This window comes from Lepidochelys olivacea (genome assembly GCF_965140295.1).
Source record: "Lepidochelys olivacea isolate rLepOli2 genome assembly, chromosome: 17".
NCBI classification, from domain to species: domain Eukaryota; kingdom Metazoa; phylum Chordata; order Testudines; family Cheloniidae; genus Lepidochelys; species Lepidochelys olivacea.
In genome coordinates, this window is record NC_140427.1 from 2915222 (window position 1) to 2976809 (window position 61588).

Sequence of the window (61588 nt, forward strand, 5' to 3'; positions counted from 1 at the left end):
AAGAAACCTAGCTGTGTTCTCACAAGGCTCCTCAGTGTCACTGGAAATCCTTGTGGGGGCACACCGGTCCCTGCAGAGCGTACACATCTCTCACTAGCAGCCTACTTCAGTTAGACTTCCTGGGCAGAGCTCCTGGTGTAAAGCAGGAGGGCAGGAGCTCAGAGGCTCAGTCTCCGGGACTGGAGGCCCACCCTGAAGGAAGAGTGGGACCCCTTGGTGAGGACGGTCTGCCACACAGACGCAAGATTATGTGTTACTGGTGCTGCCTGCATGTGAACAGTGAATGGGCTTTAACTTAACGCTCGGGAACTGCTGGGTTTCATCTTGCTTTAGAGCAGTGGTTTTCAGCCTGTGGTCTGTGGAGACCTGGGATGCCAGAGACTATCTAAGATTTCCAAAGGGGGTTGCACCTCTATTTGAAATGTTGTAGATGTCTGCAAATGAAAAAGGGTTGGAAACCACTGCTTTGGAGTATGCTCTAGCACTCTGCCTCTCTGCTGGACTCTACATCTCTGTGCTGACCTTCCCGGGCCACGCAGCAGCTGTGCGCTGCATGAACTCTGCCTGCAGTGATGGTTGCTCCTGTGCTGGCAGCGGGAGGGAGGGAATGGCCACCCCAGCTTCTCCACTCTGCTGCTTGATTGATTTCTGAATGCGGTCTGCTAGAGGGCGGCCCCTGCCTTGTAACTAAACCTGCTGGTTCCCAGGGTACAGCAGGGGTGGGGGGAGTCACGAGGAGGTGCCTGGAAACTCCTCTATAGGGATCATTCATAAAGGCTGCACAGAGATTGAATGGGGGCTGCCTCGTCCCACCCCAGCTTTGTCCCACTACCGGCCTGCCGTAGCACCTTAATGGGAGCCTGGAGGGTACAGCTAGTTTGTATAAGTAGAGCAGGTTGCAGCAGCTCCCGTCTTTAGGGGGAGCGGCAGCTCGGAGATGACAGGCCCCAGCACTGTCTGAAGCTGGCAGAGAGCTGGGGGGTGGGCGTTATATGGTTCCTGTGGAGCTGCCTCTCCCGAGTCTGGTCCCCCCTGCCCGGCAGCAGAGCGGCCGTGGCCCTGGCTGGCTTTCCCGGGGGCTCCTCTAGCACATGCGTACGGGAGAGGGATGACCCCCGGCAGCCACAGAAGCTGCTCTGCTCGCGCACAGAACAGCTGCAGCCTGGGTAGCGGCAGGGCAGGCGTCCCTCGTGTCCTGCCCCTGCTGAGGCTCCGGGAGGAGTGACGTCACTGGGGGGCTGAACGGGAGGGCTGCCTGCCCCGCTAAAACTCCAGGTCCCCCTCCAGAGCTTGAGGAGCAGCGACTACAAGGGAACAGCTGTCAGCTGGGTCCCTGCCTGGAATTGACCCCAGAGCTAGTGGGGAAAGGCTCCATACTGGATAGCAATGCACGGACAGTGGCGAGCAATGTCTCGGTAAAGCCGGACACCCTGCAGCTCCCACGGTACTCTGGCTAGCGCCATGGGGTCTCCTTCATGGCTGCTTAACCACCACGTTGTGCTCTGCAAAGCTGCTGATCAGAGAACTCCACCTCTGCTAACTGCGCTCTGAGGCCTGAGTGCCAAGCAAAGGACCAGCCAGACCACATGTAACCCACAGTACAATTAGATGCAGCTTTAGCCTTCAGAAACAGTGACCGATTAAGCAATTTCCTTGTTATCTTCCCCTTGTAATCAGCAATAATCTGATTTCCAAGGAAAAACACGAGGGCCAAAATTGGGTCATCCCCGATGAGGGAACCAGGTTACTGCTGCTTGAAAGAGAGCGCAAGGGCCAAGTTCCTGCTTCTCGGCTGCAGGGCCTGGGCATGCTAGGCAAGGAACAGAGGCTTGGCATTTAGCAGAGGGCCAGGCACTTGGACAGCAAAGATGTCACTACAATCAGGCTACTCACGGAGCCTCAGCATGAATGACGAGTGCAGTGGCGAGCCAGGAGGGCACCTCCAGGGCCAAGGAAGATGTTGGCTGCTCAGTAGAAAGCCCTGTTTTCAGTATGTACCCCATCTTTCCCCAAAGCAAACCAATCCCCTGAAACCCTACCTTGTGCCTCTTGTTTCTGGGAAATATTGAGAAAAAATCAGATAAGGAATTTCAGAGCCTGGTGTTTAGAAAAGTCCCCCTTGTTGGGAGGTGTGGGAGGCCTGGGGACGTGTTAAAGGGGTGCAGAGGCCTTTTGTGAAATTCTGGCCCTACTGACAGTAAGGTGAGTTCTGCCAGGGCGGCCAGGCTCTCGCAGGCTTTTACCAACAGTACAAAAGTTAAACATTTGGGATTTTCTAGCTGTAAAATATAAGCATTTCCATTATCCACGGCACCCGATGGTGGAACATGGAGGAATCGCAGTCCAGTGGTTAGGGCGCTGGCCTAGGACTTTGGAGACGTCTGCTCTGCCATAGACACCTGCGTGACCTGGGGCAAGTCGTGTCGGGGGCGTGTAGAGCACAGACCCTGCCCGCCCAGCTGGCCCGGGTAGAAACAGCAGAGTAGGTGGCAAGGCACAGCTTAGGCAGATAGAACACAAACCCACCCGAATCCTAGATGGCTCTCTGCATGCCCAAGCACAGCCTCCTCCCCCAGCACGGCTCTTTTTAGTAGTGTCGTGTCCTGCTGCTGGAGCCATTCCCCCCTGCCAGCGCCTACACACCACCGCATGGAATGCAGCCCGCCGCTCACTGTGACGTGTAGCTACACACACGCAACAGGCTGCCGCAAGCGTAGCCAAGGCCGAGTCAGCCTGTGCTCACTTCCCCGTCTATAACGGGGGGGTACCAGCAGTGCCCCGCCTCACACGAGGGGTGTGACAATAAACCCATTAGACCGGGAAGCGCTTTGAGGTCTGCCGATAAGAGCTAGGGTTTTTACTATTATTATATTCTATGCAACTGTAACTGGCTGCACATGCGCCCCTCCCACGAACATGCTAGGATCTTCAGGAGGAGAGCCCTGATTTAGGGCACCTCAGAAGATCTGTCAGAGTGGGGCTCCCCCCTACAGACCCTGTGCACCAGCCTGATTTATGTTTTTGTACTCATTTAAAAAGGAGATGGGGGAATTCTAGACAAAAACGTAAAAGAGGTAAGATTGAAAGCATGAGTTTCAATAGAGTCCAAAGATCACACTTTCCTTCCAACTTCTGCTCCTTTAAAAAAACCAGACAAACCCCCCCTTGTGAAAATGTCCAGCAATGAACCATTAAGAGGTCCAGCAAGTCCCCCACTGCCATATAACCCAGCATCACGCGTGATCATCCCACCTAACCCTAACCATTCACCCTTAAAGTTTGCAAAAATCTATGCAAAAATCAAACTAACAAATGACTAGACGATCCAAGCCCATTTCCTATCCAAGGTTCTGTTGCCAATATACGGTGTCGCTAAACACCACTAATGGTTACTTCATTAGTCGCTACAAAAACAACAAAGGTGGTGACCAAAGATATGTGACTTGTTACACAATAGATTTAAAACAGTTAAAATACAACTTGCAAGGTCTGCACAGACCTACATCACCATATAAGCACCCCATTTCATAACCCAAATCAATCAGTCATTCCAATTCCAGTCAGACAAATATTCTTCTGCTCCAGCAGCCCAGCACACTTGAGGAGAATGTACGGAACTCCGACATAACCTAACGCAGCCTGGATCCTTTTCCTTTCAGAAGCCGGATTGCACATGGAATAGAGGATATCTAAAATCAACAGTATGCATCCAACAGCCTATTTGCATTACTGAACAGAAGGTGGCAAAATTAAATCAGGTGGGATGACAGTGTGCGATGGATTATAGGGCAGTAGCGGGACTGGCTGAATCCCTTAACTGTTCGTTAACAGATTTTTAACATTTGGGATTTTTAAAGGCACAGATTTTTGTAACAAATGTGTAATTTGGGGGGGAAGATGTATGTTGGACTCCAGAGAAACACGCTTGCATTGGTCTATACGTTCCCTAACAAAACACAAACAAGGAGTGAAGTCCATCACTACAGCTTCTGGATCCTTTTTCTCTAAGCTCCTCTTGAAAAGTTATGAAAAATACACAAGCATTCACATGGAATGTTCTGTGAGCATTTATCGCTGTCCATATATTACTCATTGGGATGGAAGGGTTTGATTGTAACTGATAAATGTCAGTAATCGTGGATTTCACTTTCCACGTAAAAACATGAGTAATTTGTGTCCGTTAATCAATGTTTGCAGAGAGGAAGTTTGTTAAAATGTAAGAACCTCTTGAGGACTAATCAGAGTGCGTGGGAGTAGCTGTAGCTGGCAGTTTAGTGTTAAAAACTAACCACTGTGAAATGATGAATGACTGTGTCGGAATGCACTGTGAATCTTGACTTTATGTTGACTAAATAATTAGCATGTGACTCTTTTTGAAACATGCTAGTGGGAACATTTTAGGAGATAAAACCAGCAACATCATCAATGGAATCCTTCCAAGTTGTTCTCTAACGATAACACTTATTACAGTTACAAAGTGCTGCGCATTAATTGCACTGAGCCTCACTATATTCCCTCTGTAGTTCCAGTTGGCTGGGGCATTCGTCTTCATTTCTCTGACCCTGCTACTTGAGTGGTGCTGTGCGCTGTTAAACAGCCTCTGTGCACACCTCTGCCCAGAGGGAGCGGCATGTTAGAGCTAAGGGGAAGAGGTTTCCTGCATGTGTGTTTGCCAGAAGCTGGGAATGGGTGACGGGATGGATCACTGGATGATTCCCTGTTCTGTTCATTCCCTCTGGGGCACCTGGCATTGGCCACTGTTGGAAGACAGGATACTGGGCTAGATGGACTCTTGGTCTGACCCAGTCTGGTCATTCTTATGTTCTTATGTGTAGTGTGCGAAGAGATCTGGGCCCTGGAGATGCTCTCTAGACATAGAATAGTGCCTTAAAGTGGAAAAAAGCAGCCCAGTCCTGACCATCCCTGGGGTTTTACCAGTGAGCACTGTGTAACGTCAGGGGCTGTTTGGTTGCATCCTGTTGCGAGGGACTGAATGAGGCAACAAGAACAGAGAGCATTTGCTCTTTCCAATGCAGCCTCTCCCAGGATTGGGCCCTGAATGCCTTCCCTTGTTTGGAGAAACTTACGGTTGGTTTGCACCATAGGAGCAGCAGGAGAGGGGGTAAGAGAGAGCCCGGAGTGTTCCTTGGGGCATCTCTCTGTGTGTCTAGCAGACTAAGTGCTTCCAGTTGTAGCCTGGGCTCTGATGCACACAGGCTCTTCCGTTTTGGACGACTGAGCTGTCGCAAAGATTCTCTCCTTTCCTCTCTCTGTCTCTTGGTCCGTGCTCATTCATGCATGTTCCCAGTAGAAGGGGTGGCGGGGTGGGAGGGGAGTTCATTGCACTGGCAATTGGCAGCGAGGCTGGTCCCCAACGGTTCCATCTCCATTTGTGTGTGTTAGCTCTGCTCTCTGAAATGGGAGGGCTGAAAGGAACTGAAACCGATTAACGCAGGCTCAGATCAGCATCACCAAAGCCAGTCCTCAGCTTTGTCAAACAGGGAGACTGAAAAAGATGCACTCAGGTGTCTATGCAGCCAGGCCAGAAGTGACTCATTCCATGAGATCACTCTGGGAGAGGAAGGGGGAGATGGGCAGATGATGTTTCTGCTGACCACAGGACCTGCTGGACCTGAGTGCAGCATTTGAAAGGTGATTTATGAGCCTAACTCCAAAGGCATTTCAATGCTTTCTTCTCTGTTTGCTGCTCAGTGCTAGGAAGAGGCCTTGTGCGAAAAAGCACTGACTTCACGGAAAATATAAGAGTGCAAGCCCCCACAACAACTGGAGAAAAGTGATCGGGCTGTAAGCATGTCCGCCAGCTGCCGCTATGGCTGCAAGCAGTCTGGAGCATGCCCCCAAGGGGAGCTGGTCCCAAGTGCCTAAAGCCTCTGGAGAGCCTGGTTCTTGCCATATCTCCAGCTACTCATGGGGGAATTCTGAGCCATTTCACATACGCAGAATTTATGTCCCCCGCAGATTTCTTTGCTTCCCTGCAGAAAAACAACTTTCTGATAAGGAAGCAAAGGGAAGCTGCAAGAGCAGCCCTGCACCACTCCTTAGCAGAGCAGGTTCATTGTTTCAGGCACCCAGAGCAGCCAGCAGAGAGGTAAATCACTGCAGGGCTGGGGACACCCCAGCTAGTGGCTCTAATCCTGAGCTGGGATTGGCTGCTAGTCCCGGCTGGGCTGGAGGCAAAAGAAGATGGGACGACTTCTTCCCCTATAAGGAGTGGCTGGAGCTGTGACAGACCCACCCCCAGAAACCTCCCCCAGCTGCAGGAAGCTCAGCATCCTACCCTGCTTCTTGCCCCCATTGCTCCTCTGCTGTGTTGGGGGGGAAGGGGTCACTGTATGGGGAGCTGCTCCCCCATCCACCCAACCCCTGTGCATCCGAATCTCCCATACTCAGACACCACTGCCAAGCCTCACCCTGTACACCCAGAACCCCTCCTAGCCCTCCATACCCAAACCCCACCCCATTGAATCTCAACCTCTGCATCTGGAGCCCCCTGCACCCAGACCCCCTGCCTCCGGACCCCCACCCCTGCACCCAGACCACCCCTGCACCCAGACCACCCCGCACTGAGCTCTCTGCACTCAAACCCCCACCCTGATGACCCCCCCCCGCACCACCGAGCCCTCACATCCAAACCTCCATGCCAATGACCCCCCACCCCACCAAGCCCCACAGCCCCAGACCCCCCTGCTGAGACCCCCACACCCAGACTCCTCCGCTGAGCCCCAACCACCTTCACCTGGAAAGCCCTGCAGTGTCCAATTGCCCCTGCACCTGGAACCCCCCCCAACGAGCCCCTGTGCATCCAGATCCCCCCACACCTAGACCCCCTGCTGAGCTGCCTGCCCCCAGATTGTCCGACACAGAATCCTTGCACCCCACACCTGATCTCCCCCACACTGAGCCCCTCCACACTTGGACCTGCCTGGTTGAGCCTGCCCACCCACACCTGGCGCAGGCGGGCAGGGCCCCAGGGAGTTTCTGGGGCAGGCCCAGGCCTTGGTGCTGTGTCAGGTCGGGTGCAGCCTCACCGCTGAGTCTGTGTCCCCGAGGTGGGGAAGCTGCAGGGTGATCTCCCACCTTCGTGCAGCCAGTGGCCTGTGCTCCCCACTGCCATGCTGGAGCCTCTGCATTTAGTTATTGACAAATAAAACGTGCAGAATTTTAAAATATTGTGCGCAGAATTTTTAGGTGCAGAACGGCCTCAGGAGTATCTCTAGCCCTGCTGGACATGTGCTCAGCCAAGTTTTATGTGCTTGATCAAGCAAACGTCTGGGTGTTCACACCTCGCTGGCCACAGCGAGCCAATTCATCCCTCATGAAAGCCAGTGAAACTTCCATTGAAGCCACCAGGAACTGTGCCTGCTTGTACCAGGGCTATACTGAACGTGAGCTCTCCATGCTGAGCAGTCTTCTCCTCCCTCGGGACTGAACCAGATCTGGGCACTTCACTACGTGATGCTGGGTGCAGCGCCATCCACCGTGCTCCCTCTGGCTGGGACAACGCTCCTCAGCAGACGAGGAGTGTTTGGCTGTGATATGTTCCTGCGTCCCTTGCACGTACCAAGGTACATACGCCCCATTGCACTTATGTCTAGGGATGGGCAACTTCCTAACTTTCCTCTTCGGTTCCTCCCCCACTCCAACGGGGCGGGTGTTTGACATCAGAGCCCCATCACCGCCACATAGAACTGCTGAGGAACCCAGAAGGAAGAGTGTGGAGCTACTTTACACAAGGCTCAGCCGGCGGAGGGATACCTGGGAGTTAAGTGGCTCATGGCTGAGTGTGTGGAGCAAGACTCCACTATCCCACAGAGCCAAATGAGGTGAGTCCATCTTCGCCCACATCCTGGCTAAGCAGGCTCTCCACTGCGCAACTGACGCCAGCTGGCTTCTGCAAAGAGCCCGCTTCCTCTTCCAGACGGAGGCCTGTCTCTGCGGAAGGCTTGTCTCTAGTGCCTGACACCACGTCCCTCTCTACATCTTGATCGGCTTCTGGGGAACCGCTGACTGCACGTTCCCCGCGGTGCGTTTCTGTGCAGTAAGCAGCGTGCTGGAGCTCTGGGGCTGCTGCCTTCCCTGAGCTGATTTTTCAAAGGGGAGATTTGCCCGTATTGCACAATTAAAAGGATAAAAGGGGCCCATGGGTGATTCTTTCCTCCAGACTAATTGGGGCGGTGCGAATTGGAACCCAAGGTGTGCGTGTTGAGTGTGCAGGGAGGGGCGGGAGAATTGTGAGCTATGCTCTGCCCTGTTCTCACACTGGCTAATTCTGCCTTGGAATGTGGGAATTGCGTCAGTCTCCGTGAAGAGCTCCAGATGTCATCAGCTCCTTGCAAATACCCGAGCCCAGAAACTGGCCCGGGAAGCCGTAGAAAGGGACTGATGAAGTCCCACTTTCTATTTTGGGGGGTAAGTTTGGCTGTTTGTGGATCAGGAGGAAATAGGCTCTTTTCAGTTTTAGGGATTGTTGTTATTTACCAGTAAAATCCCTAAACTGACCTTGTTGGAGGCAATCTGGACTAGTGCTTAGTGTAAGAGATCAGGCATAAAGCCTCCTGGGTTCTAGTCCCAGCTCTGCCAAAGTCACTGGGTATCACTTTCTCTCTGGGTCAGGGGGATAATGTACTTCCCTACTTCAGAGGGTGTGTAGATGAGGATTAATGAGTTGCTGATTCAGAAGCTCTGCGGGTGCTGAGTATTCAGGGGAGAAGATACTGACTTAACTCCCTGGGCAGCATGGTGCTTCAAGAGTTAATGTTTCAAAGAGCCTTTTAGAGCTTCAACTGAAAGATGCACTGGAAGAACAAAGTAGGCATTCAACAGAATGTGCTCCCGCCCGCCTCTGGTCCGTAGGCCAGGCTCCATGCTGCTTGGCAGCGTTCTCCTGGGGAAAGCCACGTGGGAGGAGTTGAAAAAAAAAATAAAGGAAGGAAAACAATGGGCCACTTTTATTCTATAGTTATTTGAACAAAAGGCTCCTGTTTAATCTCTCAGCACTTGAACAGAAACTGCTGGAGCTCCGATTCTGCTCTGGTAACTCGGCCACACAGCAGCTAACAAACAGACGGGAGGAAAGACCAGGTGTGAGAATTATTATTGTTGTTACTATACTATTAGACCTATTAAATAACAACTCTGCTGGTGGTAGCCAGACCCCTGAAGGCACACACCCCCTGCCCTGCGAAGCAGATGGGGTAGAAGGGGTCATGAACACGACAGTAAAAGGCTGTGGGCATCATGTCTTCCCAGTGCTTCCTTACTGGTGTCGGCATTAGTTGGAACTGGTTGGTGGAGGGGGATCAGGCATCGTCCGTAAGTCAATATTTTCCAGAAAGGCTTTGGTTTGGGATGGGCTTCTTTTAGTAGAGAAATGTCGCTGTAGCCGCAAAGCCGACGCTGTGGGGCGGAATGACTTGTGGATTTTCAGTGGTCTTCTCTGAACATGCAGGCTGTAAGCCCAGAGCATTGGCCTGACATGGCTAGTTGGTGGGAACACAGCACAAATCCATTGAAACAAACTGATCTCAAGCCTGCCTGAGCCAAATCTAGACCCTAGATGTAGGACAAACAGCCCCTGGGTCCCCTGTCGGTGAGCACAACAGCTGGCCCTGTGGTTTTTGTCCTGACTGTAACTGAATCCTTGCCCCTGCCCTTCCAGCGCTAGTTCACTGCCCCTCGTGGGTGGAAAGCATGACCAGTCTCAGCAGCACTGTCCCCAAGGCCCACCTGGAATGGACGCGGGTCATGCTCTGCCACCTTTCTGTGTCACCTAGGGTGAGGAATGAATGGACCCTGCTCCCAGGGGCTCATCAAGCCACCACTATATCCTGTCAGCCTTTTTTTTTTTATTCTTCTTTTAAAAGAACTTGCTTTTTCTAACTCCTCCAGCTGCAGAGGAAGCTGGTATGGAACTCTCCCCGGCTGTTTTCAGATGCTGAGTGAACTAGCAAAGCTGATTTGAAAGGGGTCCTGGCTTGCTCTTCATCCCACAGGCCCTACCTCAAATCACTGTCCCATTCTCTGCCCTCCCACTGCTGCTCCTCTGTGGGAGCCTGGGCCTGCCTGGATTCTCTTACCCTTCTCTGCTTTCCGCACAGCCAGCGTGCTTCGGCAGGGCTCTAGCCTGGGCTCCAGGATGGTTTAGCCCTGGGGAGGTTTGTGTGTCCCTGAGTCCCTTGCATTTCTCCCCCGCAAATACACACACACACACCCTGCCCCTTCCCGGAGGCACCCCCAGCTCCGGGGGAACAAACTGGTCTGAACTGGGCAGGATACAAAGGATTCCAGGTTCCCTTCGGGTCTGTAGCTGGGGAACCCTGGCTGAGGGACATCCCCAGCCAGGGCACCCCCAGTCAGCCTGCCCCAGGTGGGGCCCTCAGCCTGCCCAGCCCTGCCCAGGGCACCCCAGCCCAGCCGCAGGTGGGGGGAGCGGTTGTGGGAAGGGGCCGACCTCCTTCCAGGGGGTGCTGTGACCCCCCCTTCAGACAGCGACGGGTTCCCTTCTGCCGCCTGCCCCCTCCCCAGCCCCAGAGCGTCCATCCCTGGGGTCCAGAGAGAGGCTTGTCCCGCTCCGAGCTCTGGGGCCGGGCCCGCTGGCGGCCCCGTGGGGCTCCGCCTCCCCCGCTAGCCAAGTTCCTTAGAGCCTCCCCGGGCTGAACAACCCCCAGCCGCAGCGCTGCCGGCCTCTGCCCCCGGCACTGCCCAGCGGGACGCAGCTAGCCGCGTGTGGCGCATCCGCAGGCGGGGTGGCCGGGGAGGCACCGCGGGAGCCGCCCGGGAGGGGCCGGGCGCGGGGTCCTGCTGGTTTTGCCGAGTGCCGGGGAGGGAAGCGCCCCGAGGCCGGGCAGTGCCGGGGGGCCGCCGGGGCTCCCCGCTCCGAGGCGCGCAGGGGAAGTGCCCGGTCCCAGGGCGCGGCAGCCAGCGCATCGCCCCAGCGGCTTGTCCAGCCCGGGCTGCTGGGCGCAGCGCGCTCGGTTGGAAGGGAAGAGCGGGGCGCGGAGTTTAGAAGCGTCCCCTCAAGCTTGTGGGGCGGGGGGGCAGAGATGGTGGCCGGCGCCCCAGGACCCTGGAGAGGAGTGTGTGGGGTGTCTGGGCGCCCCAGGATCCCGGAGAGGAGGGGGGATCTGGGCGCCCCAGGACCCCGGAGAGGAGTGTGTGCAGGGGGTATCTGGGCGCCCCAGGACCCCGGAGAGGCAGGGGGGTCTGGGCGCCCCAGGACCCCGGAGAGGAGGGGGGATCTGGGCGCCCCAGGACCCCGGAGAGGAGAGGGGGGTCTGGGCGCCCCAGGACCCCGGAGAGGAGTGTGTGCAGGGGGTATCTGGGCGCCCCAGGACCCCGGAGAGGAGAGGGGGGTCTGGGCGCCCCAGGACCCCCGGGCGGGCGTTCAGCACTTACCATGATGGAAAAGACCAAGGCCACGATGTTGATGGGCCAGACGGGGCAGAAGCAGGAGAAGATGGCCAGCACCAGATAATCCAGCGGCCGGCCCTGCTCCTGGGCACTGGTGGTGGCGGTGGAGGATGCCCGCCCCAGGCTGATCCGGGAGGGCGAGTGCGGGGCCGCCTCCAGGTGCCCGGCGGACACAGCCTTGTAGGGCAGGCTGTGGCCGTTCTGCTCCGTCTCCAGCGACTTGTCGCTGGCCAGGGTCCCCGAGAAGGACTTGGAGCCCCGGACCCCCTTCTCGCCCTTGCCCTCGCTGGCGAAGAGCAGCTGCTCCGTCTCCTGGCAGCCCGCGGGCAGGGCCGGGCCCCCCAGCGCCTTCTCGAACTGCGCCTCGCTCTTGCTGGCCATGGCTCGCGGCTCGCTCCTGCGCCCGGCTAGATCGCCATGCCCGGCGGGCGGGGCGGGCAAGGCAGCGGGCAGCTGCCCCGCGGGGCGCTCGGGCTGCGGAGGCTGGGCAAAGCGCTGTAGCCCGGCCAGCCGGAGGGGTCCCCCTGCTCCGCCCCAGGCAGGGCTGCTGCTCTCGGTCGCTGTCCTGCGGGGGAGCCTCCTTCCTGGAGCGCTCGGGTGTGAGATCCCCTCCTGGCCCTGCCCTCCCACCACAGCTTGGCCCCTTTCTGCGAGGGCGGCTCCCGCTGGGGTGGGGCCAGCTGTGCCCCTGCCCACATCGCCAGGGGGGACCGCGCTGGAAATCGGCCTGAGCCAGAGAGTGGCAGCCCCCGGGCAATTGAGTTTTGCCAGCCTCTGGGGTGGTCCCCTAAGGGGGGCGTCACTGGATCCTAGTGATGGAACTGCCCTCGTTGTTTGCAGCGTGGTAGCTGCGCGGGGCGCAGGATGTGAGAGAGACTGGGGGGCAGCTAACAGCCTTTATTGGCCCAACTTCTGCTGGTGAGAGAGAAGCTTTCCAGCGACACCCAGTGCTGCAGAAGAGCTGGGGGGGGGGCTCCAAAGCTGATCCCTCTCACCAGCAGAAGCTGGGCCAGTGAAAGCTGACACAGTTAGGCTGGGCCCCAGGGAGGCTGCCATGTATGTCTAGGGTGTGAAGGAGCAGGGTGTGTGTCACCCAGTGTGGGGGAGTCCGGGGCCTGCACCCCTCTTCCTGGGATTCACAGAAGGTTTATTGGACAACAGGAACACAGTCCAAAACAGAGCTTGTGGGTACCACCAGGACCCCTCAGTTCTGGGGGAGCAGGGAGCTTAGACCCCAGCCCTGGAGTTCCCTGCGTTCCTCCACCCAGCTCCAAACTGAAACTAAACCTTCCCCCCCCCCCCAGCAGGCTCCCTCCTGCAGCCTCTGTCCACATTCCTGGGCAGAGGTGTTACCTCCCCCTCCCCCTCCTGGCTCAGGTGACAGGCTCTCAGGTCTCCCATCCCCAGTGCAACTCCCCCGCCACATTCCCAGGTCAACACTCCCCCCGCCCTGCTGCGTCACAGTGTGCATTTGGCAGGCAGATACATGTACCTTACATCCCCGTGATGCCCACGGGAGTCTTGGTTATGCACGCAGGAGCGTGGTGGAGAAGGTGGATGCTAAAGGAGGGGAAGGGCTCCACCAGCCACTTCCTCAGCTGGAGGGTTGCACCCACTAACATGTGCAGAGCTGCTGGTGGGCTTGGGGCACCGCCTGAGCCCTCCCCATTGGCCAGGAGCTCTCTTTCCATAGGGATCACTGGTGTCCAGCCAGTTCCCTCTCCTGTCGGTGGGCACAGCAAACAGTAGCTGTGCCAGCGGGTGCCAAGTGAGCCCATCAGTTTGTCTTTGCATGCTGCTGTTGATTTATGCTGAGATGCTGAGCTTGGAGGGCTGTTGACTGAACTGTGTCAGGATTAACATAACGGATGGGTTTCCCGTTAGCTGAGCAGCTTTGAACATGAAGGAAACGCTGCTGGAGCCAGCCTATTGTCCAGTGCAATTTGTACTTTATTAAACACCTCCTCGAGCAGAAGCATTGGGGCAGATGCTGTGGGACGCAGGGGGGCAGGTTCAGAAACCCTTCCCACTAAAATAGGCTTTAGAAGCTTCAGATGGCAGCCAGGAAGCGTCACTCTGCAGGGCGGGCAGCTGGCATGTGGCAGGGCACCAGGAAGCACCATGCCTCCGTGGCATGTACTAGTGTTCCCTTGAAAAAAGGCTCAAAGATGCTGGACAAAATTGTAGAAATTTTGACTAACAATTGGTGGCTGTTAAGGCTAGAAGGGACCCTGTGGTCACCTAGTCTGGACACCCCCCCCCCCCGCCCCAGCCATTTCTGCAGCAAGCCCAGTAACTTGTGTTTGTACTATAACATCTCGTTCAGAAAGACCTTTGGTCTTGATTTACAGATTTCAGACCAGGGTGAATCCCCCCGCCATGGTTTGGTAAATTGTTTGGGGTTAATTACCCTCACTGTGAAAAATGTGGACTTCCTTTCCAGCTGGAATGTGACAAGAGCCTTTGTCTGCTAGCCCCAGCTATCCTCTTCCCACCTACAGACTTACAGCCTGTGATCAAGTCACCTCTAAACCATCTCGGTGAGAAGCTAAAGCAATTGAGCCCCCACGTAACATCCATGCCTAAAACACAGGCACCCTTTCCCTACACTCTTCCTGGGATTAGGGAGTCTGGTTCTGCTCTTACACCCGTTTTAGTCCATTCTACTCCGTTGACTCTGATGGCTACTGATTTACACCAGTGTAAGAGAGAGGAGAATCAGGCTGACACAGCCTTCCCAGGAGCTGTTTGGGAAATCCCAGTAATCACCCACCTGCAGTTGCAGCACTTGGTATCGTCCAATCAGTCCAAGCTAATACTTTGTAATTCCGGGCGGAGACAAGCTTGGGAACCCTTATAAATATATTATCAAGCACTAACTGCATCGAGGCAAAAGTACATTTGTTTTCTCGCATGAGTGGGTGGATTTTTCCCTGAACTCCTCCTGCAGGGCTGGTTAGTGCTTGGGGAAAGTGCGCCACCCCCAGATGGAGCTGGAGGGAGGTGGGTTACTGGGACCCTGGCTGACGGGTTGTGGGAAGCAGCCCCCGACCTTCTTATGTGCACAGGGTAACGAGGTGCTTTGGACATTGGTCCCTTCTCTGCTGTGTCTGGGGGGAGAGGTGGAGGGATTTTCTATGCTGTGCAGCAGAGGTTCTTATCCTGCCCTCAGCACTGCCGTATCTGAGCACCACCCAGTCGTGCATGAAGCGATGTGACTAACGTCTCTCACGTGTGGCTCAGTCTCTCTCCTCCTCTCCCTAAGGGGGGAATTTGGGGTGCCGTGGAGTGATTTGCTTTCGGGGGGGGGGTTGTTGTTAATGTCTGCGGGGCTCTGTGTTTATTTTGGAGAGGGCCAGTCGGAGGACAACGCCTGGCACTTGCAGCAGGAGGTGGTGAATTTGGGATGGTCCTTAATCCACCATCTGAGACCAGTCCCCAGGGAAGCACTGTCTCCTACACAGGTGAGCGTTACCCATGCGGTGGGTAGTCCCGTTGGGTCTGAGTGGTGGGGTTCTTGACCATGATCCTTTTGATATGCTGAGCCCAGGCCATGGAGAACCTTGGGCCAAGACTTGGAACTTGACCCACTGTTCTACGGGCCCAGCAGAGCATGCAGAGGACAGGTCTTGTGTGCGGGTGGGGTCCCGTCTTGCTGTGGAGATACACTGCAGTGGCCCTGATGTCTCCATGCCCAGGTGAATTGCATTGCTGTCGGCCCTTTGGGAGTGACACAAAAGACACAATGGTGATTCAATCTAGGATCTAGTGAGCCCTGAGACAAGTTCTAGGGCCTTGTGGTTGCTAACTGTACCTCCTGCTCCAGGAGTCAGGAGACTCTTGTCTCTGCAGAGGGGAAGGCAGAATGTTTGCACATGGCGAGGGGACTGGTTTCCTGCCAGTGTCTCCTCTCACAGCGGATTGGCATTACTGGGTCAGGTCCAGCCAGTGACAAGCGCGGCTCAAGGATGCACAGACCTCCCGGAGCCCCAGCATTAGCACAGATCCTGACTTGTTATCGGGAACCCCTTGGGGGCCATTCAGTGTTCGGGAGGGGGTTCATTTTCACTCGTGCACGTATTCCTACCAGTTGCTGCCTGGCTTCAGGGCCCGTCCGTGCCTCTCCATGTGAGTTCTAGGCTCTGGACAGAGCCCAGCTTTGCTTAGAAAACTAACTACGATCAGGGCTTGGACAGGAGCTGTCCCAGGAGAACAGACTTCAGCAGTTCAGGCAGTGGCATTAGCCTCTTGCTCAGTGCTGACCCAGGCTGCAGGCTGATGGTTGGAGGCGCTGTGCAGTCTCCTCGACCCAAACCCTACCAGAGCTGGAGAGAGGCGAGTTGCTTTCAGACCCAGCCCAAACCTGACCCTTCCCCCTCCCCATTTCAGCGCCACGGCCGCTGCCTCGTTCTTGTGGCTCGACTGGATGAGGGCAGCTCACTCCTCGTGTCCCTGATCGGTCTCTGGCCGCCTCCTGCCTGTGGGGTCAGTGTAGCAGTGGCTGTGTGCCCCTCCTTCCCCCCCCCCCCCGCCTTGCCAACCCCACAGGCAGGAGACAGCCAGAGAATGACCGCTGCCACGCCAACCCAATGGGTAGGAGGCGATCAGAGCCTCCCTGACCCAACGCCAGCCCAACGGGGTCAGGTTGTTTGTGCGTTTGTAGTCAGGTTACAAGGTTACAAGGTACTTTTGTGAAAATCCCAGTATCCTGCCCAGATTCCAGACTGGTGCCTAAACTCTCCATGCGGGTGGCCCTTGGAGCCTTGGCTGGCTGGTCCTAAGCTGTTGAGTCGTGTTCCCATGGGAATGCTCAGTCCGTGGGGAGGGAGTGCCGGGGGTTGCTCTGTAGGCTGTCCTGGCACCTGCTGGCCAGAAGAACAGCTCTCCTGGGCTCTGAGGGCAGCTACTGGCTCAGCATGACACTGGGCCTTGGGGAAGAACGACATGGTGGAGAATGGGTCAGAGCAGGGAGGAATCCGTGATTATTGCAAGGGTGTCCCAGGAGCACAGGGGCAGTGGGCTGCTGGAGGGATCTGTCGTGCCCAGCCCTTCGGGGAGGGCTGCACCCTTTTATCCCCCCATTGCCCATGGGAGGCAAGGCAGTGCCAGACACATGGGAACAGAGGCACAGGGAGGCTAAGTGACGTACCACTGTCACACAGGAAGTCTGTGGCGGAGCAGGGACGGGAGCCCAGCTCTTGCAAGCCGCGGGCTAGTACCCTCACCACCAATCTCCTTCCTCATTTGCCTGGGTTTGACTCAGTCTTCAGAGGAGATCCAGAGAGCCAGACAAAGGAAAAGGCCCCATACTCAGAACTGCAGCAAAGACAAGGCCTCGCTTTGCCCTGTTAGGGAGGCCAGGACATGTGGGGGTGAGGGGCTGAACTCTGAGACAAAGAGAGAAGGCCGGGGCAGCGTCCACGGGCTCAGATGTCTGGGCCATTACTCAGGTACGGTCCAGAGTTCTTCCAGTGCCTCTGGGAACCCAGGCAGAGGTGAACCCTGCCTTCCCCTGAGTGAGGGGAGACATGGGGAGGCCCTGTGGAAACAGCACCGAGCCAGATTCTGCTGGGTTACACGTGGCAGTCTGGAGTAACTCACTGATTTCACTGGCCTGACTCCCATGTAAACTAAAGCAGAATTTGGCCCAATGTCTGGCAGCCTGCCAGGACAGCAGAGCGTGGGGCTGGGTTACATCCTGTTAATATCAGAATTAGTAATAACTAAATCTGCCGTGTTGCAAGTAGTGTTAAAGCTGGGAGGCAAAGCAGGGGGCGGGGGGTGCCAACAGCCTCACGTCTTTACAATGCAGGTATTTAAAATACTTCTGTGGGGTTACTGCAATCCCACCTAGTCCGTCTCTTTGCAGCGTGAATCATTTAAGAGGTGCCGAGTGCCACCTAGTGGCACAGATAAAGTTGTTTCTGCATCAGCCACAAAACAGTCTGGATGGCACCAAACTGTCCGCTCTGCACTCTTGCTAATCAGGGAGCCACCCCACCCCGCACTGCTCCTGCGTCCATCCTTGCCGCGCTCTCTGCATTCAGCTCTCCGGCTTTTTCCAGAGCCTTCAGTTGTACACCTCTGTGTCTCCTCTCCCTCCGCCTATGCACAGTCAGGGCCCCACTGTGCTCGGGACACATATCGGGAGAGAAAGGGCTCCATAGATAAGACAAAGGGTGTATTAGTGCTCCCATTTTTCAGATGGGAAAGTGAGGCACAGAGACACAAGGTGCCTTGCCCATAGTCACACGGGGGGCTGTAGCAGAGCTGGAAATGGGACCAATGTCTCCTGAATCCCGCCCAGCCTTCCTCTCTGGACACAGCTCTATATCTGTCTCTGCCTGACTGCCCATGATCTGAGCACTGGGGGCTGTCCTACTAGTTACCTTTCCCAAGGGCTCAGCAAAGCAACCAGCCGCCTTTGCAACCTGGAGCTCCCCTGGACTCAGTGCACTGGGTGTGATAAATGAGCCCCGAGAGGCACAGGATTGGAGGGGGGGCTCTCCGGAAAGGGCCTTGACATGTATCTGGTTTTGGCTGAGCCCTGTTTTGAATTCTATAATTCATGAGATCAAGCCTCCCGAACCATTGCTGGTGACAAGCAGCAGAGCGGGGTGGTGGGGGTCTCTCCCTCGAGGTAGTGTCTGAGCAGGTACCTGGAAGGAATGAAAGCCTCACTCGCAATAGCAGAAATAGACGAGGAAAGGCTGCTGCTTGCGGTTAACCAGGCTTTCCCAGGCCATAAGCACCGCAGGCCCTTTCCTGGCACCAGAGTCCCACCTAAAGAGGAACAGCGGCCTGACCCAACACCTTGCCAGCGCTCCTTAGCCACAGAACTAGCTCCCTCAGTCTGGGCTCCCAGCCCAGCATACCTGCCCCCTGCCCTAGGCCTACACACGAGTGACAGGCCTAATTCTCACACCAGTGGCTGGCTGGTCCAAAGAGCTCCTGATCTAAGGGGGTTTGCAGGGCCCATGCAGGTATCTCCTCGGGGAGCTGGCAGACAGAGCTCCTGTCTGAATCCGGCTGCTTTGCAGGTGGCTGGTGAATACCCCCGGGTCATGGCAGAAACCCTGCTGCTGGGCAGTCAAAACAAATCCTGCTCCGTCTGCTGGAACCCCAACTCTGGACCCAGTGTCAGTCCCTCGAGGCCAGGCTCTGAGTTTCTCTGAGGTGGCTTGTCCTCTCCCCCCACCCCGAAGACAAATCACCCAGTGCTTAGCAATCACTATTGGCAGTCCAGTGCCTCTTGTCCACACCTTTCAGCAGCATTTCTTCTCCAGAGCCACTGAATCGTGGTTTGTTCTCCCTCTGCCGAGCACTCCAAGGGCCAGGCTGGGTTCCCGTGGCCCTGGGGGAAGCGCTAGCATGGAAAGGGTCTAGACTGCAAAGTGGAGGAGGGGCTGGCACTTGGGGGCAGATTTGGAAAAGCAAGTGAGGGTGAGGAGCTTTATTTGTCAGGGCCTGCCTCAGGGCCCACCCCGGGGCAGTGCAGGGTGCTGCTCAACACAGGGAAAACATCACTGCAAGAGTCGAGCTGAGATAGTGAAGATACAAGGCGAGAAGGGGACCCGGGGGTGTGAGGGAATGTAACAAAGATGGACCAGTCAGAACCAAGAGCCCCCTGCAGCACGAGCCTCCCTGCCTCTCTGTGCACCCCCGGCCGTTGGCCTACACCCGCCAGGCGCGGTCCAGCTGCAGGGAAGGGCCAGGCCTTTCCCGTACATTTGCATTGCTCTTTAGATCTGATTCCAAACTTTCTCTTCTGCCCTCCTGCCCACCCCCGAGGCTCCAGAGACTGCCAGCCCAGATTCGCCAGCAGCCCCACTTCACCTTCTCTCCCACCACGGCAAGCACACAGCTTCAAACGCGCACACTGCATGGAAACTCTGGCCAGGGGCTACGAATGGACAAGCCCTTTGTTGGGCTGTTTCAATCCCACTCTCTGAACCGGCCCTTCTCCCCTGCACCCTCTTCTCTCCCTGCTTTTCCTGAGACCCGCTGAGCTTTCACCCTCTCCGGGATTGTCTGGAGTGTTCTGCACCCGGCTTCTCGCTTTCCTCGCTCACCACGTGGATTGGCCAGAAATTCATCATTCTGCTGGCCAAAGCCATCCTTCTAATCATTGCCAAACGTCGAAAACCGAGTCCTGAGCCCCTCTAGGCCTTCCCTGGCACAACCCTGGGGAGATGGGCACCTGCGGGTTTACCATTAAAAACACAAGTTACAATGAACCTTCCCAGCTTCTGCTTCCATAACTCTCCTCAAACAGTCACAGCTGCCACACAACAAAAGGGTTTTAATATGAGAGGGAGAGCCATTTTGCCAACCCTGAATAAATGCCCTGGTCTTTTTTAAATCACATTTCCTCAGAAAGAAAGAGAGAGAGAATAAATAAGGGTTGACCCAGGAAGAACTGCAGAACAGAAACCTTAGATTTACAGCAGGGATAAATAGTCTGAACTCCTGCTAGAGAAAATACAAAGCATCCACTTCTGCTGGTTCCCGGTTTTCCCACATTCCTTTGATTTTAAAGGGCATGTGTGCTCAGCCACGCCGGCAGCGCTGGAAATCCCGTCCTTGGCTCACCTCATGGCACCGCGCTCCCTGGCATCACAGCAGTTTGTGTCCCCAATTTGTTTTATCCCGTCCGGCTGGGAGAGGTGTTACCTTTCTGGCAGCAGGAGTCAGCAGCTTTCCTTGCTCAGGAATCCCGTTCAGTGCCTGGGGAGAGACTGCTGGTAGCCGGAGCCTTGGCTGTCTCCCAGCTGCCAGGGGACTGGCCCTGGGAGAGAATCTCTGAAGTTGTCCATGTGTGTTTGTTGGCAGATGGCTCTGAACCCGAGATAGTAGTTCCCATTGGAGTAATAGGCAGGGCTGGCTATAAAATAATCCTTCTTTGGGCTTCCATAGTGGGGCTGGAGCGGAGGCTCGGGGGAATACCTGGGATACGGAGGGGAGGGAGGGCAGTGTTGGAAGCTGGGAGCATCTGGGTAGCTGTGCTCCGGGGGCAGGTGGGTGAGCTGGGACTGGCTGCCCTTAGTGCTCCCTTCCTGGTGGGGCCCGTCATACCAGATGCGGCATTCTTTGTGGTCACAGGGCCACCTCTGGCTGGCGTGCAGGGACATGGACAAGGAGGCAATCCTGTTGATGGCTCTTCGTAGGGTTGCGATTTTGGAGAGTCTCTTGCCGTTGAGGTCATGTTTCAGGGTCAGCCGCAGGGCGTTGAAGGCTTGGTTATAGTCCAGGATCCTCTTCCGCTCTCTGACATTGGCAGCAATCCTCCTTGCCTTGGAGCGCACTGGCCTACTCCTCTTCCTCAGCTTAGCCTCTGCCGGGTCGCTTGGGCAGGTGGTGGCCTCGCCGCCCTGGGGTGCCCACAGCTCCTGCCCCGCTCCCAGGAGGTGAGCCCCGGAGACAGCAACTCCTTCCAGCTCTTCTCGCGCGCTGTCGGGCTCCTGCAGTTGCACTGTCCCTTTCCCCAGGGCTGGTCTGGGCATGGCTCTGCTGCTCTCCCCTCTGCTCCTGGGAAGCAAAGCGTGGCTCTCCTGCGCTCTGGACTCCTGCCGGGCTTGCCAGACACTCCTGCTAAAAACTCTCCAAGGCAGAGCTGCATTGCACCACGTGGTTCCTTTCCTGGGCCCTTTATTACCTGCCTCCAGGTATGCTGGATTAGGTCAGGGATGACAGGAAGCAGGGAAGCACCTGTACAGTGCAGACCAAGCTGAGCTTGTCCTTTTGCTGCACAGTGAGGAAGATCACACATATTGCCCCTCCTTCCTCATCCTCCGGAACAAATCGCCTCCTTTGTGTTTCTCTCCTGACCAGCTCCTGGCTGCACTGGGCCAGAAGCTGGGTGCAAAGCAGTGAGGGGCTCGGCCTGTTTGGCTGTATGGTGTGGAGCACACAGGCTGTAAATCTTTCAGGGCTGTGTCAGCTCGCAGATAACCCTAGGCACAACCCTAGCTGCGAAGGGGCCCTCGATTTGTAGGGTTAGTCGCTGCTTCAGTTTGCTGCAAGTTTTGCCTGAGTCATTCTGCCAGAGACCCTCACCTGGGCTAGGCAGACTCATGGGGATCTAGAACAGCTTTTATGGAGCCATCCCGGTCCAGTCACAGCTTTGCTTTCAGCGGCCAGGGGAGCTCTCCTGTGCAGATGCTGCTGATAGACAACGTTTGCAGGTGTCAGAGTAACAGCCATGTCAGTCTGTATCCGCAAAAAGAAAAGGAGGACTTGTGGCACCTTAGAGACTAACACATTTATTTGAGCATGAGCTTTCGTGAGCTACAGCTCACTTCATCGGATTGCAGTGTTCCTGGAGCTGGGTCAGTCCTGGGACATAAGAGGCAAGGTGGGGGAGGTCACATTATTGGCCCAACTTCTGCAGGTGAGAGACAAGCTTTGGAGCCAGGCAGAGCTGTTCCTTGGGCCTGGTGCTGTGTAGCTGGAAAGCTGGTCTCTCTCGCCAGCAGCAGCTGGTCCAATAAAAGGTGTGTCCCCCCCCAGCTTGTCTCTGATAGACACGGTCCAGTGAGCACACAGCGCTGGCCATATCCCTCAGGTGGCCATTTCGCATACAATTGCTATTAGCACCTCTTTGCATCTCAGAACCTCAAGGTGCCTTGCAGTCCCTGTGTGGCAGGGCCGTGTTTGTCTGGGCTATTCTCCTGCACCCATCAGTGTAACGCCGTATTATTGTCTCTCGTTTACTGAGAGGGAAACCAAGGGACAGAGGGGGGCAGTGGCTTGCCCTTGAGTGCGTCCGTGATTGAGAGCTGGGAGTAGAACCCAGGAGTCCTGACACCCAGGCCCTCAGCATCTCTCCAAATTGCCCGCCTATTTCTCTGCCTCAGGGCCTACGGTCTGAAGGTTTGGAAGGCAGCGCGGGCTCCTTCCTCACCCCAGACTGCTGGGACCCCTGGAACTGCTGTTGAGACTCCTGCCCCAGCTGGCTAATTGCAGGGGCTGTGACTCCAGGGAGCAGCTAGTCATATCTGGTCCCAGGTATTGCAGTAAATGGCATGCAACTCCCACAATGCATCTGGAGGTGCAATACAATCTCATGATTCAGGCCTCTTCTTCCTCCCCCACCACACCGCTCAGGGGTTCCTAACAGCACGGTTAGGGGTCGGCTCCCTGCTTTCCACCAGCTGCATCCTCTCCCCAGTGGGGGCTCCCCTCGGCCAGCATCCCTTGGCTCCAGGGAGGGAGGCTAGTGGGCCGAGCAGCTCAGCCCTGTGTGGGTGTTGGGCGCGCAGGTACGCCCGGTGTGAACCAGGAGCACGTCTCGAACGGGGCTTTGACTGGGGCTGCTGGCAGGTGCTGAGTGGGCAGCGCTCTGACAAGCGCCAAGAGACGGGGCTGGGTGCCCTGGGGGGACTGCCGATAGAGAGGGGCTCTTTCACCTCCAGCTCAGCGCCTCAGTAATTCCCATCTGTTCAGTGCCCTTGTGTAACAGAGGGGCAGATGGAGCCCAGCTCCTGGCAAACAGGTCTTCTCCGTGGACTAGCATCACAGCTGGCACTGCTGGGCCCTGTTCTCAGCACGGGGTCAAACGGCTGGGACTGGGCTGGGGAGACCCCTGGGCCCTCGAGGGTGCCCTGCAAACACGCTGGCACGACAAGGGAGCACTGCTCCGCTGCTCTGGGGCTGGCCAGACCCCTCCGTCTTCAGGGCTGTCGGCCCAGCACCCCTCAGCACTGAGTGCACTTAGGAACAGCAGCCAAGAGCTGTTACCTGCAGGCCTGGCCCTGGCTCCCCTTGCAGCCCAAGCCAACGCTTGGAATGAGAGGGAAGCATGAACCGCACTGGGCAGGAGGGGCCTGGCCTTTTGTGGGAGGGAGCAGTGGGGTAGACAACATCCCCTCTCCCCCTTTGCAAGGGGGCTGACCACTCAGCCACCCCCTGCACACGGCTGGGGCAGAGGAATTTGCCTGGGGGCCTAGTCACGCCCTCTGCCTGGTGGAACAGGAAACAAAGATGTCGCAGGGCGGATTGGGACAGGTGATAAAAGAGCTAAAGTGCTACCTACCTCCAGAGGCCTTCCTGGCCTCTCGGAGCAGCAGCAAGCTGGGAGCCTGGGGGCAGAGCTGTCTCCAGGATTTGTTCTGGGAAGACAGGGCTCCTGAGGGAAGGACCCAAGCACCCCCTGGTTTCTCCAGCATGGAGGGCCGACAGCTGATCTGCCAGCCAGGCATGGGGAAATCATGCATCTAACTCAGTGGGGGCCTAGTCAATGACTCGGGCTCCTCGACCCTATGGCAAATGCAAGCAGTGATGGCCAGGATTTCCCATAGAGGGGCCTAGAGTTCTGTTCCTAACCGAGGGCTGCTATTGCAATGGCCGAGCACCCGGCAGCAGCCAGTGACTGCAAAGGGGGAGCTCAGCCCACAGCATAGGCAAATCACAAACTTTGCAGGAACAGAGGTGAGCTCGCCTGACTCCCTTCCTGAGCTTTGACCACTGAGCTGCACTCCTTCTCTTGCCACCTTTTCACCACCTGGCTCCCTGGCTGCCAGGTGAGGTACAGCCCCCCTTCCGCCCCCTTCCGCGTGAAAACCCTCATGTTTTGATTGTGGTGCATTTGTCTCGCCCCCCCCCCCCCAAATCCATGCTAACGACCCTGGAAAAGCACATCTGAGAACTGCCTGCTCACTCCATCCAAGCAATCATGCACGAAAGGGCGGCGCTCCCATTTTCCTGGGGGCACTCGACTACTGGCCAATCCTAGGTGAAGGAATCCCCCTGGACTCCTTTGGGACACACTCTGGAAACAAAAATCCCTAGACTGATCAGAACATTTCATCCCCTGGCTTGCCAGTGTGCTGTCCAGGCAGGTTCGCTGCCGCCTCCCCATGCAGACGCAGCATCTTTGAGAAACCGCCACACGGCCGCCTTCCATTGAAGCAATTAATTCCACTGCCCTCTGCCGATAATTTAATTAGTGCTCGGCTATTAACTGCTTGTATGAGCCCACGGTAACATCTTGAAAAATGGTGCAGGAGCCAGCCTGACAAATTGCTGGGGTTCCTGGCGATCACGGCCCCCTTTTGTCCATCCATCCTTATCTAATCATCTCAAACAGAGTTTGATCAATAGCTACAATTAGCGGGCAGCTATTTGTCTATTGCCCTTCTCTGCTCTCAGCTCTTTGAAGCGGCAGCTAATTTCGGTGCCTGTGTTAACGGAGGTCAATAAATCAGAAGTTGGGGGCCTCAGGGGAAGAGGCGGGGCAGCAGAACTTCAAAGTGAGGCAAAGTTCTGCAAATATTTCAGAGCCATCACCTCACTCGCCACAGCGCACCTGTTCCCACCTCCATGGCTTTCTCTGTCCGGCTGGCATCTCACTCTGACCAGGAGCAGGAGCTTTCCTGGCCCAAAGGAATCACCTGCCAAGGTCAGCTGTGAGCAAGGTTCTGTTTGGGGGCAGGATTTAGCAGCCGGCGGTTCCTGCGGGAGGCACCAAGGTACCTCTCCCAGGCCCGTCCCATTTGCAGAAGTGCGGGCCAGAACCTGTGTGCAGTGCCGATGGATTCCTGCGGGGGGCGTTGGCACTGGTGGGGGAATGTCCCGCGGTGCAGCAGAGTAGGGGCACTTGATTCTTTCATCCTCAACTGAGGCTCCCTCCACCACCAGGGAGTACCCAGGCGAGGGGGAATTGGATACAGACAGGGCATGGCCTAGTGGTTACAGGTCTGGGGCGACGGGCAGCCACCTCCACTGAAGATTTCAGGGAACTCTTACACAGTTGCCTCAGCACTGGCGCGAGGTGACCCGTTGGGGAGTGTGTATCCTAGGGCCTTGCCCCTGGGTGCTATGCTGCAAGCCCTGGGGGGCAGTCAAGACCCCTCCGGCTTAGCAGCATTAATCCCCCAGGCATTGTCCTTTGACATACAAACCAGTCTCTCAGATTACATGGCTGGGGCCACTGGGCCTTTACTGGTGGCTCCTTTCCCTTCCTGGGGGAAGTGGGGCGCTGGCTGCAATCAGAATTCCATGGCAGAGGGGCCTCCCTCTGTCCTCCAGCTATGGCACTTCATGGGGTGCAGCAGCCCTGGGATGCCACCCTTACCCAGCGGGGCTGGGACATGCTGCTCACGCCTGGTGTCGGGAGGACGCTGACTGGGCAGCCCACTTTTGAACTGTGCTTTGGTGTCAGTGTGGCATTGCAGAAGGGGCAGAGGAAGCACATCATGGGAAGGAGGGGTGATGAGACTGAGAGCCAGGACTCCTGGGTTCTGTTTCAACCTGCCACTGTCTTGCTGTAGGACACTGGCAAGTTATGTCTTTCTCTGGGCCTGAGCTTCCTCAGCTGTAAAGTGGGGACACTTAAGCAGTGTTGACAACGCTCATGATTTTGTCATGAGTCTCATGGTATTTATAGTTTTCCTTAAAGCCCCAGCTCCTGGAGTCAAGTGGATCTGTGATGATTTTAGCCTTCATTCTTAGAGAAAAAGTACATTTCTAGCCCTCAAAGCTTCAACTTGTGACCCCAGTGCACCCTACAGGCTCAAAAAGCAGAAGAACGCCACATCGATTATTTTTACAGAATCTTGTGATTTTTGCTGAGCCTGACTCAGGATTTTTGACCATTTGGGGTTGGCAATACTGGGACAATGATGCTGCCCTGCTCCCAGGAGGACTGTGCGGTGGATTCCCCTCAGCGCCCCATTCCTCTCTTCTCCGGGGTTCTGCTGTGGCAGGGCCCCACTCCACAGGATTCCACCCCGAGCACTCGGAAGAGGGGAAGGCCAGACAATAAATCACAGGCCCCAGGATGCCATCCGCTGCCTGTAATTAGCGCGCCGCTCTGAGACCATCCCCACTTCGTCCTGGATGCTTCCTATCTACGTGCCCATTACTGGGGTGGGCAGGCCGATGGGGACCTCCTTCTCCAGGGCTGAGCACTCAGCTGGCCTGCTGATTTATCACGCCTTGCTGGAGAGATTTACGAGCTGAGACAGGGAGCCAGAAATGTGTTGTGAGGCTCAGCCAGGCTCATCTCCCTGACAGCTGATGAAAGAGCCGTAATTATCCGTTGCCACACATCAGTCAGGCTGCTTGCTGCACACCACTCCTGCTCCGACATCCTGCCAAGAGGGGTCCCGACCCCTCAGGAGCGCTCGCTGCTCCTTGGCCTGTGCCCAACGGGAGCTGGCTCCTGGCAGCTGACAAAATCCGTATCTCCTTCCTAGGACGTCTGGCATCGTCACCGGCCCCTCACTGTTCTCGGACCATGCAGGCTGAGTGCCAAGCATTCTGGTCTTTCACCTGTCTTTCTGCCTGTTCTGAGAAGACCAAAGAGACAGGCAGATGTTTTACTGGCATGGCGGAGAGACGGGAGCAAATGCATAAGCGAGGCGAGAGGGGAGCTGAGCTCTGGAGGGATCCCGTATGCTGCAGGGATGGCCCGAAGCACAGTCCAGCCTTAGTTGTGGCCTGCTCGTTGCAACGCTGCCCAGTCTATTACTAAGTGACGTTCATAGGTCGCTCTGGCCCTGCTTCCACTCTGATCACCGGCGTCCTTCCCAAGTGACCTCCCTCCTTATCCCAGGGAACTAGCAGGAGTGCCAGCTGACAGCTCGCTGGTGTCGTGTGTGGACTCACGGGTGGTTGGGTTCACTGACTGAGGCCCTGGAGCGACGGAGCACGAATTCCCCTCCGGAGAATAGCCATCCCTCCCAGGCGTGTTGGTGGGTCTGCTTGTACCATCGCTGCCCATACTGCACACTGGGGAGTCCAGCTATTGAGAGGAGTCCGTGCCACAGCCCCCTGGGCACATGCCGCACCACGAGCACCATGTTCTTAGCCCAGGGCCTCTGTGTCCACTTTCATCTCGGGGAAGAGACAGGAACATGTGGGAATGCCCAAGAACGTTGCACTGGAGACAAAGCCGCACTGGGCATTTAACAGGGAGCTGGCAAGGTGTAACACTGACGTGGATAGGGGTCGGCTCAAGCTGGAATGAAGCATCTGCAGAGGAAGGCAGCGCCCTGGCTCTGCTCTGGAGAGATTGGGCTACCTATGGTCTCGCGCAGTCCCCACCCGCCCACCTCCATCTCGTGCCTGGAGCAGCGACATCTGCCCAGGTCACGTGACCGGACCCCGATGAGCGTAGGCCATTTGTCCTGCTGCCCTCAGACAGTTCTGGGCTGTTGTGGAGAGGGCAGTTGCATCTCAGAAGCGTGGCTCTGCTCGGCTGTCCAGCTCCGGGGACTTTGTGCGGCTTAGCTCAGATACGGGGCATTCCACGGGAAGTTCCGAAAGTGCTTTCCAAAGGTGGGGAGCCGTTATAATACCTCACTTCCCTGCCCCGAGTTCACACAGCCAGTGGGGGCAGAGCTAGCAATAAAAGGCAGCAGCTGGCACTGCCAGGCCCCTGGTTTAGCCACTAGGCAACACTCCTGACAGTTGAGAGGTGCACACTTAACCCTTTCCTGACTGCATTGGTCTCCAGGTGTGATCTGCAGCAGTGGGGGGGGTGTGAGTGCTGCTCTTTCTGTCTCTCCCTTCCTGCTCCAGCTCTGCTGAGACTGCCCCTGCGGGGGGCAAACAGCACCCGCTGCCTTAGTGGATTTGTGAGGCGGACGCCAGAGGGCAGCAGCGCTCCTTGCAGACTGGAGAGCTGAGTATGAAGGACTCTCAAGCTGTCCACAGCCCTGGAGCTGTCCAGGCCCCTACTGTGGAGAGAATTTGGCAAAATAGGCCAGGGGTGTTTGCCCCGCAGTAAAAGGCCAAATTGCTTAGGAAAGAAATTCAGAGTCTGAAGGCTGAAAAACTGGGACCTCCCCCGGGGCACCCATCAGCACCTCGCTTCCTGCAGCTCTCTGGGGGCTCACCCCTGGGGCACCCATCAGCACCCCACTCCCTGCAGCACTCCAGGGGCTCCCCCAGGGGCACCCATCGGTACCTCACTCCCTGCAGCTCTCCAGGGGATTCCCCTGGGGCACGCATCAGCACCCCACTCACTGCAGCAATCCAGGGGATCCCCCTGGGGCACCCATCAGCACCCTGCTCCCTGCAGCTCTCTGGGGGCTCCCCCCTGGGGCACCCATCAGCACCCCACTCCCTGCAGCACTCCAGGGGCTCCCCCAGGGGCACCCATCAGTACCTCACTCCCTGCAGCTCTCCAGGGGATTCCCCTGGGGCACCCATCAGCACCCCATTTGCTGCAGCAATCCAGGGGATCCCACTGGGGCACCCATCAGTACCCCACTCCCTGAAGCACTCCAGGAGCTTGCCCCAGGGGCACCCATCAGCACCCCACTCGCTGCAGCAATCCAGGGGATCCCCCCTGGGGCACCCATCAACACCCTGCTCCCTGCAGCACTCCAGGAGCTCCGGGCACTGCTTCTCGTGCATTTCCCCTCCCGGCAGCAGCCCTACCTAGTGCCCTCCCTGCCCCCGGCACCTAGCAAACGCCCCCCAAGGTGCCAGGCGCTGGGAATGGAGCTGCTGGAGTCCTGCACAGTTTGGGCTTGGGCCTGTGTTTCCTTCGGGCTCCCTCTGCTGGAGCAAGGTGGCAATGGTGTTGCTAAGAGCTGACTGCTGCACCCTTGGGAGCAGCGTGCGCGGGGGGCTACGGGGGCCCTAGGCACGCAGGGGCTAATGAAACAAAGCAGGAGAGTTCTCCAGGTGTTCGTTCGTAGGGCCAGGCCACGCTCTGCTGAGCCTTATATTGCACTCAACAGTTCAGAGGGGGTCAGAGGCTCCCCCTTTCTCTCCACATGCTGCCCTCACTCACAGCCCCCCGACTTGTCTCTGTCCCTGGATTCCTTGACAGGTAAAGTTAGCCACCTGGCTGCTGACAATACTGATAACCAGCACAGCATGCCTGGGCTTGCGGGGCAGTATGGTGGAAACATGGCTCCTGGTGCCCATTGTGCCCCACACCATCCTTTCGTGACCTCAGCCCATGCCCAGTGTGAGAGGCAGGGAGCATGAATGCCCTGTGCTCGTCGGGGTGCTCGGCCGCATGTCAAGCTTACAGTGGGGAGCCGAAGAGCTAGGAGTTTGGGGTTTCCTGTGGCTGTCACTAGCCATTTGGAATCACGTGGTTTCATGGTGACTCTGGGTTTGTACCCAGTGGGAATGCCTGAGCCAGCCCTGCCTAATTCCTGTGGTGCTGGGGCTGTATCGGTGCCAGAGCTGGACCAGCTGCTGTGAACCAGGGCAGGAAATTCCAGGGCCCAAGACTAATCATCTCTTCCCAGCGTGAGTCAAAGCTGGCAAAAGTGGGCCTGGTCTGTCCCCTCATTGCTCCAGCCCGAGGAGTTCGCTGGCTGCCTTTGCACCTCCTCTTCAAGGCTTTGCCTTCAGAAAGCCCTTTGCACCCTGGGTGGAAATGCCAGGCCATCCAGAGGCTGGGGCCACAAATCGCTGGCCTCAGGGCCGCTAGAGAAATGCTTGCCATTATTCAGGTGAGGAGGGGTGCCTGGCAAACACATGCCCACACAACTGGCTGTGCTAGGGAGGCTTTGCAGTGCACTAGCTCCCCAGCTTCTTGGGGGCTAATTTTAGCCTGGTTCAGCAAAGAGATGGATGGTTTGTGCCATTAATTACTTTACTAACCGCCTAGGCCACTGCCTGTACCAGACACTTCCTCATCCCTTGGGCATCGTCACCGGGCTTCTCCATCTCGTGCCTCCCACTCTGCTACTGGGGAGACCTCTGGGGTGGGAGAGGGAGGGCGACCAAGGAGTAAATGGGGTCAGCCAGTTCCAGTACATAAGGAAGAGGAGAAATATAAAATCCCACGCCATCAGCACTGGAAGGGGATCCAAGAAACCACTTAGCCTCCTAAATTGCTCACTTCTCGCCCCTGCTAGCAGGTTGCCTGCAAACTGCTAGAAAAAAAAATTTGAAAACGATTTTGGCTAATTGAATATGTCAGGGCCATTACTAGCTAGAGGCCAGCGCCTGCCCAATGGGTGCCTGGGCCAGGCGGGGCTAAGCTGTCTTTTATCTGATGGGGGTGTGGAGCGGCGGGGGACCTGTGGGGGCTTTCTCCAGAAAGAGACAATCAAGTCATTTCCTAAAGGATGTTTTTAATTAGTTGCTTTGATAAAGTGAAACGGCTCTGCCGTATCATCTGTTACCTTGATGGGTGTTTAACGCCCGGCTTGACATGGGTAAGGACATTGCTTTTGTGCGTGAAGTTAACACACAGATAGTATCAACCACTGGTTTGGAGTCCCAAAGGCCAAAAGTGCTAAACTAATAGATAGTTAGCAACCGGGGCTCCCTCCGTCTGGCACTGGCTCAAGCCTGATGCGCCAGATGAAGGCAAAAGACTTTTGAGTAAAGCCCCTGGCCATAGTTACAGTGCGGCACATGGGAGGAGGGGAGTGTGACGTCCAAGCAGTACGTACAGGCTGAAGGAGAAGGGATGGTTGCTTATGCAGCTTGCTCAGTGCGTTAAAACACATCCTCTCTGCTCCTCATCAGCATGAAAGCAGACAGCTGCCTGAAACATGCAGGGAGAGCGACAGAAACATCAGTGGGGAAAAGCACTGAGCCCCGGAAAACCAAAGGGTAAAAGGCAACATGAGCACAAGCAATGGGGCACTTTGTGGCCAGGGCAGTTAGGGTCCAGCTGTCTACACGGCTTCCAAAAGTCCCATGGCCACGTGGCGAGGCACATGCTACGACCCCTGCAGGCGGGTTCTGTAGAGGTAATGCTGGCACACAGTTTGGGTCTGCCCGAGCAGCTGGATTCGCTGAGATACCACTCCCCTCCAAGCCACGCCTGCACTGAGGAGTGATGAGAACATTTGGAGCTCCTCCGGAGTCCTTTCTGGATGTTGTATGTTGGCCTGGGCACTGGGATGGTCAGTGTATAAATAGATCGATTTGATTTAATGGGGGCTGTAAGGAAAGACGCGGGAAGGAAACGGGAGGACTCAGGATAAGAGCCATAGGACAGGACAGGAAAAAGCCAGCGTGCACTGCGGATCAAAAGGACTATAGCAGTGTAAAAAGGGACTCTGCCCCCCAGCCATGTGTGTGCATTTGCAGCTTTCCATCTGTAGGAAAATCCTGTAATCAGGTAACTGCTCAGACTGCAGTTCACCACCGGTAGCAAGTGACAGCAACCAGCTTTGCTGCGGTAGGCCCCGCCTTAGCAGCTTTGTGTGGGAGTTGGCGACACCACTGTGCGGTGCGCACGTATAGTTGAGGGTTGCCATAGCAAGACTTCTTTGCTGCTATGGAGCGATCTTCCAGAAATGCGCACAGCCCTACTGCCCCTGCCCCTTGAGATGCTGACATGCGATCATTTTGACTTGGTGGCTGTATGCCCTGGAGAGCCCTCTCTGGGTTTCCTAGGTCACTTTAATTGCCTTGCCTTGCGTGGCTGCTTGCATCCCATGCTGTGCACAGGCTCGGGGGCTGATTGAGCTGTCCTACCAGTATAGACACACTCCATGCAACAAACCCAGGGGGCCCAGTTCAAGCTCGCTGGAGCTCTGCTGACTTGCAGTTACACCACAAGTGAGTTTGGCCCTGCTTCTGCATTGCAGAGCTCCAGCTACTTGGGTATTTGCACAAAGGCTTATTTGGTTTCATTCTTTTGCACTCTTCATGTGATCGGCTTGTGTCTCGTTTGGCTTCCTCTGAGCCGTGGGAGCTGGAGCATGTGTTGTTAATAAAATAATTATGAGATGCTGAGCAAATAAAAAGAAAAGGAGGACTTGTGGCACCTTAGAGACTAACCAATTTATTTGAGCATGAGCTTTCGTGAGCTACAGCTCACTTCATTCGTGAGCTACAGCTCACTTCATCGGATGCATCCGATGAAGTGAGCTGTAGCTCACGAAAGCTCATGCTCAAATAAATTGGTTAGTCTCTAAGGTGCCACAAGTACTCCTTTTCTTTTTGCGAATACAGACTAACACGGCTGTTACTCTGAAACCTGAGCAAATAAGTGATCTTGTTGACTTGGTCTCAGGTTCAGAACCAGTTGGGGGATGCAGCAGAGCCCAGCAAGGAGAGATTCCTGCCTTTGCTTCAGAAACAGGCTTTGTTCTGTTAGTTTGCACTCGTTTACTGTCCTATAGGACTTTGTTTTCCTCCCTCCAAGAGCATAATAGACTGTGGGCCTGTCCCCTCAGCCCAGGAAGAGGGACACCACACTCAGAATCTGGTTCAGGCCCTTTCCTCAGGGCTTTGGTTTTATTTCTTCCACATAAAACTAACTCAGTACTTCAACTTTCCCTTCCCCCAAGCCCGGGCCTTCTGCAGGGGCCTCTCTATTTCCTACAGGTTTCTACTCTACAGACCACTTGGCTCAACCATGGCCTGTTCTCACATCTCTGACAGGAGCCAACCTACTTCCTGGGGCTGGGGACACTTGCACCTCAACCTGTCGTAGGGGCTTCCTCGTCAGCAAATCATGTGATCCCAATTCCCGTACTCATCTCCTTACAGAGGTAATTGATCATGGTGTTAAAGAGGGTTGCACTAATTACACTTGCCCGTGGAGTTCCATTTGCAGTTGAGAATACATTGGAAAAAGCTTTCCCTATTTGCACTTGTGTTGTTCTTTTGCATCAGAAGTCCCTTACCCATGTGTACATTCTCCCTATAATACCCTCTCTCCGTAACACATTGGAGGCTTTTCCTCTGGCCAGGGAAGGTCACTATATTGGATTCTTTGGTTCTCAAGCTTCTTTGTTCTTCTACCTCTGTTCTTACAGTGTCATCAGTTGCACCTCCCTCTTCCGAACCCACTTTGTGTTTCATGGACGAACCTTTTCCTCTCCGGGTGTGCTACGCATCTCTGTGTCCATTCTTTACGTGGCTTTACCTGACCATGCAAGGTGGGCTGCTGGTCCGCATGACTCCGATCTTGAGGTCAGCGTACCCTGTTTGCCCCAAGACTAGGATTGCGTGTTTCCAGGCCTCAGGTATTTCACCTTTTCTCCATGATGTTATCACCTAATTTTAGTATCACCCTCACGTTTTTCACGTAGATGTTTAAACATTTCAGAGTTTATTTCATCCTTGCCTGGTGCGGTTCTTTTGCTCCTTATCACTTTTTGGAGTTCCCACATGCTAAAGTTTTACTTTAAAATAATATCCATGTCCTCCTCCCACCTCTTCATCATCATCTTATAATTATCCTTCAGGAATGCTCGTCTTCTCTCCCGAAGTTCTGGCCTCTCCTCCTCATTACTGACTTTGGGAAACATGGTGGCCAGAATGTCCACGTTTTCTTTGCTGGAGCTGATTACTCCATGTCCTGCAACCGCAAGGCTTGGTATTCTGGGGCTCTTACTCTTCATTCCATTCACGTTCCTAATTTGTTCATACATCTCTGCTGCATTGGTATCTTCATTTCCCCTCAGGATGTTCCCCAGCTTCCTCTGTTTGCTCTTTTTAGAGCCCTTTGTGCAACCCGCTTACCATTTTAATATTTCATTAAGTCCTCACTATTTAAGGATTATTTCTTTTTGCTTTATTCCTTTCCCTACTTACTGTTTCATATTCCGTCTTTCACCAGGGAACACCTGTCCTGTCTCTAAGTAGTGTTGGTACCCTAGGAATAGCTCGTCTGCCTGTCTTTCTGATCCCTTTGGTAGCGTTACTCAAGAATGTCATGTATACGTTGCTCAGTCACATGTTCCCCACTTTTGGTTCGAAGGAGTTCCCACACGGCTTTTTTGAGATTCCATGTTGGTATTTCCTTTTCCTTACTAAGTAATTAACATGGGTAAATGGTCACTACCCATTCCCTCCCCTGCACATTTCACAGCAGCCGTCACTTGCTACGGTGCTAGATGCTATTCCCAGATCCAGGCTTCCGTCAGCTGTATTGAGGCTGGTAGGTGCACCAGCGTTTAATGTTACTCAATTATCCTCTTCAAAGACAGGTTTCAGAGCAGCAGCCGTGTTAGTCTGTATCCGCAAAAGAAAAGGAGGACTTGTGGCACCTTAGAGACCAACACATTTATTTGAGCATACACTTTCGTGAGCTATCAGTTGCATCCGATGAAGTGAGCTGTAGCTCACGAAAGCTTATGCTCAAATAAATTTGTTAGTCTCTAAGGTGCCACAAGTCCTCCTGTTCTTTTTCCTCTTCCAAGAATTGCTCTCAATATTTTCCATTTTTATCATTTTTCTTATCTCCCCACAATCTGTTGTGACTGTTCAGATCATCACACTTAACAAACGGGCAGGTGCCATCTGCAGTGAATGCTTCCAGGTCCATAGCCTCTACTTCCGGCATGGGTTCTACATACTACGAAGTGTTAAAGGCACAGAATTGTTTTGTACTCAGTAGTTAGGGTTTTAACCTCTACTTCAAGGTAGTTCAGGCTCTCCTTAATGAAGGGGCGAACACCCCCACCCTTTTCTGTTTCTCTAGGTCTGCCATATCCTGGGATTTTATGGCTTAGTTTTCCTATTAGCCAAGTCTCTTGCGTGCATATTGTATCAGGCTTTATTTTCATAACAATATTTTGCTCTAATTCCTGCCCAGGCACTATTAGGCTCTGGGCATTCCAGCTGAAAGACGTCACCACCATTCTTTTAATGTTCAAGATTTCCTTCACCTAGGAAGGTAGGAAGTCATTCCACTGATAGGTTGCTAACCCAGAAGTCCTTTTTCACAGCTTTAATTATTTGAATTTTCTGTTTTCTTCCCTGCTTGAGATGTACAATTTATTACTTCAATCAGAAACACAATGACTCTGTTTGTATAAGTACTATGTCTTCTCCTTACCCCAGTGTCACTCGTCACTTCTCTCCCGTTCATTTGTTGCGGGCTATTCCCTTTCCCCATATCTATGTATCTCCGAGCAGCTCTTGCATATGAGAAGTTATGAGTAATTTGGGAGGTTGTATTTCTCTAGCACACTTTGCCTCAGTGCATCCCCCATGTGCTGAGCTGTGTTTTCCTCCACAGCTGCACCGTTTTTGTTTTGTCCCTTCCTCCCAGTTATCACAGAATGACTCTTTACCTCCACGCTTACTGCACCATATTTTCCCTTTGCAATTATGTGCTACCTTTGGCACCTGTAGCATCTCACGGGTGGAGGAATCCAGGGCTTAGTCCAGAACATCAGATACCCTAAAATTATCCTGCTTGGTGGCATCCTTCCTTTAAAAGTGACAGCACAGGTGTCAAGTGCTGGCTATCACTTCCTCTTCTGCTAAGTAGCCCCTTAGCAGCAATCACCTTATCTTCACTTCTGTCTTGCTTGATTTCCTCTTCTGACATTTCTTCTGGCATACCACATACCTCCACTGCAGTCTCTGGAAGGAATTTGGGTAGCCGAGAGCTTATTTTTAGTTGACCTACCACCCTTGTCTTTTGGCACTTCCCTGCTTGGTCTGTATTTTTACATTCCACTAACACGTCCCCGCCAGCCAGTGCCCTAGCTCTTACTGTATCTCCAGCACTTTTTTGATCTACTCTGCAATCCTTAGATCTCCCCCATCTTTCTGTCCTTACCTAGGGAGTTTACTAGCATGTGATTTCCCCTGGTTCCCTTTCCTGCCCTCCTACTTGCTGGGTCTTCTCGTTCCAGAGAATCTACCCCTTTCTTTTTCTTTGTTTGCATAAAGTCTTCCTCCATGCATTCCCTAGCCTGGTTCCAGGATCATTTATTATTTCTTCCATCTCACTCTGCCTAGCCAAAGCCTTCTCCAGCCGGCAGCCCACAGAGCCTGATCACCAACCCTCTCTCACCAGCCCGACCTGCAGCTGAGCCACTTGCTGTCATTCATAACCACCTGCTCCCAGCTCTCCGTGAAGAGCCAGCTACCCCATGACAATTGTCACGGCGTCCCCGGGTGATGCTCTGGAACTGCTCCCTACGAAGCCAGGCAGGACTCTGGGGAAGTCTCCTTTCTGTGAGCAGCCTGTCTGCAGGACACACAGCTCACACAGCTTCCACCTTCCTGGGTCTGGCCTCGAAGCATTCAGCGTCCTCTGCCCCTCCGTGCACTTTCCACAGCGAGTCCTCCCAGGCGGGGTCTTGGGGGAGTCAGAGGGTCCTGCACCCCAACTCCGCAGTCAGACGTGACTCTCAGCCAGCCAGTAAAACAGAGGTTTATTAGATGACAGGAACATGGTCTAAAACAGAGCTTGTAGGTGCAGAGAACAGGACCCCTCAGCTGGGTCCATTTTGGGGGGCAGTGAGCCAGACAACCACGTCTGCACTTCACTCCATGTCCCCAGCCAGCCCCAAACTGAAACTCCCTCCAGCCCCTCCTCCTCTGGGCTTTGTCCCTTTCCCGGGCCAGGAGGTCACCGAATTCCTTTGTTCTCCAACCCTTTAGCTCTCACCTTGCAGCTGGGAAGGGCCAGGCCATCAATGGCCAGGAAACAGGGTGTCGGCCACTCTCTGTGTCCAGACCCCTGCACACACCTGCCCTCTAGGGCTCTGCAACGATCATACACCCTTATCCCACCCCCTAGACACTTAAGAACTGCCTAGGGGAAACTGAGGCACCCCCACACTATTCAGAGGAAACATTAAGAACAGTCCCGCGTCGTCACAACAATGCTTTACAAACAGTGGCTCTGGTAGCGGGCAATGAAGCCAGTGGAAAATGCCGCTTCCAAGACATACAGCACAGACCCTGACTGCAGCTGTCCAGTACCATTACCCCTGCTCTGGGAATCTGTGGGCTAGCCAGCCTTCAGGGTGTGGTGCAAAACTCGTCTTTTGTGCCAAACAGTTGCTTGATCTTGGACGATGAGAATGGAGGTTATTCTCCAACCGTTAGGATGGGCTGGGGGAGGGATTGTTGGTGCCCAGGGCCAGCTGAGCTTATTGCTTTTGCAGAACCATAGGCATGCATGGAACTCCTGCCCTGGGGGGCTTCTCCCTGGGTTGGATACAGTGCCGCCAGGGGGTACAAGCAAGACAGCGGGGGTATTGGAAGGTGCCAAACATAAAAGATCATGAGGCTCTTTCATTGCCTACTCCAGCGGAGTGGTGTGTGGTCAGGTTACCAGGCTGGGCCCGTGAGCCCCCAGCTCTCTGATCCACCACAGACTTCCTGTGTGACCTTGGACAAGTGAGTTAGTGTCGCAGAGCCCTGCCTGCCGGGGGGCTCTGAGCAGAGATCCATGACAGCGCATGCAGCGCCCAGATACCGGGGTGACAGTCCAAGTGCCTTCCACCGTTCCCCTCGCCGTTTGGGTAACTGGCGTCAGGTTAAAGAGTGACACCGCTTTGAATGTTCCTACGTTTGGAGAAGCAAAGTCCCGACAGCAGGGCTGGAAGGGAGGGGAAACAAACACCAGGTGCGAACTCTGCTCTGGGTTCTCCACTGGCCCACAAGGTTACAGCCAAAGGATCTGCAGACAGTTCCCTGCACCGTGGTGGCTTGGAGCCAGACTCTGCTGCCTGTGCTCCATGGCAGACCCATCGCAATCAACGCGTGTTGGGGCATCAGAACTGGGCCCCAGTGCGCTCCTGGCTTAGCATCCACACAGCCTCTCCCTGGGCAGGGCGCCGGTTAATAGCTCCTGGCCGTTTCCGGCAGAGTGGCCTAATGGACGGATAACGAGGGGACCCAGGAGACCTGGCACAGGTCTGCTGGGTGACCACGGGCAAGTCACTTAGCTGCTCTGTGCCTCAGTTTCCCCATCTGCAAAAGGGACCTGACACCTGATGCTGCAGCCCTCCCCTGCACCCCCAGCCCAGCAGCCAAGCTGGAGGCCTGGCACCCCACGCTGCGGCCGCTTCCCCCGGCAAAGCCCGGCTCCGCTCCGGCCAGGGGCGCCCTCCGCAGGGCCCGGCTCCTCTCCGCCCCAGGAGCCGCCTCCTGCGCCGGGCGGGGCGCTCCCCGCGGGCCCCGCCTGCTCGGCCAGGGGGAGGCGGGTCTGTGTGGGAGAGGGGCCGGGCCGGGCCGGGGCGCGACGTCAGGGCCCCAGCAGGACTCCGGAGCGGAAGCTGCCGGGGGAGAGAGAGAAAGTTTCCGATCCCCGCGCGCACCCAGCCCCGCCGCCCATCCCCGGGGCATCGGATCGCTCCCCGCGCCGCCGCGCACCCAGCCCCGCCGCCCATCCCCGGGGCATCGGATCGCCCCCCGCGCGCACCCAGCCCCGCCGCCCATCCCCGGGGCATCGGATCGCCCCCCGCGCCGCCGCGCACCCAGCCCCGCCGCCCATCCCCGGGGCATCGGATCGCCCCCCGCGCGCACCCAGCCCCGCCGCCGCGCACCCAGCCCCGCCGCCCATCCCCGGGGCTCGGATCGCCCCCCGCGCGCACCCAGCCCCGCCGCCCATCCCCGGGGCATCGGATCGCCCCCCGCGCGCACCCAGCCCCGCCGCCCATCCCCGGGGCATCGGATCGCCCCCCGCGCGCACCCAGCCCCGCCGCCCATCCCCGGGGCATCGGATCGCCCCCCGCGCGCACCCAGCCCCGCCGCCCATCCCCGGGGCATCGGATCGCCCCCCGCGCGCACCCAGCCCCCCGCGCGCACCCAGCCCCGCTGCCCATCCCCGGGGGCTCGGGGCTGCTGCGCGGGCAGCATGTGGGAGCCGGCGGAGTTCGCGCGGCACTGGCAGGCCGAGTTCCCTGGGGAGCCGGCGCCCCGCATGCAGCTGGGCTCGGTGCGGGACATGGAGCTGGAGCTGGAGCGCTGCCGGGGGAACCTGAGGCTGCTGCAGCAGGCGCTGGCCGAGGAGAAGTTCAAAGTCATTTACCTGGAGGCGGCGCTGGCCCGGGAGCCCCCGGCCCCCTCCCCGAAGGGGCAGGCACAGGAGCCCGCCCCCCTCCCGGACATGGCCCCTGGCAAGAGGGGCGCAGCGGGGCACAGCTTGGCCGCAGCCATCCAGCACCAGCTGCAGCAGCACGAGGCAGCCCCGCGGGCCCGGAGGCAGGGCAGGCGGCAGCCCCCCAGGCGCGAGCACCCTGTGGGCAGGAGCACCGAGGGGGGGCCAGAGGGCCTGGCCACTGAGCAGGGCAGCGATGCTCCAGCTGGGCACCCGCCTGGCCAGACCCATGGCAGCGAGCCCCCCATGCCCGTCCCCAGGGAGGGCCATGGCAGCGAGCCCCCCATGCCCGTCCCCAGGGAGGGCCATGGCAGCGAGCCCCCCATGCCCGCCCCCAGGGAGGCCCATGGCAGCGAGCCCCCCATGCCCGTCCCCAGGGAGGGCCATGGCAGCGAGCCCCCCATGCCCGTCCCCAGGGAGGGCCATGGCAGCGAGCCCCCCATGCCCGCCCCCAGGGAGGGCCATGGCAGCGAGCCCCCCATGCCCGTCCCCAGGGAGGGCCATGGCAGCGAGCCCCCCATGCCCGCCCCCAGGGAGGGCCATGGCAGCGAGCCCCCCATGCCCGCCCCCAGGGAGGGCCATGGCAGCGAGCCCCCCATGCCCGTCCCCAGGGAGGGCCATGGCAGCGAGCCCCCCATGCCCGCCCCCAGGGAGGCCCATGGCAGCGAGCCCCCCATGCCCGTCCCCAGGGAGGCCCATGGCAGCGAGCCCCCCCTCCCCATCCCTTCCCAGGCCCATGGCAGCGAGCCCCGTACTGGGCGCCCCCATGGCGGTGAGCCCCATGGCAGTGAGCGCCCGGTCCCCATCGCTGGCGAGGCCCATGGCAGTGAGCCCCCTGCTCAGCATCCTCCTTCCTCTGGTGAGGCCCATAGAGGCCCTATGCCCATCTTAAGGGAGGTCCGCGGCCGGCAGCCCTACGCCAAGAACATGCCTGGCCCCGGGGAGGGCAGCGCTGACCACGATGATGAGGAGGTGGACCTGAGTGAGAAGTTCCTCCTGAACCCCATCTTCTTAGGCGTCAGGATCCTACCCCGGGGGTCTGGGGAGGAGCTGGACAGACCCCACCACTGGCTGCCCGCCTTACGGGGCAGGTGGCCCAAGCGCAGCCGGGATCTGGACTCGCTGAATGGGACGAATGGGCGCAGCTCCCCCGTGCAGCACGAAGAGCAGCACCCACTGCCCTGGAGACGCAAGCGACACTTGGATGTGCCTGGCAGGGACTCCTCCAGCTGCAGCTCCCCGGAGAGAGGCAGCGACTGCAGCTCCAACAGCTCCGACCACGAGGACGGCTCCTCAGGAGGTAGGCGGGTGGCGCCCCTTCCTCTGCGTGGCCCCCCTCCCTGTCCGTGCCACCCCTGGCCTGTGTCTCCCTGGTGAAGGGGGTGCAGGCTGGGCCACCTTGCTCCTGTGGTTGGTATGGGAGTGCAAGTCACAGGCATTGCTGGCGGGGTGGAGGGGGTGGGCTGCCTGGGCTGTGGGGGGTTGTGTCGCACTGGGGCAGGTTGTGGTGGGGAGAAAGGATTTGTGTTACCATAGCACCTAGGAGCCCTAGTCCTGGACCAGGCCTGTTGTGCCAGGCGCTGTACAGACAGAGCAAAAAGATGGTCCCTGGGCCAGACAGCTCACAATCCGAGTGCAAGACAAGAGAGGACATATGGGGAGTCGAGGGAGGCAGTGTTGGTCAGCATGATTGGCTCTGGTCTCAGCATCTCCTAAAACTGCTAGGGGAATTGCCCCAAACGGCCATTCGGTGCAGGCCCTGTGTTACCTGCCAGAGATGCCCCAAAGCTGCAGAGATGGCTCTGGGAGTTTTCCAAAATCTCCATTATTAGATCACCTGAGTGTGCATTATTTATAGTCTAATATCCTTCCACTCCACTGGATCAGTGCCCTGCTCAGAAAGGGGCTGCTTTGGCCACAGGTGATGTTAATTCCTTGGCACTCTGTCTGGGGCTAGTCTGTGTGGCACTGGCAACGATGGGGATAAATACTCCTTGGGGAGTCATGTTCCTGGCCTGTGAGTGCTGGGACTCCGCCCGATACGCAGGCTCACAGCTTAGGGGATGAGCTCCGTGTTCAAAGGTCACTTCTGTTACTGAGCACTTTATCGTAGAGGAATGTGGTAACTGGGTGCGGAAGGACCCTTTGAGCCTGGCGGTGACTGTGAGAGGTGTGACCAAGACAGCTTTTAACCAGTGAAGAGACGCTGTGGGGTGGCCGTGCTCCACATTAGCGTGACAAGTGGCAGATATTAATGCTGAGCTTGTGTGTCTCCTAGTGGTTTGTCAGAATGTTAGTTTGCAAGTCTAACGGAGATGATCCTACGAGACGTCTTACGGTGTTAAAGATGCAATTGGCTAATAGCTATTCTGTGTCATGTTGCCCTATTTCTTTGCAAGGTCTGTCATTCCAGATGCCTTGAAGTTCTCACTGTGTCTGTCAGTGTGCTTTAATCCTGCGTTAGCATGACTGGGACAGTTAAAAGAACATAATTTACTAATTTACTCACCTTTTTGTTGCTGATTCATTGTCTGGCTGCACTGAATTAATTTGTTCCTGTTGGAGTGTTTGTTTTTCAATGCTTCTGGGTGTAGTGTGCTGTGGTAAGATTGTCAGGGTGCCTAGAGCTCTTGCATGGGCAAGGTGTGTTACTATTGCTTGAAATAAACCTCATCTAGTTTACTGCATTCTACTAAGGAAGCAAAAGGCCAGGCTGGCCTCCAATGCATGAGCTGTCTGCCAGGTGGTGTTTGCTCCCAAAGCTCTGCAACCATCTACTTTCATTAACAGACTGCGGCTTTTAATGGCTTGTGTCTTCCACATCCCTCCCCTTCTGCCTCCAGCCTGGAGCCTCCCTCGCCTTTGGAGAATGCCTCTGCGGCCCCCATGTAGAAGGGCTGGACTGGAGCGTCCCTAGCTGAGAGGCTGCATGCTAGGAGAGGGTGTGTGTGCAAGGGTCCTATCAGTGCTGCACTGAATCCTTGGGCTCTTCTCCCGGTTGTGATTAGCTCCTTGTAAGTTTTTGATGGGCTGATCAGCGGCTTGACACCTGGCCTGTGTGTTGGAAAACCCCTTAAGTGGGTGTTTGGTCTGTGCCTTGGGTCCTCAGACTTTCAAACTACTGGGGGACTGTGCAATGGAGGCACCAAAGCCTACTTGGATTTCCTCAAAGGGAATTTCCTCAAATCAAGGCTGGTCCATTGGGGTTCCATGGCATAGTCCTGGGTTCGCAGTGTCGAATCCAGCCCAGCTCTTCCTTTTTCCATGTGAGCTAAACTGGGTTTCCTCTCTCCTTGTGTGTGGTTCTTTCAGGCAAGACCTTGAAAGCCCAAGGCCCTGTCTGCTCAGTTACAGATCTCATGGCACTGTTTTTTGTAAAGGAAGATGTTTGTCACAGTATCCTTAGCTAAAACATCTCCTCTTCCTCCAGTTGAGCAGCGAATTGCTGCCTTTCACCTTAGATGTGGTTGCATTAGAGCTATGTGTGAACGGTTTCCTCTGTGCATATGATTTGCAAAGCCCTTCGATTGAAAGGAACCGTAGAGATGTCAGATGATGATGATTCGCTTGGTCCAGATTTGGCCTGAATGTTTCCTTCCTGCATCAGCCGTTCCCTTTGTCACACCCAGCGGGCCAGCCTGTGTGTTGACGGCAACACATGCAGTCGAGAGAGGGTGACATTTAAAAGCAGAAGCTGAGAGTACAATAAAGCTGGGTGTCTAGATCCCCTTTTCACTTACAGCTGCTTCACTTCTGTGCTGCCCAGAGGCCTCATCTGGAGTGCTGTGTCCAGTTTTGGACCCCACACTACAAGAAGGATGTGGAAAAATTGGAAAGAGTCCAGCGGAGGGCAACAAAAATGATTATGGGACTGGAACACGTGACTTATGAGGAGAGGCTGAGGGAACTGGGGATGTTTAGTCTATGAAAGAGAAGAATGAGGGGTGGATTTGATAGCTGCTTTCAACTACCTGAAAGGGGGTTCCAAAGAGGATGGCTCTAGACTGTTCTCAGTGGTAGCAGATGACAGAACGAGGAGTAATGGTCTCAAGTTGCAGTGGGGGAGGTTTAGGTTGGATATTAGGAAAAACTTTTTCACTAGGAGGGTGGTGAAGCACTGGAATGCGTTACCTAGGGAGGTGGTAGAATCTCCTTCCTTAGAGGTTTTTAAGGTCAGGCTTGACAAAGCCCTGGGTGGGATGATTTAGTTGGGGATTGGTCCTGCTTTGAGCAGGGGGTTGGACTAGATGGCCTCCTGAGTTCCCTTCCAACCCTGATAGTGTATCATTCTTCTTTAGAGACCTCTGTCATGTCTCTTTGTCTTGTCACATGCACGGAGTATTCCAGACACTGATGTTGCTTCATTCTCTCACCAATGAGCCAATTGGGATGATTTGTTGCTTCGTTAATAGTAGCCCTGGCTTGGCAGCCCTCGTTATTTTAATGCGAAGCTCTGAGCTTAATGCGGCTCTACTTTAATATCAGTGCTGAGTGGATCTGAGCACAGTAAATCTGCAGCCATCCTGCTAATACGACTTCATGGCAATACATCCCTGTGTCGCAGATCAGTTCTGGAGTGCCGCCTGGCTGGGAAGAGAGGAGTCTGCTGGAAGAAGCTTTGAGAGGAGCTAAGCGCGGGAGCTCCTGTCTTTTACTGGACTGACTCCTGTTAGAGGAGATGACCCTTGCGGTCTCTTCTGGCTCCCTGATTCTGTGTGGAAGGTCCAAGCTTTTGAGCTTCCCAGACCTGAGGAATTGCTCTGTGAAGCTCGGAAACGTCTCCCTTCCACCACAAGGAGCTGGTTCAATGAAAGCTCTGACTTCACTCCCCTTGGGTCTCCTCTCCTGGGACCAGCCTGGCTAGAACAACACTGCAAACAATGGAAGAAGCTTTGGCATATATTGTCCTGATGGAGGCTAGTGGAGGAAATGAAAGGTTTTGCTGAAATCGGATTAATCACAAACTAATTTAAATGAGGATGTCTGTAAAACGTCTCTGTTCCCAGCTATCGCTTGGGTGAAATGCGTGTGACCATCATATGATCCACACAGCATCTTGGGTAACACACGTGTCAGCTCTGACCATGCTGACTGACAAGATCCTGGTGTCAGCAAACAGATGGTTAGAACAAGGAGCCAGGCTGGCCTTCATCTTTACCCTCCCTGACCTCTCTCTTTCTCCTCTACCCATCAGTGCTGTGAAATAAACAGCTGCCTTCACAGCTGATTCTGGTGCCTTGCATTGTGCAGCCGACAGGCGGTCTGGGTGCAGCAGAGGGTGTGGGCTCTCGCCCTGCCCTCGGTGGAGACGAGTGGCATGCGGGGAATGGCAGTGCTGCTGCGGTCAATCTGCCAGGGACCCGCTTCGGGAGCCTGACCGCTGCTGGGGTTTCCTCTGCTTTGGGAAGACCTCGCCTCCATCTGCTATAGGGACACCCTCTAACAGAACCAGATGCAAAGTGAGGCAAATGCCCTGCGGCTTAGCTATGGGAGAACGGGATTATTACGTGCTTCCCTGTCCTGTTATCATCTGATTGGCTGGCAGAGGCAGTCTCCTGGAAGGCTGGGGTGAGGGGAGGGCTGATCAATAGAAATGGGGAAACAAGCTTTATGCAGTGGGTGTGAGAGGCTCAGTGCAATGCCTATGAGTTGGTGACCCCATTGAGAGAGCCCCTGGAGTGATGACCGTCCTCTCCAGGCTGGCACTTTGCCAACACATCTGGGCTGCCTGGTCTCATGAGACGTACTCAGGGCAGTAGGAGATGCTGACTGCAGAGGGCCCCAGACCCCCCTCGGGTGTCACTCGGGAATGACGCCGCCGATGCCAGTGGAGTTACACCAGGTAAAAGGAGATTGAGGGCCAGAGAGGAGGGACCGCTGCAGACGGCTGTCCCCTCTCGCCGCGCCGTGCATTGGGTGAGGCATTGTGGAACGGCCCTGCGCACACAGTGATCTCGGAGTGGTGTCTCTAGTGTTTCTCTGCTCTTAGCCCCTTTTGGGCAACTCTGCCACCAAGCTAGAGGTGTGGCAGCAGGCACGGCTGTTGGCTAGGTTTGCTGCCGGTGGGGTGCGTGTCTCGGGTACCGTCTCTCGTCGGGGGATGCTGCGATGCACGAGCCACAGGCTTCTGAACATTTCTGTTCTTGAAACAAAATCCCTCCGCAGCGCATACCCCTGCTCTGGAGAGGCTGGGGGTGGGGGCCATGGCAATAGTAATCCAAGATGGTGCTGGCCAGAATATCCAGTTACAGCAGGCCAAGCGGTAAGCTGAACCCGCAGCCCTGGGTCTAGCTACAGCGCCAGTTTCTGTAATGGAAACGCTCCGCCTTTGGGTCACGTGGCTGCCTGGTAGCCTGGGGCAGGACTGCGCCGGGTTGGTCAGCACCTCGAAAACTCCAACCCGAGCTCCCGCTGACCGCAGCGAAGTCGGCCCGCATCGGAGCCCTGCTGAGCCTGGGAGCGCGTCTAGTTCTGCAGAGGGTGCGGCGAGACAGTGAACAGGCGCCATGCAGCTCCCTTTGCTAATGTACTCGGGCGCCCAGGTTCGTTGTGAGTCTCCACAACCCTCCCTTCCTCGATGCAGCTGGAGAGCTCCGTGTGTTGTGTGCCATGTTTTCTGGGGCCCAGTGCTGCATGCAGCATGTGTGGGCTGCAAGTAGCCCTACAAAGTAATCATTAGAATCCAAGTACCAGTTGTCCCTACTCCTGCTCCCCTGCTTTCTGAGCACCAGTCCCAGGACCTTGAGCAGGGCTTGGGCCAGTTTGAACAGCCCGAGCAATGGGGCGTCTACCTTTAGCGGGACAGGTTTCAGAGTAACAGCCGTGTTAGTCTGTATTCGCAAAAAGAAAAGGAGGACTTGTGGCACCTTAGAGACTAACCAATTTATTTGAGCATGAGCTTTCGTGAGCTACAGCTCACTTCATCGGATGCATACCGTGGAAACTGCAGCAGACTTTATATACACACAGAGAATATGAAACAATACCTCCTCCCACCCCACTGTCCTGCTGGTAATAGCTTATCTAAAGTGATCATCAGGTTGGGCCATTTCCAGCACAAATCCAGGTTTTCTCACCCTCCACCCCCCCACACAAATTCACTCTCCTGCTGGTGATAGCCCATCCAAAGTGACCATTCTCCCTACAATGTGCATGATAATCAAGGTGGGCCATTTCCTGCACAAATCCAAGTTCTCTCTCACCCCCCCCCCCACCCCCATACACACACAAACTCACTCTCCTGCTGGTAATAGCTCATCCAAACTGACCACTCTCCAAGTTTAAATCCAAGTTAAACCAGAACATCTGGGGGGGAGGGGGGGAGGAAAAAACAAGAGGAAATAGGCTACCTTGCATAATGACTTAGCCACTCCCAGTCTCTATTTAAGCCTAAATTAATAGTATCCAATTTGCAAATGAATTCCAATTCAGCAGTTTCTCGCTGGAGTCTGGATTTGAAGTTTTTTTGTTTTAAGATAGCGACCTTCATGTCTGTGATTGCGTGACCAGTTCCACAGCCTCCTAGATGTCACTCTGGCTGAATATCAGGAAATGCTCTCTGCATATTCCCTATGCCAAGCTACCCTTTGCCCCCTGATTGTCCTCCCCTGGGTGTGCCCGTCCTTGCAAAGTTCCCCGTGGCCTCAGTAAAAGGAGGGCCAGAAAATCCAGTTCACAAAATCTTAAATACACAAAAGGGCTTCTGTGTATCTCCTGAGTACCTCACACAGCAGAAGGACCCAGGGAAGGATGAGTCTCATGGAATTGACGTTTTGTGGCTTTTCCCCCCAGTTCTGCCACTGACTAGCAGTCTGGCCTTGGGCGAGTTGCCTCGGTTTCCCCACCTGTAAGATAGGGATGATACCTACCTCAGAGTGGTAGGAATGTTTGTGAAACACACTGAGATCCTTGGGTGGAGAGCTGCTGGGAGCCTGAGGGATTCTCACTCCAGGCTATGATATGTACACCTCCTGACTGTGAATGGGATTTGCCTTCTGGTTCGGAAGAAGCCTCTGAGTCTAAGCTTGTGGACAGTTCCCCCTTTAATGCTGTTGTAGCTGTCTCCATGGAGGACACAGACAGCTGTAGTGTTTTAATTAAAGCACTTCCAGGAAAGAACAAAACCACACTCTCGGTCTCAACCCCCTCTGGGGCCTTTGAAACGGTTTCATGCCTGCTCGGAAACCAGGAGGCCCTGGGAACAGAAAGGTGGAAACCACAGCAGAGCAGGTGGTATTTCTCTGAGCAAACCCTGCGACGAAGTGAGCTGTCGCTCACGAAAGCTTATGCTCAAATAAATTGGTTAGTCTCTAAGGTGCCACAAGTCCTCCTGTTCTTTTTGCGAATACAGACTAACACGGCTGTTACTCTGAAACCTGTGATGGGAGTGTTACAGAGAACTTGCTAGTGTGGCTCTCCCCTCCAATCTGCCAGTGTGGGGTAGGAGGCTGCTGGAGGCCAGCGGTAAAGGGGTTCAGCGGGGCCAGGGGCTCCTGCTGTCCTCCCCTCCAGAGAGGGTGAAGACTAGACGCATGGGTGGGGGGAAAGCTCTGAGCAGAAGTGTCCCTGTGTGCAAGCAGCTTCTATGTCAAGGAAACAAATGCTGGCTATTGGAGCTGCTTTGTGTTGCTGCAGAAATAGGCTCTGGGGCATTTCCCCGCTGAAGACCGCATCAGACTCTGCTGTTCTAGGCTGGAACAGCCATCCGGGCCAGGTGCTCCAGGCCAGTGATTGCCATCTTGCAGTGGCTGCATCTCAGCCCCTGTCTCTTTCCCACAGCCAGGCTGGGGCATGTGTGTCAGGGATAAAGGGCTCCTGGGGGCAATGGCAGAGCCGTGTTCTGGGATGGTGTGATGGTGCTCTTCTCAGCAGCACCCGGGCCCGTCCCCTGCTCTCTGCGCTGGCCTCCCATAGAAGAGAGTCAAGGGGTATCGGGCCCGATCTTCGAGGCGCTCTCAGCGGCCTGGGCTCAGCGTATCTAGAAGGGCCTATGGCTCCGGGCTGGGCACCGAGGTCCATAACTCCTCGGTCCTTTGGAACTTTCTACCACCTGGGCAGAGCCCAGCTGGGCAGCAAACAGAGCATCCTGCGGGGCCGGTCCCAGACCGCAGAACAACCCCCCAGGAACTCAGAGCCACCCCAAACCTCCCCAGGGGCCCTGCTCCCACCGGCCTTCTCTGACACAAACCCAGAGCAGGGGGGCCGTACCGGGAGGGGAGGAACAAGCTGCTCCGCCGCTCACACAGCTCTCTCCCTGGGGAGAAGAAGAAAGGAAATCATCCACATCAGACAGATGTCAGTCACGTGACGCCATTTAATGCATGACTGAGAGGTGCTCAGAAACTACCTGACGAGGGCAGTTTAGGACCCTGTGTAGAGTAGAACAGATGGCAGAAGTTATAGTCTGCTTGGAAAGTGGTAGCTCTGGGTGTCCTTGTTCCCCTTTTGATGGAGGGATGTAACTTCCTCTGGCTTCCCCTAGTTTGCCCCATTTCCAGAGCCTGGCTGTGTGGAACAGTGTCTGTATTGCTCATTGGGGTGTGAGCATCATGCAGGGAACGAGGCAATTCCTTTGTTGCTTGGCATTGCACATATCAGCTTTGGCCAGGCCTGCACTGTTAGGCTTGGGCTGTCGGGTCCGTGTGTGTGTGTGTCTGAGAGCTTGTGACAACCCAGGCTTCCAAAGGAAGGCAGCACGTCCCAGCCCACGCGTTCCATTGTTTAACCCGAGTTGTGAAATTTCCCTCTCTTCCTCCAGCAGGATTACAACACCCAGGGCCTGTCTGCTGTGGGCAGACACTGGAAATCCCAGGGCCCTAGGGTTTTTTTCCGAGGCTCCTTGGCCATAATGTGCCCTCTCATCCCTGTTGTGCAGAATGCTGTGTGCGGTTCAGCTGTCGCCCTGAGGTGGCTGCATTTCAGTGGCTGTGCTTGCCCAGCTCACGAAGCACTTGGCGATCAAAGATGTCCATGGAATTAACGTTTTTTCAGGGACGAGTAACTCACTCACTCAAAGCTGCAAGGAGGGGATTCAGCCGCGACACTAGTCCACCTCCCCAGCTTTCCTGATGGCTCCTCTGGTTGAAGGAGTTGGCTAGGGTGTCTCTGGCTGTTGTGGGCTGCGTGGTAAGGAGAGATCTGGGTGGGGGACTGCGCGGGTTGGGGGATCAGTAATGAAATAGGGAGCTGGCTGTTGTCAAGTGCCCAGTTCCAGTCGATCCTGGGTTGGCAGTTGTGAGTAGGTTGTATGGTGAGTTGATGGTTCTCAGTTCTGAATGGACAAATGCCACCCAATGGGCCTGGCCCCCTGTGACGGGTTGGATCACATAAACCCCCTTTGGGCTGCCAACTGATATGCCAAGATTACTTCTACCCCTGCTTTCCCTGCCAGCTTGAGACTCCAGCACCCTGCCTGGTTGTGCCAGACATGCTTGCTAGTCACAAACACAGACCCAGGTCTGAACCATGTCCCACAAACAGCAAGCTTAAATGAAAGCAGCTTAAGAAGTGTTCCTGTCTCTAACACTCAGATGCCCAGCTCCCAGTGGGATCCAAACTCCAAATAAATCCGTTTTACCTTTAAGCTTTATACAGGGTAAACTCATAAATTGTTCGCCCTGTATAACACTGATAGAGAGATATGCACAGCTGTTTGGCCCGCCCCCCCCCCCAGTATTATTACATACTCTGGGTTAATTAATAAGTAAAAAGTGATTTTATTAAATACAGAAAGTAGGATTTAAGTGGTTCCAAGTAATAGCAGACAGAACAAAGTGAATTACCAAACAAAATAAAATAAAACACGCAAGTCTATGCCTAATACAGTAAGAAAACTGAATACAGATAAAACCTCACCGTCAGAGGTGTTCCAGTAAGCTTCCTTTTACAGACTAGTCTCCTTCTAGTCTGGGTCCAGCAATCACTCACACCCCCTGTGGTTACTGTCCTTTGTTCCAGTTTCTTTCAGGTATCCTTTGGGGTGGAGATGCTATCTCTTGAGCCAACTGAAGACAAAATGGAGGTGTCTTCCAGGGGTTTTTCTTTTGTGGATGGATACCCCTCCCTCCTCCTGTGTAGAATTCCAGCTACAGGATGGAGTTTTGGAGTCACAAGGGCAAGTCACATGTCCATGCATGACTCAAAACTTACAGGTAGCAGCCATGGTTCACATGCTACCTTGAACGTCCTCATGTAAACTTCTTATGTAGATTGGAGCCTTCCAAGATCCATTGTCCGTTAAGTGCTTCTTGATTGGGCACTTAACTTGCAAATTCCTTTCTAAAGAAACTGACCAAATGCCTTACTAAGACTATTTAAAATCAAACAAGTATACAGCCAATATTCATAACTTCGAATACAACAATGACACATGCATACAAATAGGATGAATATATTCAGTAGAGTGTAACCTTTGCATAGATATGTTACATGGCATATGTAGCATAAAACTTATTCCAGTTATGTCATATATACATTCATAAGCATATTTCTATAAAGCCTTATGGAGTGCAACGTCACACCCCTGATCAGAGGCCAGGGGCTGCAGAAACAGAGCTGTCTCCCTCCATTGACCGAGCTAACGCTGACTTGGACTCCAGGTAATTTAGTGGGGATTAAAGGGGTATAAATAGCCGCCTGCCCAGTCAGGTGTCAGCACGGAAAATGCCACTTGGCTGCAAACCACAGAAAGCTGTTGGAGGGTGAGAGGGCCTTGCCGCGGTGCAGTGGTTGCCCTCTGTCCCTTCCTGTTCTGCTGCAGGGTCGGTGCTCTGCGATTCCTGTGCCGAGTTTGTGCTGGTGTCCGAGGAAGGGAGCTCCATCGCTTTGACTTGATTTCCACTCCTGATGCTGTGGGACTGAGGTTGCCTAGCATCCTCCTCATGGGGCTGGGGCAGCAGCCACCTTTGCTGAAAACCAGTGCTCTTGGTTATTTGGTGGGCCAAGCTCCAGGGGGCTTGGCTGAGTGACTTCAGCTGGCGGTTCTTGGCCCCCACAGCAGAGTCGTCCTCTAATAAACACTAAGCAGCGACGTCGGCCGTGGGCTCTGCTTTGGTGCCGCAGAACGTATGTGCCACCCTGAGGGCCCCGCGCGCAGGCTGGTGTCACTGACCAGGCCGACAGCCCCGCTAGACTGGTGTCCTCCCTCCGACAACAGCCAGCACTGGTTGCTGGAGTGGAAGGCAGCCGTTGCCCCATAATGCCCCCAGCACAAAGCAGCAGCAGGGCTGTGAAGGGGAGGGTCGGTGGTCCCATAGCGTGCATGAGAACCGCTTGCCTGATCACTGAAGGGAAGCAGAATTTCCCTTCATTTGCAACGTGCATCCCAGCAGAGCTGAGGGTTCTGGGTTCTCGCCTAGCAAGATCCTTCCCTGGACCATCACTCATTTGTCGCCTCTCTACCCCTCATCCTGTCATAAGGCTCCTCCTGGGCTACACCAGCCATTTTATCTTCCAGCCCTCGGCTTGGACAGCGATGCTGCTCCCAGCAGGGCTGGAGGGCCTGGTCTGCTCCATACTGTGCCAGGTGTCCCGCTGCTCTGCCAGAGCACAGCCCCCCCGTAACAATGCGGGTCCTGGCAGGATCCAACTGAGAGTGCCAATTCAGGACAAATTGCTTAAAGCAGGGCAGTTACTTCCCAAGGCTGGGGTTTTTCCACCTCAAAGGCAAACCAAACCAGCCAGCCAGAGAGGACTTTGGTTTTACCCCACTGGCTAACCACAAGTCACACAAGCAATTCCCTTGTTTCCAGGGAACTCCAGTTTCCCAGTATCACCACCAGGGCCACTCGTTATGGGGACGAATGGTTATGAAAACCAATACCCCAGTAAAAGAAAAATGGTTCTCTCCGTCCCAAAGGACTAAGCCCCAGACCCAGGTCAATATACAAACAGATCTTACCCACAAATCACGCTGTTGCCAATCCTTTAGAATCTAAAATCAAAAGGTTTATTTGTAAGAGGAAAAAGATATCAATGAGAGCTAGAATTGGTGAAATGGAATCACTGACATACAGCAATGGCAAAGTTCTTGGTTTAGGCTTTTAGCAGTGATGGAATAAACGGCAGGTTCAAATCAAGTCTCTGGAGAACATCCCCAGCTGGGATGGGTCTGTCAGTCCTTTGTGTAGAGCTTCCGTTTGTAGCAAAGTCCCTCCAGAGGTATGAAGCAGGACTGAAGACAAGATGGAGGAGCTGCAGCAGCTTTTTATAGTCTCTTGCTGTGTGGTCTCTGCTTTCTTTGTTTCAGAGACCAGCTGCCCATCACAAGGCCTGGAAACACCTCAGAGTTCTGTCCATAGGCAGGTCCTTGCATGCCTTGCTGAGTCCCCAGGCATGTCTGCCTTCTCTCAGTGAGTCAATGTTATAGCTGATGGTCCTTAATGGGCCGTCCAGCAGGCTAGGCAGAGCTGACACCAACTTGTCTGGGGTGTCCCCCAGAAGCAGAGCACAAGTTTGAACTACAGACAGTCTAGAGCCAATACTTATATCTTGAAATACAAAAATGACACATGCAAACAGACAGCATCATCCGAACCAGCCAACCATCACCTGGTCTTAGACACCTTCTTGGACCCCCATTATACAAGATTTGGTGCCACTACAGGAACTTGGTTGCAACAATGATCTATACGGTCCCAGCTTACATCAATAGACTTCCCACTTTCAGCAGTGGTGATGGGTGAACACTCCTCACTTGTGGGAGGGGAACCCGTTCACTTGGGGCTTCTCGTCAGGGTCACTATATGGGGAGACTGTCCCCTTCTGCTGTCAGTCAGGCTCAGTGGGGTGGAATGCCCCACGGGAGTGTTCTCTCAGCCCCCAAAGCCAGCTGTGTGGCAATTGGAGAGTAGCAATTACCATATGGAGGGTGATCTCAAGTTCATGCAGGGTGTGAGGCCGTGTGCAGATGTGGCTCAGGGTGACACTTCAGCAGGAGTGTAAGAATCTCTGTCGCATCCGCTGGGTCTAGTTTTAACCGCCCTAATCTCCTCAGGTCGCAGTTTGCTAACCAGAATCATTTGCATGTGCAAATCAGGGAGCAGCAGTGCCTAGTGGCTCTCGTGGAGTTTAAACACACAGAGTGCCAGAAATCCTCAGGACATCGCAATGTGGGAGGCAAAGGTGGATGCTGGGCTGTTAGGGGTCGCTGTAGATGCCAAGTTTTCTGTTGTTCTAAGACTTGCTAGCTATTCTTATTGAAAGCAGACAATGGGAATCGGTTCCTAATCTTTGTGTTCAGTTTTGGGGGTTTCTTTACATGGGCAAGTTAAATCTGAGACTCATATCCAAAAGGCAAGAACTCCCACCCTTCATTTAACAAACTAGTCAAGATTGCAAAGTATCAGTGTATTTTCCTATTGTTTCTCTCCCCCAAACTTAAGCAATGGATCACTACTGGTAACTCATATCTTCCAGTACCCCTGTAGTAACCAACCACAATTTACATGCGGCTGGCTTGCAGTAATTTGGCAACCATAGGGCTGTCCCTCGTAGCTGCTGTCTCGGAACCCTCCTTTCAGTCAGTAGTCTCCAGATCTTAGGGCTGGGTAGGAAGTCTTCATCTGAGCCTGCAGCCCACTGAAAACAACCCTGCGGGAGGTGTGAACTGCTCCTGTGTGTTGCGGGGGCGGGGGGATCATTAACTCAGAAGCCTGTTGACGAGACCTCAATGCCAGCTTTGTTAGTTGATCCAAGCACAGGAGCGGGACAGTCGTTGTGTGGAGATGAGCATGTTGTTCCATGGATGGTGCCTCGTGATGCTGTGCTGTGGCCTCTCACTGTGACCTGGCCTGTGGGCAGGGCTCAGGCAAGTACTGCTGTTTTCTTTAGTTCCGCCATTGCTCAGGCAGCGGGGTAGGAAAAATCCAAGTGGGGGGGTGTCTCATCTCCCCTGGTGACCACGTGCAGCTGTCCTGGGCACTCTTCTCTCCCTGCTACTTATCTGGCCCCCTTTCCCGTAACCACTGAGCCTGTCAGAGTCCTCCTCACAGCCCCTTCCAGGCTTCCACTTCAGTGTCGCGGGGGTTTATCGAACGGGAGGGCATTGCAGGGATACAGATCCGTGTGAGCGTGTTGTAGCCTTTTATTCTATTTAATGTTAATCCTACTTCAGTGGGTTTGGCTCTGGCGTCTACAGTCTCTGGTTCAACAGAGTCACCTCTGTTCTGGATCTAGAGTTCACAGGAACACATGAAAGCACAGGCAAGTAACACACACAATGACAAGAGTATCGATCTTTTAGTAGTTTTATTAAAGTTACCAACAAAGTTATAAATATCACAGCATACACAATTCCCAAAGATCAATACAATGTGCCAGTTATACCCACAGACATCCTCACATCCTCCGAGATGGTGCTAGAGTGCATTGGCCCTCATGAATTTACGCCATCACTTCTTGTCTCCAAGGCCTAAAATAGCTAAGCTAAAGTTTTACAGGCCTCAGCCCACAGTTTCTTGCATTTCAGCTTATCCCGCTCATGCTTACTACATAATTCGTCTAAATACTGATCAACCTTATACTTTGATAAACCTGCAAATCAACTCTGATTAACATACAATGAATATATGTCATAAGAATGGCCATAGTGGGTCAGACCAAAGGTCCGTCCAGCCCAGTATCCTGTCTACTGACACATAACATATTGATTGATCATAACATCACATGACAAATGGATACTAAACTAAACCTGTTGGCTAGCGTGTCACTGCCCAGCGGCACCAGGGTGTGACTCCATCAGTGCAGCGCCGCGCCTTTCGGAAATCCAGTGTCCTGGTGTGCGGGGCTGAGCCCTGGGTCTGCTGCTGTCACCCCGTTCCCAACCGGAGCTGCCTCTGAGTTCTGCCCCGCCATTGCTTCCCCACCGAGTCGGGGAACCGTCCTGGACAGAAGGGCGCCCCTCTGTATGCGAGCGCTAGAGGTCTTTCCCAGGGGCCTGGCACTTGGCGAGGCTGTGATGGAAGCTCACCGGCACACAGGATTTCCCGGGGGGCTGCCATGACTTGCCAAAGCCTTAGAGAGACAGACAGGCTAATGGTGCGTTCTGTTGTGCACCGTGCCCTTTGGGATGGGGATAGTCTAGATGGGTGAGTTTGGAGGGGGGCTGGTGGCACCCTGCTATCCAGCAGCAATGTCCATGGGAATTAAGCACAGGAGAAGAGGCTTGGAGCCAGTGGAGCCCCAGGATGGGGACAGCACGGGCAGCAAGTGTGTGTGTGTGAGCCTCAGCCATGCCTCGCAAGGGCCCCTTCGGGAGTCACAGGCTAGCTGAGTCTCCGCGGCTTGCTCCTGCTCTGGTTTCTCTGCTGATCCAGGGGTGGTTTGTGGGATGCGGCTGTCCTTCCCGCTCTGGGCTGCTTGCAGGGGTGAAAGTAACTGAGGCCACTTACCAGTACGGGCTGGGGCAGCTCTGGCCCCTGGAAGGGGCGGGGCCTTGGGTGGAAGGGGCGGGGCTGGGGGGTCAGCATCCCCCAGCCAGCCCTTCCAGTCCGGCTGGCCTGCGCCACCCAGGGCTCCCGTGTTGATTTAAAGGGCTCGGGGCTCCGGACGCCGCTGCTCTTTTAAATCGCTGGCCCCCGGGCAGCTGCTCCCTTTGCCCCCCCCGCCCATCGGCGGCTGGGGGGGCCAAAAGGGGCAGGAATGTTAAAGTGCTGCAGGGCCCTTTGCCGCGGCCCCGCCGACGGAGGCTGCAGCAACATTAAAGTGCCACGGCGGCAAAGGCCCATCCTGAAAGCGGTGCTCCGGCCGCGCTTTAATGTCCCTGCCCCTTTCGCCGGCCCTGTCGGCGGCCCTGCCGGGACGGACCCTACCGGCAGGGCCGCCGACGGGGGAGGCAAAAGGGGCAGGGACGTTCAATCACTGCCGCGGCAGCGGTTTACTGTGGGCTGGTTATGGGCCGGGGCAGGTTCTTACCGGTACGCGGTACCGGCCCCTCCCGGCCCACTTTCCGCCCTGGCTGCTTGGCAGCTGTCAGGCAGAGCTATGCGCAGTAGACCGCCCCACAGAACCCTGGCGGGCGAGCGGACGGCTGGGCGGGCTGCAGGGACCTGGGGAGGAAGCCCGGGGCGCTGGGTGGCCGGCAGTGCCCCGTTCCTGTGGCACTATTCCTCGAGGACCGGTTGGCTGGTTTCTTGTAACCTGGTTGCTCCCCAGGCTCAGGGAGGACTAGTGCCTCCCGAGAGCCCTTCCTGGAAGGAAGTTCCATCCGTGAAGGCTGCTGAGCCGGTGAAGCAGGAGCACATGAGTCCAGCCGGGCCCTTTGCCTGCTCGGTAATGCCTAGGGGACCTGGCCAGCCCCTGCCTGCTTCCGGGCCCACGTGCAGCCGCGAGCTGAAACCCTGGGGACGTCGCTGGGCAAGGGCTGTGTGACGATGTGACGCAGCAGGGAGGGGGGAGTGTTGACCTGGGAATGTGCCCTGGGGATGGGAGACCTGAGAGCCTGTCACCTGAGCCAGGAGGGGGAGGGGGAGGGGGAGGTGACACCTCTGCCCAGGAATGTGAACAGAGGCTGCAGCAGGGAACCTGCTGGGGGGGTTAGTTTCAGTTTGGGGCTGGGTGGAGGAACACAGGGAACCCCAGGGCTGGGGTCTAAGCTCCCTGCTCCCCCAGAAGGACTTGACTGAGGGGTCCTGGTTGTACCCACAAGCTCTGTTGTGGACTGTGTTCCTGTTGTCCAATAAACCTTCTGTTTTACTGGCTGGCTGAGAGTCTCAGTGGATCCCAGGAAGAGGGGTGCAGGGCCTGGACTCCCCCACACTCCGTGACAACTGGTGGCAGCGGTGGGATGTACTGCATCCCGTGAACGGCGCTTCCTGCAGTAAGTGACTGGGGAACAGTAAAACGAAGGGGAATTGACAGGGACCAGGCGTGCTGAAGATTCAGAGAGAGACGGTTTTGGGGGGCGGTTAACCCCTGGTAATGTGTGACCAGAGAGAAGGACTTTTGCAGTAACAGGGTCCCCCGGGGGGGTTGCAGCGAGCGGTCCCAGGGGTGGAGGAGTCTGCAGCTCGACCCTGGCAAAGAGGTGGTGACCTCAAGAAGGACTGGCACACTAAGGGCTTTTCCTGGAAACCGTGGGAAGCTGCCCGGCCTGCGAGTGGCCAGCAGGGAGATGTACGCTAAACGCCTTAAGAGCGACCTGGTGGAGCTGTGCAGGCAGAGGGGGCTGCGCATCGGGAGGTCCACCAAGGAACAGCTGATTGCCCAGTTGGAGGAGAGGGATCGCTTGGATGACCCGATCCCTGTCCCTGAGGGAAGCCGCCCGGCGGACGCAGCATGGGCCCTGGGGCCTGACCGGGCTGGGAGGGGTCAGACTGCTGCCGAGGGCATCCCGAGACCCTTCCTACCTATGCCTGGGGGAGGGGTTGGGGGAAGCCCAGTGAATACCGAGGGCACCCTGACCCTGGCAGCCAGCAGGGGATCCTCCCGGCGGAGCTCCCCATCCCTGGAGCGGATGCGGCTGGAATGGGAGAGGGAGATGAAAATGAGGGAGCTGGAGGATCATGAGAAACAACGTCAACATGAGGAGAAACAACGTCAACATGAGCAGGAGGAGAAGGAGAGGGAGCGTCAGGAGAAGGAGAAACAAAGACAGCATGAACTGGAGCTGGCCAGGCTGAGGAGCAGTGGGGCGCCGGCTGTGGTGAGTGAGGGGGGACCCAGGACGGCAAGGAACTTTGATAAGTGCTTCCTGGCCCAGCGGAAGGAGTGGGAGGACACAGATAGCTTCCTGACGGCCTTTGAGAATGCCTGTGAGCTGCACAGGGTTGACCCTGCGGACAGGCTCCAGTTCCTCACCCCCTTACTGGACCCCAAAGCCGTGGAGGTGTACAGCCGGATGACAGGGCCGGAGGCAGGGGACTATGAACTGTTCAAACAGGCCCTGCTCCGTGAGTTTGGGCTGACCCCCGAGATGTACCGGAGAAGGTTCCGGAGTCAGCGTAAAACGCCTGAGGTCACCTACCTACACCAGGCCAACCGGATGCAGGGGTATGCCCGCAAGTGGACAGCTGGGGCCCGAGCTAAAGAGGACCTGCTTGACCTAATCGTACTGGAGCAACTGTATGATCAGTGCCCTTCCGACCTGAGGCTGTGGTTAGTGGACAAAAAGCTCGAGAACCCCCAGCACGCAGGGCAGCTGGCCGACGAGTTTGTGAACAGTCGGTCAGGGGGTAGCCGGGAGGAGCCCCAAAAGAACAGGCCCCCCCCGATGCAGAGAGAGAGTCACCAGGGGGCCTCCCAGCGGGGAAATAGGGAGAACCCCCTCCCAAGGGGAACGCCTGGCGTCGGGACCCTCCGACCTGCTCGAGGGGACCAACGTGACCTGAGCTGCTATCACTGTGGCCAGAGAGGCCACGTACGGTCCCAGTGCCCCGGGCTCAGGGACAGACTGAGCAGACCCAACCTACCCAGGGTTAACTGGGTAGGGACCCAGCTGGACGAGGGGCAGACGACCCAGAAAAGGGGGGCTGCCAGTTTACCACCTGCTCAGGAGGGAAGAGTACCCCAGGCCAGCTCCGCCAGAGGGCTGGAGGCTCTGGACTCAGGGTGCTCGGTTTACAGGGTGGGCGCGGGGCTGTCCCTCCGGAGAGAGTGCCTTGTTCCCCTGGAGGTGGATGGGAGGAAGGTCAATGGATACTGGGATACGGGCGCGGAGGTGACGCTGGCCCGGCCTGAGGTGGTGGCCCCAGATCGGGTGGTGCCCAACACCTACCTGACCCTGACAGGGGTGGGCGGGACCCCATTTAAGGTGCCCGTGGCAAGGGTACACCTGAAATGGGGGGCCAAGGAGGGCCCCAAGGATGTGGGGGTACACCACCATTTGCCCACTGAAGTTTTGATGGGGGGAGACCTAGAGGACTGGCCAAGCAAGCCCCAGACCGCCCTGGTTGTGATGCGTAGCCAGAGCCGGCGAGGGGCACTGTGCCCTGACCTCGGGGAGGGTATCACACCGGAGGCGCAGGACCCTACCCTGGTGGTGGGGAGCGCCGAGGGGCCCGGCTCAGAGAGGCTGAGGCCTCAGACCTGGTCACTGAGGGGGAACCGGGCCCCGTCCCTGCCCCAGCCGCTGAGTTCCAGGCCGAGTTGAGGAAAGATTCCCTCCTTGCGGAAGCTCAGGGACCTGGCCGACCTTGGTGTGGGACGGACCATGAGGAGAGGCTGCCAGGAGAGGTTCCTGTGGGAGAAGGGGTTCCTGTACCGAGAATGGGCTCCCACAAGGGAAGTAGAGTCCTGTGGGATCAGGAGGCAGCTGGTGGTCCCCCAGAAGTATCGCCGCAGGCTCCTGTACCTGGCCCATGACATCCCCCTCGCAGGGCACCAGGGAATCCGGCGCACCCGGCAGAGGTTGCTACAGAACTTTTACTGGCCCGGGGTCTTTACCACGGTCCGGCAGTATTGCCGATCCTGTGACCCCTGTCAGAGGGTGGGGAAGGCCCGGGACAAGGGGAAAGCAGCTTTGAGACCTTTGCCCATCATAGAGGAGCCTTTCCAGAAGGTGGCCATGGACATCGTGGGGCCTCTCAGCAAGACGACCCGGTCGGGGAAGAAATACATTCTGGTGGTGGTAGATTTTGCCACCCGCTACCCCGAGGCAGTGCCCTTAGCTTCCATTGAAGCAGACACCGTGGCCGATGCGCTCCTGACCATTTTCAGCCGAGTGGGGTTCCCCAAGGAAGTCTTGACAGACCAAGGCTCCAACTTCATGTCGGCCCTGCTCCGGTGTTTGTGGGAGAAATGTGGGGTCCGGCACGACTGGGCCTCAGCTTATCACCCCCAGTCCAATGGGCTGGTGGAGAGGTTTAACGGGACGCTAAAGATGATGCTGAAAACCTTTATGGACCAGCACCCGCAGGATTGGGACAAGTACTTACCGCACCTGCTGTTCGCGTACAGGGAGGTGCCCCAGGAGTCGACCGGATTTTCGCCTTTCGAACTGCTATATGGAAGGAGGGTGAGGGGCCCCCTGGACCTGATGAGAGACGAGTGGGAGGGGAAGGCCACTCCCGATGGAGAGTCAGTGGTGGAGTATGTCCTGATCTTCTGAGAGAGACTGGCTGAACTCATGGGCCTGGCCAGGGAGAATCTGGCCAGAGCCCAGAGGAAGCAGAAGGTCTGGTATGACCGCACAGCACAGGCCCGTGCCTACGCCACCGGGGATCCGGTGATGGTTCTCATCCCAGTGAGAAAGAACAAACTACAGGCCGCCTGGGAGGGCCCTTTCAAGGTCGTCAAGCAGCTCAATGAGGTAAACTATGTGGTGGAGCTGTCGAACCGGGCGCACCACCGCCGGGTGTACCATGTGAATATGATGAAGCCATATTATGCCAGGGGGAATGTGGTGTTGGCCGTGTGTGGACAGTGGGAAGAGCAGGGAAATGACCCTTTAGTAGATCTATTCCCTGGGACCAGAGCTGGTTCCCCGCTGGAAACAATTCCCCTCTCGGATCAGCTAACCCCTGCCCAGCAAGCTGAGGTCAGGGAGGTGCTGCATCCGTACCGACAGCTGTTTTCCAACCAGCCTGGACGCACTAATCTGACTGTCCACCGGGTGCAGACAGGGTCGCACCCGCCGATAAGATGCTCCCCCTTCCGAGTCACAGGGAAAACTGCTCAGGACCTGGAAAGAGAGGTCCGGGACATGCTGGCTTTGGGGGTGATCCAGCCATCGGCCAGCCCTTGGGCCTCGCCGGTGGTGCTGGTCCCCAAAAAGGACGGGTCGGTCCGGTTCTGTGTGGACTATCGGAAGCTCAATGCCATCACTGTATCTGATGCCTACCCCATGCCCAGGCCGGACGAGCTCCTAGACAAGCTGGGAGGAGCTCGGTACCTTACCACCATGGACCTTACAAAGGGCTACTGGCAAGTGCCGCTGGATGCAGATGCCCGACTGAAATCGGCCTTTATCACCCCTCTGGGGCTCTATGAGTTCCTGACCCTGCCTTTCGGCCTCAAGGGAGCGCCGGCCACCTTCCAGCGCCTGGTGGACCAGCTACTGAGGGGGATGGAGAGTTTTGCCGTGGCGTATATTGATGACATCTGTGTCTTTAGCCAGACCTGGGAGGACCACGTGTCCCAGGTTAGACAAGTGCTGGACCGACTCCAGGGGGCTGGGCTGACTGTAAAAGCGGAGAAGTGCAAGGTGGGGATGGCGGAAGTATCTTACCTGGGCCATCGGGTGGGGAGCGGCCGCCTAAAGCCAGAACCAGCCAAGGTGGAGGTGATCAGAGACTGGCCCGCTCCCCACACCAAAAAGCAGGTCCAAGCCTTTATTGGGATGGCAGGATACTACCGAAGATTTGTGCCCCACTTTAGCGCCATAGCCACCCCCATCACTGAGCTATGCAAGAAGGGGAAGCCAGACAAGGTGGTCTGGACCGAGCAGTGCCAGGTGGCTTTCCGGGCGCTGAAGGAGGCTCTGGTCAG

General features: G+C 55.9%; 2 protein-coding genes across 2 annotated transcripts in view; one reads left to right on the top strand and one right to left on the bottom strand.

Moving 5' to 3' along the window:
* Positions 1 to 12011, bottom strand: part of TRARG1 (trafficking regulator of GLUT4 (SLC2A4) 1) — a 17240-nt gene extending 5229 nt beyond the window's left edge. The window contains exon 1 of the mRNA XM_084650910.1: positions 11416 to 12011. Within this exon, the coding sequence (XP_084507036.1) occupies positions 11416 to 11811 (396 nt within the window). The 5' untranslated portion in view covers positions 11812 to 12011. The remainder of the gene's footprint in view (positions 1 to 11415) is intronic.
* A 26850-nt stretch (positions 12012 to 38861) lies between these two features.
* LOC311532591 (uncharacterized protein) lies at positions 38862 to 50998 on the top strand (the record flags this gene model as incomplete). The annotated part of the gene is made up of 2 exons (XM_084651163.1): positions 38862 to 40466; positions 50925 to 50998. The coding sequence occupies exons 1-2, from the start codon at positions 38924 to 38926 to the stop codon at positions 50996 to 50998; spliced, it is 1617 nt and encodes a 538-aa protein (XP_084507289.1). The 5' UTR covers positions 38862 to 38923.
* Positions 50999 to 61588: the final 10590 nt, after the last annotated feature.